This window comes from Anabrus simplex, chromosome 1 (genome assembly GCF_040414725.1).
Source record: "Anabrus simplex isolate iqAnaSimp1 chromosome 1, ASM4041472v1, whole genome shotgun sequence".
Taxonomy (NCBI): domain Eukaryota; kingdom Metazoa; phylum Arthropoda; class Insecta; order Orthoptera; family Tettigoniidae; genus Anabrus; species Anabrus simplex.
The window spans coordinates 1,235,959,559-1,236,031,647 of record NC_090265.1 but is presented as its reverse complement, the minus strand read 5'-3'; the positions used below and the strand labels follow the sequence as shown (position 1 = coordinate 1,236,031,647).

Below are 72,089 nucleotides of genomic sequence, written 5' to 3'. Positions count from 1 at the left end.
GTTCTTCTTGATTCGATCCTCTAAGATCAGACGTAAAGTCAGGATTGCTTCACGTGTTCCTACATTTCTTCTGAAGCCAAATTGATCTTCTCCCAACTCGGCTTCAACTTGTTTTTCCATTCTTCTGTAAATAATACGTGTTAAAATTTTGCAGGCATGAGATACTAAACTAATGGTGCGGTAGGTTTCACACCTGTCAGCACCGGCTTTCTTGGGAATAGGTATAACAACATTCTGCCGAAAATCGGATGGGACTTCTTCTGTCTCATACATCTTGCACACTAAATGAAATAACCTTGCCATGCTGGTTTCTCCTAAGGCAGTCAGTAATTCAGAGGGAATGTCATCAATTCCAGGTGCCTTGTTCCTATTGAGGTCACTCACAGCTCTGTCAAACTCTGACCTCAGCCTCTTCATGTTCCAGAACCAAATCATCTACATCTTTACCTTGATACAACTGTTGGATATGCTCCTGCCATCTTTCTGCTTTGTCTTCTTTCCCTAGAAGTGGCTTTCCATCTGAGCTCTTAATATTCATACCAGGATTTCCTTTCTCCAAAGGTTTCCTTGATTTTCCTGTATGCAGCATCTACCTTTCCCAGGACCATACAGCCTTCGACATTCTTGCACTTCTCCTTCAGCCATTCTTCCTTAGCTACCTTGCACTTTCTATCCACTTGATTCTTTAATCGCCTGTATTCTTTTCTGCCCTCTTCATTTCTAGCATTCTTGTATTTTCGTCGTTCCTCAATCAGGCCTAGTATCTCCTGAGTTATCTACTGATTCTTAGTTGATCTTTTCTTCCTTCCTAACATTTCTTCAGCAGCCCTACTGACTTCATTTTTCATTACTCTCCACTCTTCCTCCATAGTGTTTCCTTCAGACTTTTCATTTAGTCCTTGTGCAACATGTTCCTTGAAATAATCCCACACACTCTTTTCTTTCAACTTGTCTAGATCCCATCTTTTTGCATTCTTTCCTTTCTTCAATCTCTTCAACTTCAACAAGTTGTGGTCAGAGTCCATGTCTGCTCCTGGGAAAGTTTTGCAATCCAACACCTGGTTTCTGAATCTCTGCCTAATCATAATGAAGTCTATTTGATACCTTACAGTGTCTCCAGGTCTCGTCCACGTATATAGCCGTCATTTCTGGTGTTTGAACCAAGTATTGGCAAGGACTAAATTATGATCAGTGCAGAATTCAACCAGCCGACTTCCTCTTTCGTTCCTTTGTCCCAATCCAAATTCTCCTACTGTACTACCTTCTCTTCCTTGGCCTACCACTGCATTCCAGTCTCCCATCATAATTAGATTCTCGTCACCTTTTACATATTGTATTAAATCTTCTATCTCCTCATATATTCTTTCGATTTCTTCATCATCCGCTGAACTAGTAGGCATATAGGCCTGCACTATTGTGGTGGGCATTGGTTTGGTGTCGATCTTGACGACAATAATTCTTTCACTATGCTGGTCGTAGTAGCTTACCCGCTGCCCTATTTTCTTATTCCTTATGAAACCGACTCCTGCATTTCCCCTGTTTGATTTTGTATAGTCACCTGACCAAAGATCTTGTTCTTCCTGCCAACGTACTTCACTTATACCAACTACATCTAACTTTAGCCTATCCATCTCCCTTTTCAGATTCTCTAACCTACCACAACGATTCAAACTTCTAACATTCCACGCTCCGACTCGCAGAATGTCAGTATCCATCTTCCTGATGATCGCCCCCTCTTGTGTAGTCCCCACCCGGAGATCCGAATGGGGGACTAGTTTACTTCCGGAATATTTTACCCGGGAAGAAGCCATCATCAGTACACCATTCATACAGAGAGAGCTGCATGTCTTCGGGAGGTAGTTACGGCTGTAGTTTCTCGTTGCTTTCAGCCGTGTAGCAGTATCAACACAGCTAATTCATGTTGAGTATTATTACAAGGCCGTATCAGTCAATCATCTAGACTGCCTGCCGTCCTTGCAACTACCGAAAGGCTGCTACCCCCCTTTCGATGAACCATTCGTTAGTCTGGTCTCTCAACAGATACCCATCCGATATGGTTGCACCTGCGGCTCGGCTATCTGCATTATTGGAACACGCAAGCCCCCCCACCGCGGCAAGGTCACATGGTTCGCAGAGGAGGTTGATCGGTATAAGTATAGTAAATGCCATCTATTTTTTCCAATCAACTTGGGAATGAGAGTATATCTCTTACCCAGTTCACAGAGGACATTGTTGAACAGTTAACAGGTACTGGTATCAAAAATTTTCACATTCCTCCACAAGTACCAAAGAAACAGGTATTACCCCACCGACTGGAGGATGTAGGCCGGCAAGAAAGACGGAGATGCAGTAATTGTTATGAAGAGATCCATCAGGAATCAGGAAGGCAATATGCCATGAGAAAGACTACAGTCTAAGTTCAAATGTCCAGCCTGTGAAAATTTCTTCTGTTTGGACTGTTTCTTCAAAGTGCACAGATTTTTAGTGTGATTGTGAAACACAGTTTGAATTATATTTCTTCAGAAAGTCTCATTTGTTATACTTTAAATTCATATGCAAAAAGTGTACCAATTTGTGGTGTGATTGCAAATGAGACAAAGTTACAAAAATTTTTCTAGAATGTTCATGTAATTTTTGTCCTATGTTTTCAATTTGTCTATAGACCCTTATATGAGACAATGCACAATGAGTACATTATACAGTACAATCTTTTGTTATTTTTACATATGACACGATCAGAAAAACAATAAACAACATCATCATAATTTATTTATTGTGGTTGTTATATTACAGTGACGTACAGGCTTCGTCGTGCCATATCGGACTCACAAATGGACAGGCCAAGACTAGATTCATGGTGTACTGGGTACCTACTTTCATTTAACATACGTTTACATGTCAAGTGTGATGACGGTATGGCACCACGGGGCCTGAGACTTCGAGAGTGCGACCGAGTCAACAGCGGAGTCACGCGGCTTGAATGGCATTAAGCTCTGTGAGTCAACGTTGGTCTCACGTGGCACTCAAGGTGTTAATACATCTACATCAGCAATGATTTGATTAAAAATGCCAATGTTGCTCAATTTATTCCTGATACCATTTTTAAAAATTTTCTTTTTACAAGTTGCTCTACGTTGCACCAACACAGATAGGTCTTAGTCTTATGGTGACGAAGGGATAGGAAAGGGCTAGAGGCGGGAAGGAAGCAGCCGTGGCCTTAATTAAGGCAAAGCCCCAGCATTTGTGTGGTATGTATTCCTGATATTCCTACAAAGCTGATGAAAGAGGAAGGTGGAGAGTTAATAATTCATCCAGAAGAAATAAATAATAGATGGAAGAAGTATTTTCATAAACTGCTGAATGCGAGAAATTGTGCAGAGACGGTAGTAATACGGTGTTATGACTCAACAGTAGAAGATGATATAACAATGTTAGAGGTGGAATTAGAAGTTCGTAAAATGAAAATGGGGAAGGCAGCAGGAATGGATGAAATTAGTATGGCAATGATAAAGTCTGCTGGACCTTTTGGAGTACGATTGGTGTACAGAGTCCCTTATTTTATGGGAAAAACTTAAATGATAAATTCAATTAAGGGCTTTGACATTATGTCAGTATGATTTATATATTATGTTTTTTGGCTTTCAAGCACGATAATCTTTTTTGGTTTCGTTAGTGTAATAATATAGCAGTTTACTGAATAAGCAATGACTGACAGGAATATCTTGGTTATTTTCTGTGTAAAGTAGACATATCCAACCATCCACGATCATGTATAACACACTGCCGGAAAAAAATTAGTACACCTGGAAAGAAGACATAGATTTTGATCCGATGACGGCAGATGCCACCTGGGGGATAGTAGATGTACTGATAATGGTTTCAATGTCTTCTGCCAACATACAGCTGCTAGAGCGCCATCTGCATGTACCATTTAATAGGGAATGTTTACAGTCACAAGGTTCAGTGTGATGTAAACAGGCACCATGCCATGTAGACGTACTCGTGCCTCCTACAGCCAACTGAGCGAGTTTGACAGGGGATCAAATTGCAGCCTTCCGAGTGGCGGGATGGTCCTTTCGGGGAATTGCCACACAAGGTGGACGTGCTGTGTCAGTTGTGCAACAATGCTGGTTGCAATGGTCACGTGAACATTCTCACATCTGTAGATGAGGTTCTGGACGTCCACGCAGCACAGACGTCCGCCAAGATCGTTGTATTGTAAGGGCAGCAATGGCATATCGCACAGCTACCACAGCACAGATAAGAGGGTTTGTGAGCCCAGAAGTGTCAACATGAACTGTTGTCAACTGGTTACTAGCAGTGGGACTACAGGCACGCACACCTCTAGCCCATCTTCAACTCACGCCACAGCATCGACGTGCACAGCTCGACTGGTGTCGTCAAAGGATCACTTGGAAGATGGAATGGCAGGCTTTCAGTGATGAAAGCAGATTCTGCTTGCACGCAAGTGATGGTCGTTGCGTGTACAACATAGACCTGGAGCGCTGTCTCATACAGTGAATTAGTCCAAGACACACTGGGCCTTATGGTCTGGGGTGCGATAAGGTACAACTCTCGTTCACCTTTGGCGTTTGTGGAGGGAACGCTGACCAGTACTCGGTAAGTGCAGAATGTTGCAAGACCCGTTCTTTTGCCATTCTTGCAACATGAAGGTGATGTGTTGTTCCAACAGGATAATGCTTGCCTGCACACTGCGCATGAAACTCAATGTGCTCTGCAAGACGTGCAGCAACTTCCCTGGCCAGCACGATCTCCCGACTTGTCTCCCATCGAGCACGTGTGGGATATGATGGGACGAGAAATGACACGTGTGACTCCGTCAACCCACAACTCTTGCAGAACTACGTGAACAGGTCGAACAGGCGTGGAATAATGTATCCCAAGACAGTATTTGCCATCTGTATGATCGAGTGGATTCTAGAATCAGCACCTGCATTGCCGCCCGTGGAGGATACACCACGTACTAATATGGGTGTTTCAGTCTGGATCGACACCTGGTACCTCAGTACCGCTTGAGCTACTGATCTGTAAATTCATGTACTCCATATGCAATGTTTCAACAATAAATCATGAGCGAACTGGAAAACTCTAAGAGGGTGTACAATTTTTTTTTTAGCAGTGTGTTATTTCATACATTATTATATAACATATTTTGAATATGATGAGTACGTGAAATTGGGAATGACTGTCATGGTGATATACTATAGTGGTATCTGAATAGGCTTACAATGTAGTAATGGATATAATGACTATTGGGATTATCCATTTTATTTGATTAAAATGTCAATGTTGAACATTGATTGCCCAATATGATTCCAATTATAACCACATTTTCATGTTATCTTGGGTGGTTAATAACTTGGCATCAAATGCGAACCTCGTTTAATCAGCATCGTAACACCATTGAGTAGTTGTGGCGTACATATATTTTAGGCTGTTCTCGTTGGTAAAAGGACCTGTGAAAGGTTCTGAGTGCGGAGACTCATGCACCCGACATATACGGGTGCAGTAGGGTATGAAAATTAGTGCAGAAAAAGGCAAGACCACGGTGATACAAAGAGGGGAAAGACATGGGAAAGTCAATGAGAAATTTGGTGGTCAAAGCCGTAAATTTGTTGACAGTTTCAAATACCTAGGGAGTGAATGAATGCAGAATACAAGGCTGGACTTGGAGATTAGCAAGAGGGTGCAACAGGGCAATGCAAAGACCTTGTCTAGAACAAGGAAGTACCAAAGAAGTGTAAAGAGATTATGTACAAAATGTATTATGCACCCATATTCACTTACACGGTTGAGACCTGGACAATGAGCGGTAGGCAGGAGAGTAGAATTCAGGCCAGCAAAATGAAGTACCTAAGAAGTTTGAAAGGAAAGACAAAGAAAGATTGAGAAAAGAAGATGTGAGAAAGGAGGTTGGAATGGAAAACCTAAATAAGAGAACTGATGGGACAAACTAAGATGGTTTGGACATCTAAAGAGAATAGAGGGGAAGAGAATACCAAAACAGATGATGGAGATGAAGTTCAGGAGAGAGAAAGAGAGAACTAGAACAAGGTAGATCAATTCAATAAGGAAGAGCGCAAGAAGAAACCTGAACTGGGACAAAATGATAGAAGACGAATGGTTGAAGGAGAGAGGAAGGTGGAAAGTGCCATAACTGCCTTGACCCAGCAGAAGCTGGTCAAGAGGAAAGGAGGATGATGACTCTTAGCATTTAGGTAGAGCAATCTAATATTTGCAAAGTTACAATTAACAAAATCACTAATACTATTTATTTTAGTTTCAATCTTTTGTAATGATGAACTTTCCATTTTTAAACTTAAAACCTAACTTATCTTAGTTCCTTTTTTCAAGCTCAAGCATATGATCAGTGTTCTTAATTCTTATCACTGGATTAGACTCAATATTTCTTAGCAAAAATCTTGCACTCCTTTGTCTAAGCAAATCTGTAACATTGATTCCTCTTATTTCCAGGAGAGATACTTAACTTTTAGTGTCAGATGTTTGTTAATGAAGACAGACAAAATGGACAAAAACCCAATGCTGAGGAGTTAAGATCTCTTCTAACCTCCTTAGCTTGCATTATCTCAGCCCTACTCCATCTGTTCACAAACCAAACAATTATCTGGAAAGCCATGGACTTCTTTATTATTTGTCCTCTTAATAAGCTTGAAGATCTTCAATTTTGTCATCCAAAATATTAATTACTTGTTTACAACCAGCAAATGATAGACTAAACTAGCCATTTTTTTTTTTTTTTTTGCTAGGGGCTTTACGTCGCACCGACACAGATAGGTCTTATGGCGACGATGGGATAGGAAAGGCCTAGGAGTTGGAAGGAAGCGGCCGTGGCCTTAATTAAGGTACAGCCCCAGCATTTGCCTGGTGTGAAAATGGGAAACCATGGAAAACCATTTTCAGGGCTGCCGATAGTGGGATTCGAACCTACTATCTCCCGGATGCAAGCTCACAGCCGCGCGCCTCTACACGCACGGCCAACTCACCCGGTACTAGCCATTTTAGATTGGACTTCAGTTATCTTAAAACATTCAAATTATTCATTTAAGAAATTTTCTGACTCATGCACTTTCTGTAGCTTGCTCAATAAAGTTAATTTAAATGCACTCACCTGCTTGCAAATCATTGTTGCACCTAGAAAAACCGCTGTGATAATATTTCAGCTTAGAACTCTGAACAGAAAGGTTCTGTCATCCAAGGTTCAATATTGCATGAACTATATCAACAAATTTTCATTATAAGTGATGCATGTGCCACGGGTCAGTATTCCTCTGCTCAATATTGTCACGTAACTGTATTTCAAGGTTCAACGATGGAATGTTGTCTTACAGTCCGTAACTCTGCCTGCAACTCTGGTAAGTCCTTAGAGAGGGTGCATATTTCAATACCGCAGGTTAAGATTGGTATGAAGTATTAATTGAACATCACTAGTTTGTTGTTTTGGTACTTTTGGATCCCAGAGGAGGTAAAAGTGAGAGCTCTTCTGCACTATTTGCTATCTCTTTTGTGATTAGTGTATCTCAAGAAATTACACTGCCAAAGCATGCCAAGTTTTCAACACTTTCCAGTAAGATAGTTTCCTAACATGATGTTTGCTGGTCTTCCATCTCTGTTTACTATCAACACTACTGTTTTGGCTTCACTTACATTGAGAATGAATTCCTGGAACTTAACCTTCCATTCATAGTCTTAACTGTACTTGTCTCTCAGTTTCTCCCCAAATCATGACCATCAGCAAAAGCCATTGTATTAATTTTATCAAAGATTTACTCTATGTTCTTCATTATATCATCCATGATGGTAATAATAACAGGGATAGTGCACTGCCTTTCTTGTCTCCACTTTCTGACTGGAACCAGGATGAATGTCAGTCACCAATATTAATAATCTTGACCATGATGGTCGGGATTGGATCCGTATTGACTTAACTCAACATTTTTGAACTACGCAAGGCAACTTCAAGGACACTGTGAATTCATATCATCACAAGACGTTGTATTTAATTAGACATTAATTAGACTATATTGTGTTTTTAATTTGTACTTGACAAAATGGGATTTTAATTCTATGTTTGTACTATCCAAAATTTTTAAGTGTCACATTGTCATACTCATTGTTTTGAATTTTAATGGGGGCCCCCGTATTTTAGTCAGGTCTTATTGTATACTGGATTTTAATCCACTAGCTGAGGAAGAGAATGCATAATATTCTCGAAACATGTACTAGATGTTAAGGTGAAAGGTAAATAAATGAATTGTATTGACTAGGCGGACTATCTTCCAACATATTTACTGTCAGTCACCAAATCGCTCACACCTAGTACAGTGCTCGTACAGCATCTGATCGCTCTAGCACATTTCTCTTTCTCAGGCATTCCCATATCTTCTCTCTTGCATTGCTGTCACATGCCTTCGCAATATTAAGGAAAACCATGAACAGATCTTTAACTTTCTCACAATATTTCTCCATTAACATATGGACACAAAAGATTAGGTCTGTTGTTGGAGGCCTATTGGGCCTGAAGCCATACTGTTTCTTTTTTAACTGTGGCTCTAAGACAACTCACAATCTGCTCTCCAAGATCTTTGTGAGAAATTTAAGTGTATCTAATTTAATAAAAAATAATGCTTTCCTACAGCTTACCTGCAACACTTGTCAAGCTGACTGGCCTGTAGTTCTCTGCTTCATGTTTATCACCCTTTCCTTTGTACACATGGGCTATTAGCAACTCTCCATTCATTTGGTATACAGTAATCAAGTACTTTAGATATGGTACTATATCCCAAGAATGGCTGAGTATTCTCTCAGTTCGTATGTCACATTGTTGCACAAGACTTTAATCATATGTGGACAGTAAGTGAGCCGACTGACACAATAACTTAACCAACAGTATGTTGAATCAGAAACCCAGTGGGCTACTGTACATCTCGGGTAGCCTATACATAATATGACGATTTAAAAAAATCCTCTGCTGATAGAAAATGACATATTTTCAAAAATGACTGAGCAAGTTGGACGTGCGGTTAGTATCGCGTAGCTCGCTTGCGTTCGGGGGATGGTGGGTTTGAATCCCACCATCAACAGCCGTTAAGATGGTTTTCCGTAGTTTCCCCATTTTCACACCAGGAAATACTGGGACTGTACCTTAATTAAGGCCATGGTCGCTACCTTTCTAATCTCAGACCTGTCCCATCCTGCGTCACTGGAAACCTTCGATGTATTAGAGTGACTAGCATTTTTGTCTAACAAAGGAGTTCATAGTATGAAGACCAGATGGCAGCAGCGAGCACTGAATGCTGTTGCTGTTGTCTTACAAGTACATACTACACAGATGCAGTAGGAGTGGTCACTCTAATGTGCCATGAATTGGATCACTGTAATGATTCAGTAACGTGAACGGAATCAAATGAATCGAATGTCCCATCACTACAGCCAACATTCTGATAAACTTCAGGATCTGATTTGTATTGACTTAACCATAATTGACAAAATTTCTTATGAAGAGATTACAAAAGCTGAATCCACCTATGCTGATTATGGAAGAACAGTCGTATTTTCTGCATTTTTGTTTTCCCCCAAAACCTGTTTAAAACATACAGGAGTTGTGAAGAATTGTGTTGAATTAGCCTGATTTGATTGGCCATCACACTCAGTTTCTTACTGCATCTTATAATCAAAGGCTAGTACAATACTAAAGCCTGGACAAACACAAGATTTATGATTTACAGGCCTATGGTTTTTTTCCTTTACAGTCTGCTTTAAATCGCACCGACACAAACAGGTCTTATGGCGACAATGGGATAGGAAAGGGCTATGGGTGGGAAGAAAGCGACCATGGCCTTAATTAAGACACAGCCCCAGCCTCAGCATTTGCCCGATGTGAAAATGGGAAACCACGGACAACAGTCTTCAGGGGCTGCCAACTGTGGGGTTTGAACCTACTCTCTTCCGAATGCAAGCTGACAGCTACGCACAGCCACCTGTTCAGTGATTTACAGACCTAAGCCTTGCATTAATTAAGAACTGAATAATAACAAAGGACATGCAAAGAACCACTAAAATGTAAACACTACCACAAATTCCAAGCACTTTTGACTACATATGACTATGATGTAATTCGTTCTTAATTCTTCCATCAAAGGCTCAGCTGTTGTAATAAATAAGGGCCAACTGCTTTATGCAAGTTGACTATCCACTATTGTGAGTGCAAAGTCTTTCATTCGTGGACACATATTGATGGTCCTGTGCAGAGAGATAAAGAATCTTTGGTCTCGCAGTTATTTATTTCAGAGAAGATCATGGTGTGGATTTAAGCCTGTTCAGTGATGTCACATCATATATCATGGGGCTTTTGTTGCAGGTTGATGGGTGGGAGGAGAAAGTTAGAAAAAACGGAAAACAATTTTTTTCAGTGCACAAAAAACTTAGGCACCAGTAGCAAGAACACAGTCGTCGCAGTTCAAAATATGTACTATTATTAAATGGTTACATGTCCTGTATTGAATAAGTGGATTAAGCTTTCGCAATTTCTTTACAAGAAATTTTGGCAACATTATTCTGATGGCGAATATATTGTAATGGTCATAGCGTCCGCCATGTCAACTGGCAGTGGGCCCGGCCCGGCACCGTATAGACCCACCCCTTATGCTTCAACTGCACCAATCACTAGCAGCGCTTAAGGCTAAGCAAGCCCCACTTGCTTCTGCTCGCAGTCCTGTAGCAGAGGAGTAAGGAAATGACTCCACGATTAATCTGGAGTGTTCCATCTCGCGATGTTCCTGGATCCATCTAGCATCCGGACGATTCTAGAAGAGCCAGCGCAGGTATATAAAAGAGGAACGACCTGCCTGGAGTTAGTGAGAGTTAGACCGAGTTAGAAGTTGGCACGGTTCAGTAGTGAGCGACTGCCAGTATAGTGAAGTATGTGAACTGCCATGGTTGTCGGACTAGTGTGTTACAGTGCGGACTGTCAGCGAAGGAGAGAACGTGTAGCCGTGCGACTCAGGACCTTGTGTGCGAGTGTAAAAGTGTGTAGTGTGAGAACAAGTGAGAAATGAAGGGAGAGAGAGCGTGTGAACTGCGTACGTGTGTGTTATGAGCAAAATTTGTGTGTAGTCTTGTGTAGTTTTAGTGCCTAGCTAATAAATCTTAGTATTGAAGCTACCAGTCTAGTGTTAATCGATCCTACTACCCCGCCAACTCGTTACAACTGGTGTCAGAAGTGGGATCGACTGGTAGCAGTAATTTCGTAACTAGGAATTTCTAGTGAATCGTAAAATGGATAGCGAACAGTTTCAGGCTCTCCTCAGTAAGTTCACCAAATTCTCATCCAAACAGGATGAAATCAAGAGCGAACTGAAACTGGAATTAAATGAACTTAAGGGTGGACAACGTAAATTAGAACACAAAATGCGCTCTCTCGAAAGAAAATTAAAGAGTGACATTATGCAGGATGTACAGGTACTGGTTGAAAAACAGATCAAAGAAATACCGCAGGTTGTGGAGTCAGGGGTTCGAGACCTGAAAGAAGTAAGTGCCCTGCGTACGAGAGTGACAGCCATGGAAACTCGTGCTAGGGCCACCTGCAACGACAGCGGCTCCAGCGCCGGGAAAGTAAAACCCCCGCACTTCAACGGGACAACATCTTGGCGGACCTTCCGGGCCCAATTCGAGACCATGTGCGGGCACAACGGTTGGACATCGGAGGAAAGGGCTGTGTACCTAATCACCGGACTGCAAGGCCCAGCAGAGGAAATACTACATAGCCTTCAGCCGGGTGCCACTTACGACGAGATCGTTAGAGCGCTCGACAGCCGATACGGTGACCACCAGCTGGCAGCCGCCTACCGAGTCCAGCTAAGGAAGAGGACCCAGCGCGTTAATGAGAGTCTGCAAGAATTCGCGCAAGATGTGGAGCAGCTAGCCCACAAGGCTCTGGACGGGCTGCCTCTGGACCACATTCAGCGGGAGGCAGCCTATACATTCATTGATGGGCTCCGCGATGCTGAGATCCATCAAAAGCTGATGCTCAGCGGGGAGCATGACCTCAGAGAGGCCCTGACATTAGCCCTGAGGGTGGAGGCAGTGAAGAGAACAATGGCACCATCACCAAGAATACGAGCCGTAAGAAGCGAGGACGCGCTTGAGACCCACGTCGTTACGGGAGAACGATGCACGCCGCCACACCAACGAGATCACCTGCTGGAATTGCGGCGAGCGTGGCCACCTGTGGAGGAACTGCTGTATGGAGGCGGCCCCTGATCAGGGAAATGAGTAAGGGCCGACAAGGAGAGAGGCTCGTTGGCACCGTCCCCTCGTTTCACGCTAAATGTGGTCACTGAGTGGAGCGACGATAGCTTGATTGCCGACGGGTGGCTCGGAGACAGGCCGTGCCGAGTCACGATGGACACGGGGTGGCAGTGACCATCGCCCGGCCGGACATCGCTGAGGGACAGCCAGAGAGGGAACCCCACCGCCCTTATCTGCTGCGGACGGCCTCAGGAGACACCATCCCTGTCTTGAAGGAGGCACTACTTCAACTGACGCTGGGACGACGCCTACGAGTCTGGGCCTTCGTCGTCATCACGGATGAGGTCACCGTGGGCCCAGACGCGCTACGGAAATATGAGGCGACAGTCGACGTGTATTGCGGCTTGGCAAACAAGAGGTAATGCTGCGATGCCCAGGACGCAACCTCGAGTAGCGCGGTTAACGTTGGCCAGCGACGAAGTGATACCAGCCAACAGCGAGGAAATGGTTATGGCATGGTTAGAGGAACCCATACAAGGGGACAGCGTGCTCGTGGAACCCGGTTCGCTGACCACCGTTCAAGGACTCTACCTGGCCAGAACACTCGTTGCGGCACGAATATTGAATTCGATGTCACGGGAACAGAGGGTACCCAGCGGGACCGAGCTTGGGACTTGTAAACCAGTCACGTGCGTCGTGCCAGTGGACGACGAAGACGCACAGACCCTGGAAGGAGGCAAAGGATTGGATAAGCTCCGGAAGATTATATCCAACGCCCAGAAACATTTAGAGGCGAGACAGCTCAGGGAGGTTAAGGAACTAATCCACGAGTTTCAGGACATTTTCACTGCTACCGGAGGTGACTACGGAAAGACGGACATAGTGTACGATCGCATTAACACCGGCGACGCCGCTCCAATCCGACAGCCACCTCGTAGAGTACCCCTCGCGAAGGTGGAAATCGACCAGATGCTAGACGACATGAAGCAGCGGGAGATCATCGAGGAGTCGAACAGCCCGTGGTCATTGCAGTCGTCCTGGTGAAGAAAAAGAATGGTGAACTCTGTTTCTGCGTCGTTTACCGGAAGTTGAACGACGTCAGGAAGAAGGACTGTTTCCCATTACCGAGGATAGATGACACCCTGGACACATTATCTGGAGCCCAGTGGTTTTCGACTTTGGACCTGAAGTCCGGATACTGGTAAGTAGCGCTCCATCCGGAAGACAAGGAGAAGACGGCGTTTTCAACCGGCCAAGGGCTCTACCAGTCTACTGTGATGCTCTTTGGCCTCTGCAACGCGCCGGCAACTTTCGAGCGACTGATGGAGGCCGTGCCGAGAGGGCTAACTCACGACGCTTGCCTCGTGTACCTGGACGACATAATTATTGTGGGGCACACGTTCAAAGAGCACGTGGAGAACCTGCGGAAAGTGTTCCAAGAGGCTAGGTGGGGCTCACCTAAACTTAAATCGCGGAAAATGCCAGCTGTTCCAGAAGGAGGTCCGCTACCTGGGCCACATCGTGTCATCAGAGGGAGTAGCCACGGATCCGGAGAAGTTAGAAGCTGTCAGGGAATGGCCAGTGCTGAAGGACAAGCGAGAACTAAGGAGTTTTCTCAGCCTTTGCACGTATTACCGCAGATTTATAGCTGGCTACGCAGACATCTCAAAGCCTCTTACTCGGCTCACCGAGGAAAGTAGGTCTTTCCAATGGTCAAGCAAGGCAGAGGCTGTGTTCCAGAAGCTGAAGGAGTCGCTGTGTACTGCATCCATCCTCGGATATCCCAAGCCTGGGGAGAATTTCATCGTCGATACCAACGCCAGCGACGTGGGAATTGGTGGGGTACTGTCACAAGCACAAGACGGCCAGGAGAAGGTGATCGCCTATTTCAGCAAGACGTTGTCAAAAGCTGAGAGAAATTACTGCGTGACGCGTCGGGAATCGCTGGCCATCGTGAAGACCTTGGAGCATTTCCACAAGTATCTGTATGGGCAGCCTTTCCACCTGTGCACCGACCACTCCGCATTGACCTGGATCCTAAGCTTCAGAAACCTGGAAGCTCAGACAGCTCGCTGGGTGCAACGCCTTCAAGAGTACGACTTCTCCACCGAGCGCCAACAAGGAAAGAAGCACTGCAATGCCGACGCTCTATCGAGAAGACCGTGCCCTGCGAACTGTACACACTGCCAGAAAGTGGAGAGACAGGTAGGCATCGTGGACGTCCGGGCCGTGAAGGCCACCGCCGCTGAAGGATGGGATCGAGACGCCCTCAGGAGGGAGCAGCTGAAGGACGACGACATCAAGCTGATCTTACGAGAAGTAGAGTCGGGGCAGAGGCCGGAATGGCAAGACATCGCTGAACGCAGTCCAACCTGTAAGGCGTACTGGGCCCAGTGTTCGTCTCTCATGGTTAGTGACGGGGTACTTACCTGCATGTGGGAATCAACCGACGGAAAGAAGCACATTGCACAGCTGATAATCCCCAGGAGCATAAGAAAAGAGGTGCTGACCGAGTTGCATGCAGGCGCTACTACCGGCCACTTGGGAGTGAATAAGACACTAGATCCTGCCCAACAGCATTACTACTGGGTGCACTTGAGGAACGATGTTGAGAGGATGTGCCAGCTGTGTGACACCTGCACGGCGAGCCGGGGTCCACGTACCAGGAGTAGGGGCAAATGATACAGTACAACGTTGAAGCACCATTCGAGAGGATTGCGATTGATGTCGCTGGACCATTCCCCGAATCTAGACGCCGGAAACCGTTACTTACTCCTGGCTATGGACTACTTCACAAAGTGGCCGGAGGTCTACGCCATCCCGAACCAAGAGGCATCGACAGTGGCCGACGTCTTGATCAAGAACTTCTTCTGTCGATTCGGTGTCCCGAGGGAACTTCATAGCGACCAAGGCAGAAACTTTGAGTCCAGGTTGATGCAAGAGGTTCTGCAACGCTTAGGAGTGCGGAAGACACGTACGACGCCTCTCCACCCTCAGTCAGATGGTATGGTGGAGCGTTTTGTGAAAACCGTCGAAGAGCATGTCAGGAAGGTGGTTTCGGCGCACCAGAAGGACTGGGACGAGAGGGTCCCCTTCATCTTGATGGCCTATCGAGCGTCCACCCATGAGACGACGAGCATGACACCTGCCAACATGGCCTTCGGAAGGGAGCTCCGCCTGCCATGCGATCTTATGTTCGGGTCTGCACCAGACCAGCAGGAACCAGCGACAGACTATGCATGGGAGTTGGTGGATCGGCTCAACGACATCCACGATTATGCCCGACATCATCTAAGGGTAGCCTGCGACAGGATGAAAGCTTGCAACGACATGCTCGCAAACTCTGCGGGTTTCCAAGAAGGTGACAGAGTGTGGCTGTACCGCCCTGTGCGGATGAAAGGGAAGTCACTGAAACTGCAGCCACAATGGGAAGGCCCATATACAATCGTCACCAAGATCAATGACGTCGTCTACCGAATCCGGCGGCCTCCCCGAGGGATGATGATGGTTGTTTACCTGGATCGCTTGGCACCGTATCATGGAGCAGCTCGGGACGAGCAGCCTTGAGGAGGGGGCAGTGTAATGGTCATAGCGTTCGCCATGTCAACTGGCAGTGGACCCGGCCCGGCACCGTATAGACCCACCCCTTATGCTTCAACTGCGCCAATCACTAGCAGTGCTTAAGGCTAAGCAAGCCCCACTCGCTTCCGCTCGCAGTCCTGTAGCAGAGGAGTAAGGAAATGACTCCACGATTAATCTGGAGTGTTCCATCTCGCGATGTTCCTGGATCCATCCAGGATCCGGACGATTCTAGAAGAGCCAGCGCAGGTATATAAGAGAGGAACGACCTGCCTGGAGTTAGAGTTAGACTGAGTTAGAAGTTGGTGCGGTTCAGTCGTGAGCGACTGCCAGTATAGTGTAGTATGTGAACTGCCGTGATTATCGGACTAGTGTGTTACAGTGCGGACTGTCGGCGAAGGAGAGAACGTGTAGCCGTGCGACGCGGGAACTTGTGTGCGAGTGTAAAACTGTTTAGTGTGAGAACAAGTGAGAAACGGAGAGAGAGCGCGCGAACTGCGTACGTGTGTGTTATGAGCAAAAGTTGTGTGTAGTCTTGTGTAGTTTTAGTGCCTAGCTAATAAATCTTAGTATTGAAGCTACCAGTCTAGTGTTAATCGATCCTACTACCCCGCCAACTTGTTACAATATTTTCCACTAACAGGCCTCGAAGTGGATAACCATAATGTCATACCATAGAGATTTGGTGCCTTAATCCTGGTCACCAGATGAGCTTTCTACTTTATATATTTCAACAATAATTTTAATATGTAACTGTCAAGCATTTGAATGAAATAATTTCATTGCCCAGGAGAGAATAAGAATTTGTGTGTTTATAACTGCTCACCTTTCCGTCTTTCTTTCTTTCTTCACTACTCTCTTCCCTTAGGTTTTTACTTATTCTTGCTTTTTCTCTTTGAGAGCACCAGTAAAAAAGAAAGCTGTGCGAGGGGAGAGATTTGAACACAGACCTCCGAGTTGACAGGATCGCGCAATAACAAGTACACTACGATGACACCAGCTGAAAGCCACAATGTGTGTGTTTGATGCTGATTTCTCAAAATGATTCTTATGCCAGTCATAAGCCACGTGCAGATTTCGTGACACCGCCTGGCAAAGCCCATTTGAGTTCGCCTGCGAAGCGATGTGATTGGCTTGGACTGCAGAAATAGAAATTCATAGAAGCAGAAGGGAAGCACATTTAAGGACAGGTGTAATGCAGGGCTGCCCCTGTCACCATATCTGATTACCTTCTTACAGAAGGTGCAGTGAATACAATGAAAGATAAAACAAAAGGATTAAAATTCAATGGTAAACTGGTCCACAGCATCCACTTTGCAGATATTGAGATTTCAGCCACCTCAAAGTGAAATGAATAGAATGCTAAGAATTTTTTTTACAAATCCTTGGGGAAATTTGTGCTAAGATCAAACATTTGGAAGACAAAATTCATGGCGGCCAACAAAAATAAACAGCTAACTCAAGCTAACGTAACTTACAGCCATCAAACAAGTCACAGAATAATTCTACTGAAATCTACAGCCTGTTTCCAGTCATTTGAACGGGTCAGGAATGGAACGGATGAAGCCCCCATCTAGCGACGAGGATAGGAATTGTACCGGCTGCTGAAGCCTATCGCACTCTTCTGGGACAATGATTAATGACTGACAGATGGAATGAAATGATATTAAGAATGTGTTGGTGGAATGAAAAATGACAAGAAAAACTGGAGTACCCGTAGAAAATTCTGTCCCGGCTCTGCTTTGTCCAGCACAAATCTCACATGGAGTAACCGGGATTTGAGCCACGGAACCCAGCCATGAGAGGCCAGTGCACTGCCACCTAAGCAATTCTTTTACTTGGGAACTATGATGATAAATGCCTGTCAAAAATCAAGAAAAGGATAGTGAAACAAGTCTTTCAAAACAAGAATTTGTTAATAAATGAACACACCAGTTCTGAGACAAGAAAGTTGTTCCTCAAGACCTTTGTTTGGAGTATGCTGGCATATGGATGTGAAACCTGGACTCTAGGTGTTAGGAAAATTATTACTATGTAATTTTAGGTTAGATTTATTATTCTTTAGTTGGCAACAATACAAATACATAGAGAATTCCAAGATGGAGATTGTGTTCATGTTACTTTTTTTTTCATGGTCCTCACAGCCTGGATGAACCTTTGCTATAATACCAAAACTAATGTTGAACAACACCAGGTAGGTCAAATAGCCCAATAAATCTATTGTGGATTACATATTATTTCATTCAAATTACATAGAAGTGATGAGAAATGAAATAGATGGGCTAACAATGGCAGGCATTATTATGCTTTGCTATAATTCCATGGATAACATATTATATACAACTAAATGGCCATAGACAATTGAAGTACAATTAATAAATAATGTTATTTGCTTTACGTCCCACTAACTACTATTACGGTCTTCGGAGACTCCGAGGTGCCGGAATTTAGTCCCGCAGGCGTTCTTTTACGTGCCAGTAAATCTACTGACACGAGGCTGTCGTATTTGAGCACCTTCAAATACCATCGGACTGAACCAGGATCGAACCTGCCAAGCTGGGGTTAGAAGGCCAGCGCCTGAACCGTCTGAGCCACTCAGCCCGGCGGAAGTACAATTAGCGCTACATATCGCTGAGGATTTGAACTTTCTGTACTTCGAATTGCTCTCTCAAATTTACATCTGTCTTCAATTACACTTCTCTTGCAAATATCAAGAAGATCATGGAGATCTGCACCTCTCATATATACCAGTACATTATCAATTACATTGTTAGTAACTGTACATTGAATTTAATTCATAACTATAGATATGAAAATAAAAGGATTTTAACAAAGAAAAGAACGACTCTTAAGTCTAGCATTACTCGCATTCAACACTTTGTAGACTCTGATCTAGGCACTGCTGACGTTAGTCTCATCCAAGTCAAGCTTAGCAGTGCTTGCCATCCATGAAGAATTCAAAGAAATCCAGTGTGAATCAGAGTTAAACGATTAGGAAAATGGTGAATCTCACCTTACGTATAGAGAAGAATTCAAGGATACTATCGATCTTTCCAATATAATTGGTCCATTATTGGACATTATAAATTTTCCAGCTAATTCATTCTTGGCAACCATGTGTCTTGGTAGGCGTGCTAGTTACCAACTGGTAAGCCCAAATTAGCACACTGGGGTGAAACGCTGGCAACATTCACATTTGTCAGTCCCTCAATGATCACCATGTGTGCTTATTTGATTTTGAAAAGGCTGCACTTTTTGGTGGACCAGTATGTTAGGAAAATGTTGTAATTTTAGGTTAGATTAACCCATTGCCATGTAAATATATTCCTTGAAGAATGTACCTTAGAATGCGATTATTTTTTTCTACATTTTATGTCATCGATGCTAAAATGTTTACAAAAGTATACTGCATCCAACCAACAACATTTTGGCTTACAGTAAACTTACTACAATTAACTGAAGTCTTTTAAGGTATGGTATACCTTAAAACATCCATCCACGTGGAGGGTAACTTTGCATTTATTGCACTCGAAGCAAGATTCCTTCTGGATTTCACACTCAAAACAGACATTAAATCTCCTTGCTGGGGCTGATTTACTTGCTGTAGGAGTAATCTTTTCAGAAAATTTACCCCAGTGCGTTCCCTGTAGTCTCGGTGTGCTACCTTGAGATGGACCTCCTCTAGTGGCGTAATTAGGAAGGCTGACATCTTCCAGAATTTTTTTGCATAGACATTGGTTTCCTTGCAAATTCCCTCCCAAAAAGTGCTAGCAAGGAAAAGACAACGTCATATTCTGTAGCATTATCACCCAGACGCCTCCTGACTATAGTATTTAGCTCCTCAACAACTGCACAAGCATTCATTGCCTTTCAGAATATTACTGGCCAAACTCCAGTTCCAATTTTTCGATTAAGTGAGGTTATGTACAAACTTTCACGAGTGGAGTCACAGTCCTCATACGAACTATTGCTGCTAAAACTACTATCAGATAATTCTGAGTTATCTTCATCACCACTATCACCACTCTTCCGCCTCACAATGTTTACACGACATCTTGCTTCATGGTAGCATTCATTTCATGAACAAAATGACCAAATTTAGAAGCAAAATAAACATTAACAAAATGGCCTTTGGATAATAACAATGGTATGTAAACACGCTAGCACTATCTGGATTGTAATTTTAAAGTACAACATCACAATCGAAAGAAATTGATAATCAGACACACGTATTTCCAACTTCAGTACACAGCGACAGTTGTACCCGTCATTGCATGCTAATGAATGCGGAACTCTTGACAGCTGTGCCCGTCATTGTAGTGGAATGGGTTAATTATTAAGTTGGCAACAAAACCAACAAAGAATTCCAAGATAGAGATTGTGTTCATGTTACTTTTTTCACTCGGAAAATTAGAAGCAGCAAGTGAGGCTGTGGTTCTGGAGAAGAATGACCAGAACGATCTGAAGGGACAGAATTGGAAATTTGGCTGGCGACAATGACCCATCCTTGAAAGATATACTGTACTTCTCCCTACTCTAACAACGTATTGCAAGTCTTCCATTCCAATGTACATTCACCTCACACTCATTTAATGATGTAACTGAAACACGCGTAATGATTCAAAGTATAAAATAGTTTACAGAATGCAGAACATCAACTCTGCAAAACCTAAGTTCAAGTTTGTTGAAATTGAAGTCTCTGATTCGAGGATTCTTTTGTGTGTGGTGTACAAACCCATACGAATCAGTTAAACCAGGGATCTAGAGGATATCCTGGCGGATTTAGCTCCTAGATATTATCATATTTACATACTACGAGTCTTTAACACCTACATTCTAAAATGCACCACTGAAACCATTCATCTGATCAACATTTTTAGATCTTGCAACATGATGATATTCCCCTTAGGGCTGATGCACCATACTAATTGTTCCACAGTTTACTTGACTTGATATTAAGAAACAATTCCAACAAGATCATACAACCTGTTCCGAGAATTTTCCATCAAGATGCTGTAAATTCACTCAAACTCCACAAATATAAACCGAAAACTGTCACTTTCACCGACATTAAAAACATACAGATGGATGCCATCATTGAAGATGTTCTTCCAATGCCATGGCATACTGTTCAGTATCTAAATGATGAAGATTATGACGACAAAGCTTATCACTTTAATTATCTTCTGTTTTCACTATATGACAGACACTTTCGACTTAAAACAGCACAGGTCTCGCCCAACAGTTTCCTGGCTAGACCAAGATATACAGTACATGAACAGATGACTCACAGAGATGATGCCCATAAAATATAACTTAAAGATAGTTCAGCTAATAACTTTCACAATGCTAAGATTCACTTGGCCTACTCTCAGCTACAAGCCAATGATATAGCTAATATTGTGGTGATCATTTTAGTTAAGGCTCCTGAATGCAGGGAAATAACTGATAGCATAGATTTTGAGGAGCTTGGTACCCACTCTGAGGCAAGACAATCTTATACAAGAAGAAGAAAGTTAAAAACCAATATTTGAACGATTTTAATGCAAAAGTTGGTACAGAAAGAAATTTAGAAGAACAGTGGGAGTATGGCCCCACGGTGTAGGGGCAGCGTACTTGCCTTTTACCCAGAGGCCCCGGTTTCAATTCCTGGCCAGGTCAGGGATTTTTACCTTGACCCTAAGGCTGGTTCGAGGTCCACTCAGCATATGTGATTACAACTGAGGAGCTATCTGATGGTGAGATGGCGGCCCCGGTCTAGAAAGCCAAGAAAATGGCAGAGAGGATTCGTTGTGCTGACCACACGACATGTCAATCTGCAGGTCTTTGGGCTGAGCAGCGGTCGCTTGGTAGGCCATGGTCCTTCGGGGCTGTTGTGCCATGGGGTTTGGTTTATATCCAGCACAAAGGGACAAACCAAAATGGTAGATGAATTCAATGACTTTTGCCAAACGTTTGATTTAAAAATAATGTCAACACACTTTCTGGCACTACCCAGCAAGAAGAAAACTTGGATATCCCCCAATCATCAGCAGGGTCGATTTCAAATCGATCACGTAGTCATCACCAGACAGAATTAGAAAGACATAATTAATATTAAATTTAAAAAAAGGTATTATATATTCAGACCATTACTTATCACTAGTAAAAATAAGGTTTCAACCAAACTATGCAAAAATGAGAACTATTAGAACACCAAAAATTGATTATGAAATCCTTAAACTAAATTCAGATATATTTCTTGGAAATATATCCTCACATATACCAGCTAAGTGGAATTAAAATATTCAATACACCAGGCTTTACAAAAGATTGGCACGCCTCCAAGAAGAAGAATGACACTTGTGACATAGCAATTGATCAATGACTCGAGACATGGCAACAACGGAACTCTCGCAAATCAGAAATCATCTGGCAGGAATTCCTTAAAATTCACAAACGTCCAAAACCATTAGAACAGAAAAACGTAAATATAAACGTTCCAGACTGGTAGAAATTGATCAAGAATTCAAGAAAAATAACACAAGAAACTACTATAGGAAATTTAAAGATCTCCACAATTATAGTACCCCCAGCTAATGCTTCAAACATCCAGAAATAACAACAGAAACAAGTAACACAGAAAAATGAAAACTACTTTCAAAGTTGCTGAACTGTGAAAGTCCCAATGACCAACTTGCTTTTGAGAAACTCAAATCAAATCCTGACTCAGCACCCCTCCACATGGGAAGAGGTTAAATTAATAATTCGGAACTTAAAAGACAACAAAGCACCAAGCAAAGATGGAATAAATGTAGGAATGTTGAAATTAGGTGGCAACAAATTGGCCCTGATTCTCCACGAAATATTACAGAACATCTGGTATATTAAGAAAATCCTCAAAGAATGGAAGTGTGCATTCATTCACCCACTTCATAAGAAAGGACAACTACAGAGGAATTTCTCTACTGTTGATCATCTATAAAATCCTCTCTAAAGCTCTGCTTAAGAGGTTGGAAGAACAAACAGAGCACTTAATTAGTGAAATCAGGCATAATTTCGAAAAAAAGGAGATCGTGTGCAGAGCAAATTTTTAACCTTAAAACCATTCTTCAAATTCAAAATACCAGACAAACAGAAGTCACATTTATTGACTTAAAAAAGGCATATGGCTACATAGATTGACAGACAGTATTTAACGTGCTAGATTAATTCCAAGTTGACAAGAAAACAAAGGAATTGATCAAACATTGACAGACACAACATCAAAAGTAAAATCTTTAGGAGAAATTTTTGCACCATTTGAAATCCAAACAGGAGTTAGACAAGGAGATGGATTATCTCCCTTACTGTTTAATTTATTTCTAGAAAAAGTGGTTAGGATACGGCAAAATGAAACTAACGGTATAAATATTGGTAGATTTCTCCAAAACAAATTTCACCTTAATTGCCTAGTATTTGTTAATGACATTGCCATCCTATCCAACAAAAGACAGGAAGCAATCCAGTCTGTTAAAAAACTATGAAATAGCAGCCAGAATAGGACTCCAAATTTCTTATGAAAAGAAAGGACTATAGGTGGGCCAGCACAAGGTTGCACTTGACAATTGTAAGTCATGTTGGCACCACTACAAAAATGAAATGAAGAACGTCACCCGTCAGTCAGAATCACCAATCCACTACTTTTTATGTCAGATACAGTTACGCATTTTATTCATGTTAATTCGTATTTAATTCCGTATAGTGTTCATAATCTTTTATTTGCCTACACAAATATGAGCATTTAAAATATATTATAAGGTTTAAGCGAGCTACAAAATAAATACGAACTATTTTCAGTTGATTGTTGTTGGCAATACAGGTAGTATAGTGGTGCCATCTATAAGTAGCTTGACTACTGTATTGAAGTGTTGCCGTTTTGTCTGTCGCCGCTAGCACGTGGTCAGGTGTGATTCGCGCGTTTATGAAAGTTTTGTTTTCATTTTGAGATAATTGTGAAATTTTATTTTAACGAATGCAGTGCGATGTCTCGGAAATGACAACATAGTCATGAAACGCGAAGTGATAATTCTTTGAGCCACGGAGTGTCCCTTAATAGTCACGCATTAGAATTAGTGCGGAGAACTCGTGAGTTTTACGAGAGGGAGACAAAATTCGTACGCTTGTACAGCAGTCTCTCCGTTCCTGTAGATCATGTTGTGGATCGCATATCTCAAACATTAGGGCTTTCAAAGCGTACTGTCATTCAAACAGGTGTTCGCCTCCAGGAACAGAAGGAAATGTGACTGGGGTACATAGCAATAGCGAAAACGGGGCTGATAGTAGGGACTTGTTTCACAGCACTCCGGGAAAGAAACGAATTAAGCTATCTCCTGTAATAGGAATTAATTCTTTCCAGGCTGATGTAATACGAAGACACGAGTACGATTTTTACAGCTCAAAGTCCCTTCTGTCATTGTTATGGACAATGCACGTTACCACTCCGTAATAATGGACAAGACCCCTTCTTCGAGCGCCCGTAAAGAACTGTAAGTGGAATGGCTGCAGTAAAGAAATATCCCAGCGCATATGTGTATGACTAAATTAGTTGACACCGGGCGAGTTGGCCGTGCGGTTAGGGGCGCGCAGCTGTGAGCTCGCATCCGAGAGATAGTGGGTTCGAATTCCACTGTCGGCAGCCCTGAAGATAGTTTTCCGTGGTTTCCCATTTTGACTCCAGGCAAATGCTGGGGGTGTACCTTAATTAAGACAACGGTCGCTTCCTTCCCATTCCTAGGCCTTTCCTCTCCCATCGTCGCTATAAAACCTATCTGTGTCGGTGCGATGTAAAGCAAATAGCAAAAAAAGAAAAAAAATAGTCGACGAGGTAGCGAAGGAACAAGGGCACGAGGTTATTAGGTTGCCGCCGTACCACTGTCACTTCAACCTCATTGAGTTGGTACGGTATGGGGTGAAGTAAAACATTACATACGCACTTATAACACGTCCTTCACAGTTACTGAAGTGGAAGGACTGTTCCGGGAGAGTATTGCTCGAATGGATGCGGCTTTGTGCAGGAAGAAATTTAGCCATGTCGCAGCATTCATTAATTCGGCAATGGCAATACATGGCATCATCAGTGACTCTCAGGAGTTGATGATCTGCCTAGACGACGATTATGATAGTAACAACGAAGGCGACGGTAGTGATGGCAGTGAACTGGAGGGTATCGAGCCTCTGCCTTTGTGAATCAGGTATGAAAATAAGGTTTCTGAATTTTCGTAAATTTTATAGAATTTACTTGAAACATTTTGTGTTAGCACCGGTGTATATTATTCTAACATTTATTGGTGAAGGTGTATATGAAGCGAGATCCTTGTCGGCCGATTTCTTCCGTGTTTTCTAACATCGCGATAGTAAGAACTTCGTAGTATATTTATCTCGTATAATTTTGTGTGATGAATAATCGGTGAGTTGAAAGTTCAATTTTTGTCGGCAGATTTCATTTGTAATGTGTATCATTGCGATGACATTAAAAACATTTCTCCCATGTTTTTAAAAACACGTGTCGTGCAATCAGCTGTTGTTACGGTGGCAACATCGCTTCGTGCGCCATTGCAGTGTGACCAATATTGTGCGCAGCTGTCATGTGCAACCGTACGCTGGCCCACCTATATATCAGGATTCAACAGTCAACTGTTTATCACCAAACATTGAAATATTGCTCAAGTAGACAAATTTAAGTATCTAGGTGAAATTATTGAACCAGCAGGGTTAAATCAGCAAGTTAACAAAGAAGAAACTTCAAAACTTCAAAGAGCATATAAAATTACTTGGAAGAGATACCATAAAAGAAGTAGCCTATATCACAAAAAGACAAAATTATGACATACCACAGTAGTTAAAACAGATGTACTTTATGCACTTGGAACTATTATAATTGGTGGCAAATCTTGAATTAAGATCATCGAAAAACAAGAAAGGAAAATCCTCAGAAAAATCTTAGGACCAAAATGTGAAAATGGAATTTGGATGAAGAAGAAATCACATGAAATCTATCAAGTTACAGAAAAAAAATCACAGATCCATCAGGAACAGTGATGACAATTTTACGGTCACTTAAATAGATTGGATATATCAGGCTGCCAAAAAAATTTAAAATTAGCCTTATCAATAAAAAATCACAATTGTAGCCATTACTATTTGGATATTAAATACAGTAATCACATTTATTGACTTAAAAAAGGCATACGGCTCCATAGATCGACACACAGTGTTTAACATGCTAGATGAATTCCAAGTTGACAAGAAAACAAGGGAACTGAGCAATCAAAGCAAAATCGGAAGATTGTAGGTTCGCATCCCACTGATGCCCAGTTGGCCATTTTTGTTCTGTACTTAACATCTCTTCTACTCATACTAAATGTACGTTAACACGACCTAATAGGCTGAAAGCCTGTTTCAATAACAATGCAGTCGTTAAAATTCAATATTAATTTATTTGGCCCACAACGGGCAACTTGAACGCACTCTACGGTTTGATGGCAGTAGTGCCAGAACTGTAGCCTACACCCTTTCCAACAGAACAAGGATGTCCTGGGCCACCATAGCTCAATTTGTAGAGCTACTGACATGAAATCGGGAGGTTGTAGGTTCAGATCCCCTGGTCCCCACCATAGCTCAATTGGTAGAGCTACTGACATGAAATCGGGAGGTTGTAGGTTCAGATCCCCTGGTGTCCAGTTGGCCAGTTTGGTTCTGAGCTTAACATCTCTTCTTCTTCTTCTTCTTTTCCTGCCGCTTTTTCCCACACATGTGGGGTCGCGGGTGCGAACTGCGTCACACATGTGGATTTGGCCCTATTTTTTACGGCCGGATGCCCTTCCTGACGCCAACCCTCTATGGAGGGATGTAAGCACTATTGCGTGTTTCTGTGGTGGTTGGTAGTGTAGTGTGTTGTCTGAATATGATGAGGAGAGTGTTGGGACGGACATATACACCCAGTCCCCGAGCCAGAAGAATTAATCATAAGCGATTAAAATCCCCGACCCGGCCGGGAATCGAACCCGGGACCCTCTGAACCGAAGGCCAGTACGCTGACCATTCAGCCAACGAGTCGGACGAGCTTAACATCTCTTCTACATGTACTAAATGTACGTAACACGACCTGATAGGCTGAAAGTCGGTTTTGATTACAATTTAGAATAGTTAAAACCATATCATAAAATCAAAATTAAACAAGGTAAAATACATGGAAACTAACAGCAGGATGTGGACAGCGGAAGGAACCCTACGAGGTTGTGGATCGAAAAACTTTTGTGGCCGAAACTTCGAACAAAGAATAATTTAGTTAATATCTACTTATTGTAAATGCTTATTTATTATAAACACATCTAAAAAGGAAATAATGAACACTACCATTAACATAAAACCCAAAATAGAAAACAAACCCTGAAGTTGTAGTCTTACAATCTTACCGATGCTAGTCTTCAAGGAAAACACTTTAAATGTGAAGCGACCAACTTCACTAAAGACATAAAATACAGGTAATTGGAAAACAGGTTAATAAGAATCAGAATTACTGAGGTCAAGCTTAATGAAAAATTAATTTAAGCAACAAAACTGTTAATAAAGACTTGCCTCGTGGCAATGTGAACATGGATGCAAAACCTCTTTACACCACTGTAAATTACAATTAAATTTCTGATAGAAAAATCGATGGGTAAACTCCTGTGACAAATTAAAAAGTGAAATATAATAAAGTTAAGTTGCTTTAGCAAATTTAAGATTTGTTTACCCCAAAAGAAGCCAGAGCTCCCATGGAGCACAGAGCTCCTGGATAACAAGTCTGCTCTAAATGATGCCAAAGACAATATTGAAACACCCTGCGATGTGCTTCCCGAAGGTAGCTCGCGCTAGATGCTGTAACCGGCTGTAACAGCAAAACCATGGCCAATGAGTGCACAGGAATTACCTTTCAATTAATTTAAACCAATGAAATTTAAATTTTTCATTAGATGCTGGTTGTCTTGTCCTTGAAAACTTCTTGATGCTTGTATCTTGTGCAAGTCCTAGAAAAACTGACACGTGCGGTACACGGGTGTACCACAATTTGACGATAAAATTTAATACAATTTTAAGTAATCCAAAATTTACTTGAAGAAGGCCAAATATGTATACTCTTGCAGCACATGTCACATCCTCCCCCCACTTAAAATTGAGCCAGGGCTCAATAAAGACAACTTTTTAAATTTTCGGAAGGAAAGAGCACAAGCCAACACTGACATCTTGATGCCGTTCTCAACTGGAACATCCATTATGCATCTTAGTACTCCATCTTGACTTCTGGTTTTGCTGATACTGATGTAGGGCCGTTGACACCGACCGTATGCCAACACCACCTAGCACCGGCTTACAGTCCAATCATGGCAATCTGGTAACTTTCAGCCCAGCTCACTCATGTAGTGAACTGACTGGGAACTGAGACAGTGATGTATCGCTCAGCATGGCGTAACTGCAGCAAGCTGGAACATAACACACAACCAGCAGAAGAAAGTCTGCATACAAGAACAGCACTCAAAAAGGTTTGAAAGACGAAGAAGCAACGTTATGAATGAGACTTGAAAAGATGTCACTTGATAATTCTTTCTAACTGTAGTGTTCTTCTTGAAAACTTAAAATTTATAGAATTTAAAGTAACTAGTTTTCAGAATTTATTGACATCTAGCTCCACAGAGCTACCACGCCCTTCTCTCACTGAGGACTCCACCAATCTCTGGGCTAGGCAAAATTTAAAAAGGAAAACAAACCAAAATTTTAGAAATAAAATTCAAGAGCTTACCCATTGACCCATATTACAATTTAGTGAACCTGCATTTTAAAGGAAACAATAGCAAACCTTACACATAATCTAAAATTTAAGGAAAGAAATTAATTTACCAAGAAACATTTGCCAATGGTGATATTGTACAAACACATTACGATTCACAAAAATGCCTTTACACACAATTTACTTCCAAACAATTTGAGCATAGGAGGTATGACAGGTCAACACAAAAGAAAAAAACATCCTCCAGGTAAATCAAATTACACAAACTAGACCTTCATTACCAATATGAAAACTTAAAATTTTAGGGCAAATTAACATACTAGACCATATCCTCATTAAACATTCAAAATTAACTGAAAGTTACCAACCTAAGGTACATTCTTAATTTAAAAAAGAAAAAGAATTTCTTTTTTGCTATTGGCTTTACGTCGCATCAACAGATATGTCATGGTGACGATGGGACAGGAAAGGGCTAGGACTGGGAAGGAAGCGGCCATGGCATTAATTAAGGTACAGCCCCAGCATTTGCCTGGTGTGAAAATGGGAAACCACGGAAAACCATCTTCAGGGCTGCCGACAGTGGGGTTCGAACCTACTATCTCCCGAATACTGGACGCATTTAAGCGACTGCAGCTATCAAGCTCGGTAGTAAAAGAATAAACAAGGGGTTAAATTTTAAATGTTGCAAGTGAATCCAAACTAGGGTGACAATAGGGATGTAGGCAGAAAAAGTTCGCGCCAGATAGCGCTCATGTAGTACTGGGTAAGCGCAAGGCGATCGTCTTATGTTTCTCCCAGTCAGCTGCGAGTAATGTATAGAATGTGATAGAGTTTTTTGAAATAAAGCCGATTGTATCTTCTCTAATTTTACTCCAAGACTATATTAATTAATTGTATAGGTATATCCCCTAGTATATTACTGACGAGTTTCAGCGTTTAAGCGTTAAACAGCTGCAGACTGAGCTATGGACCAGAGACGCTAAAACTAGCAGGAAGAAGGAAGAATTAGTAGGCCTACAGCAGTAATTAGAAAATTATAACATGCTTTATTATCCAAATAATGAATGGTAGTATTTTCCTAAAGATTACAATTACTTGAGTATTGTACATTTATAAATATACCTCCGCAAGACTTATATTATAAATAGAAATTTAAATACGCACTTGCTCCCCTTGCTTATAGACTTCGATTGTAGACGTCCAACATTGTAATTTGTTGTTTCCTGTTCTAGGAGAAAACAGACACAGTTTACAGGTTGATAGCTTCCATGAAACTGCAGATACAGCCTTGTCCACCACCAACGGCATGTGAATTTCTTGAGTTTCCCAGTGCTGGTTTCTTAGAAGATTTGACCATCAGCCATAAGATGAAGATCACTATCACAAATTTGCATTTGGTGGATTATTTCGTATTTAGAAAATCGGAAATAGATGGAGCACCTGTTTCCAACTACAAATCATTGTGTTATGCTTGATACAGACTTTTCAATGAAAAGTTTGTTTTGTTTATAAAAGGTTAATTTCAATTGGGTGAAATTCTAAAATGCAGTGCTGTGAAATCCGAGTACACAAAACGTAAGACCTATAATGTGAAACTTACTTTAGGAGTACCTGGTGACATTATAGGAGGGGAATGTGAATATTTTGCTGGAGCAGGCCCCAAGGCATGTTGTAAGTATATTGCAGCTGTAAGCTATCCATTAGATCACTTCCCCAAGACTGGTATTATTCAGTGTTCAGAAACATGCAGCCAAAGTGTATAAACTTTTCAGCATCCCCCTACCAAACGGTTGAGACAAGTTAGCCCTATGAAAGTGGAATGTTTGCCCTTGGAACAAGTTTTGCTATTATAATCTCAGTTGCACCAGTTATAACTACTGTATATCATCTGATGGCCAAGCAGGCATCAATTTTTGATAAGGAGACACAGTTTGTCATAGTGCATTGGCAATGCCGGTGGCTACAATTAACCCACGCAGTGGCCTCCATGGTATGCACTAGCCAGCGTCTTGGTAGGTGTGCTAGGTACCAACTGATGAGCCCAGCCTAGCACATGGGGGCAAAACGCTGGCAAACAGGAATGAGTTAGCTGGAAAATTTATAATGTCCAATAACGGACCATTTATATTGGTATTATAAATTTACTCATTCGGAACAAATATTTCAGATTCCCTATGGGAATCAACATCAATATCATAGTTATAACTATAGTCGTGGGATATTTCTGTCTAAAAGCAAGGGGGCTGTTTTCAAGGACATTTTCTCTATCAGGCCAAATATTAAACTCTTTAAATTGGTAGTAGATGAAATTGGTCTAAACGTTAAATATTCTTCCAACAGTAGTTTTATGGATTCCGAAGTTAAGGCCTAGTTGCTTGTCAGATTTATCGGTCTGTATCTTCATACCTGTCAAGAAGAAACACAGTCTGGGTGCAAAAGGGAATAACTGTAAACTGTATCTGTTTTCTCCTAGAACAGGAAACACCAAATTACAATGTTGGACGTCTACAAACCCTGTATAGAGCAATATGGAATCAGGATTATGCATTGTTTGCTCAACAACCAAATTATCTGTAGTATCTGTTTGAGTGCTGATGTCTTTGAAAATAAGAGTCACAGATTTTACATTCACTTCTTCGGGTATATTCACGATTTCTTTCCGTACTTCAAAGGAGGTGATTTCTGCATATTCCGATATTGTAGGCTTATCGTGGTAATCCAGCAATTTTCTGGTGCATGGCCTCTTCCTTGTTTTCGTTGTGTTAGTGGTCCACGGAAAAAACGATGGAACGTCGCCCGGTTTTAATCTTGCTCTCTCACCTTTAAATACAAACGCATAAATTCGGTAGTTGTTATCGAAATGCCTGATCAGTTTATGGGTAGAAAATAGGAATTATTTCCCTTCGTAAATCGCACTTACCCAACAAAATTTTCGTGAAATCACCGGGTTGAAAATAATGGGAACACACTTTAATATTTTCGGTCAGATTCTTCTCGCTGAAATTTTTCCTTCTAATAGAATGTAACCATTTCTTCCTCATTCCTTTATTTTGTGGAAACTGGTAAAACAAAAATGGGCTTCCCTAATATTTGCAAAGAGGAACACTACAACAGCTCGGCATAGTCACGAAAATACCAATTTAAACAACTTAAATTCGTGGATATTTAGCAGCGTGAGTACACAGGAGACATATGAAGAGCGCACTGCGCTTACCCAGTACAACAGCAGTGCGCTCTATCGGTGCTAGTTCTATACATCCCTATTACATTTTATTACATTAGCTTGCAACGTTTCTCACATGACCCTTCGAAGGATCATTAGTCACAGAATGGAGGTTAATGATTCACTATCCACTTCATCATGTCATCATGCACATTACTTTAAAACTTCAGTACTGATAAAAGTCGCATTACATAGCAAGTGTTACCACACCAAACAAGAAAGTGCAACTTAAGCCTGAATACTGAATAGAAGATCACTTTAAATTAACAGTCAAGAGGTGTATCCAAATGAAAATAAAAATAGTACAAGAGTGTACATACCAAAATCTCACTGATACAGAAAATAAAAGGCACAAATAACACCTTCATACCAGGAAATATTAAATCACAGCATGACACACCATTATGTTCAACAATACAAGGACACAAATTCACACAAACACTCCAGTGAGATGACCCCAAATCAAGTACCAACAGAAGAAAAAGGCAAAACATAACCTCCAATACTACTAGACTTCATCACACTACATGAGACTACGCTAGGACCAGTACCGTACAACCAGGAGGGCGATAAACTCTCAGCACCTTAAGCCCTAAGTCTCAATTCACTTGCCTTCCAAAGGCACGCAGGACAAATACAAATGACATCATCATCTATATATATAAAAGAACATGTACTGACTGACTGATTCATCATCGCCGAGCCAAAACTACTGGACATAATGAAATGAAATTATGAGGATACATTTATATTTCAATGTAGGTGCTCGCTAAGGGAGGATTTTAGGAATTTCTGTTCCTAAGGGGGTTAAAAAGGGGGTGAATTTTTAAAATGAGTGTGCCTATATCTCAAAACTTAAAAAGTTTACAGATGTAAAAATTGGCATTTAGAATCTCCTTTAAAAATAAAGAAACAAATTTCCCCCCCCAGAAAATCCCAATAGGAGGGGTGAAAAAGGGTGAAAAATGGGTTGAATGCCTTTAATGAGGCTACTTGTATTTCAGAAACTGAAGATATTACAGACCTGAAAATTGGTATCTGGGACCTCCTTTAAAAATAAACACGTATTTTTTTGTTTTTGGAAAATCCAAATAGTAGGGGGGGGGGGGGGTGAAAGATGGCGGTGGATATTTAAAATGAGTATCTATATCTCAAAACTTTAAAAGTTTGCACATGTAAAAATTGGCATTTAGAATCTCCTTTAAAAATAAAGAAACAAATTTCCCTCCCCAGAAAATCCCAATAGGAGGGGTGAAAAAGGGTGAAAAATGGGTTGAATGCCTTTAATGAGGCTACTTGTATTTCAGAAACTGAAGATATTACAGACCTGAAAATTGGTATATGGGATCTCCTTTAAAAATAAACATGTATTTCTTTGTTTTTGGAATATCCAATTAATCTTTTAAGTGCTGAGTTACCAGTTAACTGTTTGGTACCTCAGTGCTGAGTTTTTTCATTCGTATGTAAAATTTTTTGTAGAAGCCTCAATTTTAACTTATCAGTGGGGTGATTAGCTTAAAATGTTTATAAATCTATATGCAAATGGAAAGTCCTACACTTATGTTCAATATTATTTTGAGAGAAATCAAAATTACACTTATGTGCCCATGCGTGCATTATCTTTATACAAAGTAAAGAGCCCAAAATAATATTTTACAGAAGTAGATAATTTGATATCTTAAAATACTCTCCAAACCTGGAATGTGCTGATAGTTAAATGTTTTCTATTGGTTGTTTGTGATGTTTATTTGTTCAACTTTCTACAACTCCACTGGCAAAAAAGTTTCTAAAAAATCAATGATTTTCGGGTTGTCATCAAACACTACTTGGCCCTCAGAGCCTGTTATAGTTACTTGAAACTCTGGTAAAGAAAAGTAATCCATCCGCCACGAAATTAGCGATAAAATAGCTTTTGTACTCGCCGTGTTTTTCTTCTTTAGTTTAGGAGGAGGCTCTGTTTTTCTCTCACATAAAATATTTTTGGCACTATCACTCTCACTTTCAAAGTCTCTTAACAATTCCTTAAAATGATTATCTCCATTATCACTTTCCGCTGTTGTTAATAACTGAAAGACTCTGTGATCAGAAATGACATCGCTGCAAGAGCAAGTAAATTATTGTTCCGCCATGTTTGTTTACATCACAGATGAACTTCACAGACGTCTACAAAAAGCTCTGCAAGTTACTTCCCGAAGTTATAATCTCTGATCAGTTAGTTCTACATAATGCCCAACAGATGGCAGAACATGTCAGAGATCAAATTCATACTCGAAAGTGAACCGGGAAACTCAAAAAAATTAAAATTCTCGCGCACCGTCTATAGATGGGCATAGCACTGGTAGACTGGCCGCGTCAGCCCGTCTATAGGCGGGCGTAGCACTCATCAGGTTAAGGGGGGTTAAACAGGAGTGACAAATTGGGGTGAATTTTTAGAAAGACTATATCTACAGTATATCTTAGAAACGTAAAATGTTACAGACATAAAAACTGGTGTTTGGAATCTCCTGTTCAAGTAAAGAAACCCAGGTGATTTGTTTTTGGGAACTCCACTTAAGGGGAAGTAAAAATGGGGGTGAAATTTCAAAATGAGAATTTCTACAGTATATCTCCAAAAACTTAACATTACAGAAGTGAAAAATGGTATTTTTAATCTCTATTAAAAATAAAGAAATGTGTACTTTTAGTTTTTGGAAAAACCAATTGGGTGTGTAGGGGGGTAAAGTGACTGAAAATGGGGTTGAATTCTTTTAATACTGCTATCTCAAAAACTGAAGATGTTACAGACGTGAAATTTGGTATTTGGTATCTGCTTTAAAAGTAAAGAAACACGTATTATCGGAAAATTCAATGATTGGGGGAGGAGGTGAAAGAATTGAAAAGTGAAATGAATTAATTGTATGGGGATACATCTAATAAAAACTTAAGTTATTACAGACATGAAAATTAGTATTCAGATCTCCTTTAAAAACAAAGAAAAACATGTTTGGGGGTGGTGGGGTGGGAATCATCTTGGGGGGGCGGGAGTGAAAAGGAGTTGAATTCCTTTCATGATACACATCTAAAAAACTGAAGATGTTAGAATTGGTATTTAGAAGGTCTTTTATTATTAAAGAAACAAGTATTTTTTCCCTGGAAAATTCACTTAATGCAGGGGGGGAGTGTGAAAGGAAGTGAAAAACTGAGATTTATTTTTATGGGGATACTTATATCTCAAAACTGAAGGTAACAGACGTGAACATTGGTATTTGGGATCTCCTTTAAACATAAAGAAACACGCCTTTTTTTTTGGGGGGGGGGGGGTTTCAATCAATTTAACGATGGTGGGGTGAAAAAGGAGGTGAGACAAATTGATTTTACTGTTCATAATGTACTTATAAGGAGCCTCCGTAGCTCAGGCAGCAGCACGCTGGCCTCTCACCGCTGGGTTCCGTGGTTCAAATCCCGGTCACTCCATGTGAGATTTGTGCTGGACAAAGCGGAGGCGGGACAGGTTTTTCTCCGAGTACTCCGGTTTTCCCTGTCATCATTCATTCCTGCAACATTCTCCAATATCATTACATTTCATTTGTCATTCATTAATCACTGCCCCAAAGGAGTGCGACAGGCTTCGGCAGCCAGCATAATTTCTATCCTCACCGCTAGATGGGGGCTTTATTCATTCCATTTCTGACCCGGTTGTTTGAGTGGAAACAGGCTGTGGATTTTCAGTGTACTTATTCTGATCATACACCGATCATTTTTAATCTTTCCTGGGTTCATTTTCAAGAGCCATCTTTTCCTTTGGAGAACGTTCTTAGATTACTGTAGATTCTCCTAGCATATAAATAAAAATTTTAACATATTTGAAATAAACGACAGGAATGAGATTAGCCGTGCAATTGTTCACCTCTGTAATAAGGTCAATAATGTCATTTGTATCGCCAGAAATCCCGCGCACTTGCCTACGCGCGGCAATGGTACTGGTCACATTGTCAGCAATGACAATGGCAGCAGATGTAATTTATCGCCAAATAGCGGTCTTGCATCTTGGTGTGGGGTCCAGAATAATAATAATAATAATAATAATAATAATAATAATAATAATAATAATAATAATAATAATAATGTTCTGGACAGTCATCAAAATGTGCGAACCACGCTGGAAACGGGTCCTGGACGGGTAATGACTATGAATGCAGTCCGGCCGTGGGTTCAGTACTGCCAAGGCACCCAAGATAACACCACGCCGGATCTCCTCAAGGATTTGATCCATATTAAAATTGCTTATAGGAAAAGATGGCAAAGAATTAGCGACCCGACTGACCGGGTGGAATACCTGGACCTAGCCCGGGAAATACAAAATCGATTGCTGAAAAGGAAGATTGAAAAATGGGAAGAACTTTGCTGTAATCTCTCAGAAAACAAGTCAGATCGCGAATTTTGGGCGATTCTCTCAGAAAATGAGTCAGATCGCGAATTGTGGTGGATTATATATAAAACGTTAAGCATTCAATTATAAATTTCAGTATAATACCGTAGCGAAGCACATGTATCTTCCTAGTATTTACGTATTTACAAAAACATTGATGGACAGATATGACAAGACTCGGTACCAAATTAAAAATTCCTTCCTCAGCCTACAAAACCCAATAATCTAGCAAACTGAGTAAATTAATTTAGAAGACACGGCGATTCCAAAACAAATGAAATGAAAACAGAAACGGTGAAAAGTAAAATGAAGACAGAGTAGTTAAAGATTATTAATTACAGATCTTTTACTGAACTCTAACACCTGCAAATTTACCACAAAATTTTACGATGAATTAAAAATAACTAGAAGAACAAATCTTACTGACCTGCGATATAAATGAAATAAGCAGCTCAGGGTAATGATACGGAAACAAAACTTTTGAAGAAATCCTCCTAGCACATAATAATTCACAATAATAAATGGAAAATATCATACGTCTAACCATCTAATACCAAGGTAAAAGACTACAACAGAATCTCATATCAGATGAACGCCAGACTTCAAATACACGTCACGAGCATAGGTGCACAACCATAACCCATCAAAATTGCCATAACAGCCTCAGCATTACCTGGTCTAATAATATGCTGAGCATCTTACTTACAGAGAACCGAACCAAGGTAACGTAGAAGACCGAAATACAATAAAACACAAGTAATGTTACGAGGTTGACGACCAGAAATTTAGACAACACTGAGCCAAAACACAACATTACAGGAAATGCTAAATGTATATACCAGTACAAACAATAATGCCAAATAAAATGTACATGCAAAGCAGGCGACTAGAAACAAAACTGGAAATTTGCAAAATAATTTACCGAAACACCAGATTTGCAAAACAGAATAAACATTCGAAAAAATTCGTCGAAAGAATTACGAAGATTAACCTCCAAATTTTTACAAAAAAATTACCAAAATAGATAAAATCCAGTGAAACTCCATGCTAAAAGTTATTAACACGTACATGATAACCGGTACGACAATCAAATTTAAAATGACAATCTGGAAGAATACAACACAAGTTAATTTTAAGGTGTAAGGTGTGCACAAACTCGAAGTAGGTCAAGCACTCATCTGTCTTCAACAGATATGTATGCCAGCTGTTCGAAAGGTAACAAGTGTGAAGTCACATGAGAAAGTACAGGACTTGGCAAGATTCAATGACATAGCCTAAAGCAACAGGCGATAACACAGACGTTACAATCAAAACACAAGGATCAAGAAAACTTTAAATAACAAATACTGAAATTTTTCACAGAAGACTTTCAGAACATGGCACACGCAATGTGATGATAAAGCTTAAAATATTCACTCATAAAACTCAAAATAGAAAAACAAACCCCGAAGTTGCAGTCTTAAAATCTTACCAATGCTAGTCTTCATATAAAGCACTTTAAATGAGAAGCAACCACCCTCACTAAAGAAATAAAATACAGGTCATTGGAAAACATGTTAAACAGAACCAGAATTACTGAGGTCAAACTTAATGAAAAATTAAGTTACAAATTTGTTAAAAAAAGTTTGCCTCATGGCAACATATACATGGATGTAAAACCTCTTTACATCACCGTAAATTACAACTGATTTCTGATAGAAAAATCATCGGGTAAACTCCTGTGATTAATTAAAAAGTAAAATAAAATGAAGTTATATTGGGAAATTCAAGATTTGCTTACCCCAAGAGAAGCCAGAGCTCCCGGACAACACGACCTCTTTACATGATGCCGAAGACAGAATTCAAACACCCTGCGATGTGCTTGCCGAAGGTAGCTCGCGCTAGACGCTGTAATTGAAAATGCCACAGCAAAATTATGATCAATGAGTGCACAGGAGTTGCCTTTTGATTAATTTAAACCAATGAAATTTACATTTTTTTAATTAGACGCTGGTTGTCTTGTCCTTGAAACTTCTCGAAACTTGTATCTCGTGCAAGTCCCAGAAGAATGTACAAGGTGTACCACAATTTTTGACGATAAAATTGAATACAATTTTAAATAATCCAAAATTTACTTGAAGAAGGCCAAATATATAAACTCCTGCAGCACACGTCACAACAATAATTGGCTAAAAGAAATCGGTGAAATCTTAAATGAAATTGGCAATAATGAAGAAACCATTCAAGATAGAATAAAATTCAGAACCTTAATTCACAAACACAATTTTCTGTAAAGCCCACCCGACTAAATATAGGATGGACTGAACGGCGTAAAAAAAAATGAGAGGATGAAGAGATATTAGGAAGAGAAGGAAAAAAGACAAAAAATTGCTAATAAATTCAAATGCGCAGCTTAGTTGGGCATAATGAATTTAAAAAAAATAAATATATGATCAGAAATCAACTACTGAAGAACATAGTGATGATATTAGTTTTAAAACATTGAAAAATATTCTAGATGTTATCTTTTCTATCTCAACTCTTATAACAAATACATCCCTTATGACCAGCATTTTTCCTATGCAGTGGAAGCAAGCTATTTGTCCGAACAAAAAGGTCATACCTTACCTTAAGATTTTTGATCTATAAGCATATTACCCTTTCTGCCAAAAATTTTTGAAAAATTAGTTCATAAGCAGATTATGGCATACGTAGTGAGAACAATTTACTGAATAATTAATATCGGTCAGGATTTTGTCCTAACCACAGTATAACAAAAGTGCTGGTGAAAATAATTAATGAAACTGAATAGGTACAGGTAACAGGTAGTGACCCTCTCAGAGGCAGTCCTGCTCAGGGAGTGGCGCCCCTGTCTATGCGAGTCCCAGAGCACACTGACCCGGTGTGGAATAACTGGTAAAGGATCCCAGCTCAAGGTAACGAGTGAAGACCTCAACGGCCGCAAAGACGGAGAATATGACCCCACTGTCGGCAGCCCTGAAGATGGTTTTCCGTGGTTTCCCATTTTCACACCAGGCAAATGCTGAGGCTGTACCTTAATTAAGGCCACGGCCGCTTCCTTACCACTCCTAGCCCTTTCCTGTCCCATCGTCGCCATAAGACCTATCTGTGTCAGTGCGATGTAAAGCAACTAGCAAAAAAAGATTTGGTACGGTGGAGCTGGTGTAGGAGGCAACCCATTCCTCTGGGGGTAGTACAGATGGAACCCACTGCCTTGTGGTATGAGGAGGGATTCTCAAAGGCTAAGGGAGTAAACCCCGAAAGAAAATCCTCAATTATGTTAGGCCTAGTGAGCCAGTAAAAGAGCTTATTTGCAGTTGCTTTCAAAACACATAAGAGCCTCAGAACGCAGTTATCAACTAAATTAAGACACCAACATGAGCAGACTCATGTCAGGGATGTTTATGGCCTGATGATAGAGTCTTGCAAAAATCCCAGAGGAGACTAACCGGATTTGACCATCAACTTACTCAGTCTGACAGGAAAATGTGAAGAACTAGTAAACCTCATGGAAAGGAGGAAAATAATGATACTGGGGCTGAGTGAAACCAAATGGATAGGGCAAGGAATGAAGAAATTAAGAAAACAGTATACACTGTATTGGCATGGAAATGACAAAGAGATGAGGAACAGTGTTGGTTTCATCATGAGTAAAGTTCTAGGAGGAGTTGCTGATATTCAGAGAATGATAAAGGTGACTGTGCATTTAGGGAAAGAAAAACTAACTTTGGTACAGGTGTATGCACCTCAAACTGGAGACTGTAAAGAGGATAAGAACCAGTTTCCTGATGATTTTGAAAAAGTTATTAGTAAAGAGAGTAATCATTATAGACCTGAATGCACAGATTGGGACAGACAGAACAGGATATGAGAACGTAATGGGACCTCATGGATATGGTGGAAGAAATACAGAAGGTGAACATCTCCTTGACTTCTGTATGAGGAATCCGTTGGTGGTGAAAAATAGTTGGTTCAAGAAGAGGCAGAGCCATAAGATAACAATACAGTTGGAATGGACTACAAAAGTATGTAATTGATTATGTCATCTCAGATGAAGAAAGGAGCAGAATGGTAACAGATGTCAGAGTAATACCCAGCGAAAGTCTTGACAGTGACCACCGTCCATTAGTAGCGGACCTGAGAAACTTCTATATGCCAAAAGTACAGAACAGGAAAATGCCAAAAATCAAAGTATGGGAACTCCCGAAAACAGGAGAACTGAGTATCAGAACCAGATAAAAAACTTGTTAGCAAAAGATGAAAGGAAAAATGGAGAGGCAGAATGGACCAGATTAAGGGACACATTGGTTACGGAAGCAATTGAAGTTTGTGGAAAGTCTGAAAACAAGGGAGAAGCCTGGTGGAATAAAGAGTGAGAGCAGCAATCAGGGAAAGAAATCTCTTGTGGAAAGAAAGGGATCGGGAGAAAAATAAACCGGATCTTACTAGAGAGAAGGCAAAGATCAGAAACCTCGAACAATTATACCGAAACAAGAAACTGGACGTTCAAAGAACAGTTACAAAAGAAAAGACCAAGGCATGGAATATATTCACTCAGAAACCGGAGGAAGATAGCAGAGGCAATAAGAAACTACTGTACAGTGTTGTAAGAGGTAAAAGGAAGCCAATGAATACCATAAAGGCACTTGAAGATGAAAATGGAAATCTGGTTAGGACAGAAAGTGACAAGAGAGAAGTCCTGAAGAACCATTTCAACCACCTACTGAAGAGACCAGTTCAAGAACAAAATACAGAACCAGAAATACAAGCCTACAATGAGGAACCTCCCATCACCTAGACAGAAACTGAGACAGCCTTAAAATCTATGCCTAAAGGAAAATTTTCAGGTGCAGATGAAGTGAATGCAGACATGATAAAGGTAGCAGGCATCCAGGGTATACAATGGCTGCACAGAGTACTAAATGCCGTATCGACAGACAGCAAAAATACCTGCAGATTGGAGCAAGGGCGTTATAATTCCCCTGTTTAAGAAAGGCAGCAGATGGAAACCCACCAACTATAGAGGAATAACACTGCTGTCTCATGGGCTAAAAATTCTAGAGAAGACCATCATTGAACCACAGTTAGAGGAGGAGCAATATGGATTCAGAAGTAACAGATCAACAATGGATCTAGCACCTGCATGCTAATGGAAAAGTATTGGGAGAAGGGCAAGAACTTCATTATATTCCTGGATACAGAAAAGGCCTATGATATTGTTATAAGAGATAAGATCTGGGAGTGCCTGAGGAAAAGAAATGAGCCTGAAGGATTGGTAAGAAAAATTCAGATGTTGTACAAAGACTTGTACTAGCTGTGTACAAATTGGGGAAGGTCAATCATCATGGTTTGAGACCAAGAGTGGAGTTCAGCAAGGAAGTGCACTGTCCCCACTACTGTTCATCACTGGTATGGACAATATAATGAAGAACGTCAAAGAAAAGTTAGGTTAACTAAATGCAGTGGCCTTTGTTGATGATATCATATATGATCTGGGGTTAAACAGGAGGGGAAGTACAAACCAGACTCAACGTATGGGTTGGGATATAGTACCACATCTGAAGTACTTGTTTGATTATTGTTTGCATGAAGGAACTTTACCAAATGAATGGAGAGTTGCTATAGAAGCCCCTGTATATAAAGAAAAGGGTGATAGACATAAAGCTGAAAATTACAAGCCAGTCAGTTTTACATGCATTGTATATAAGCTTTGTGATAGCATTCTTTCTGATTATATAAGAAAAATGAAAACCTACAACCTGTTTTCCAGTCATTGACCAGGTCAGGGATGTAATGAATGAAATCATATATAGGCTATTATTACGATGGGGTCATCACTCCCAAAGTGATACATTAATGAATGATAGATGCTACGAAATGAGAATGGAGAGTGTTGCTGGAATGAAAGATGACAGGAAAAACCGGAGTACCCGGAGAAAACCTGTCCCGCCTCCGCTTGTTCCAGCACAAATCTCACATGGAATGACTGGGATTTGAACCACGGTATCCAGCGGTGAGAGGCCGACGCGCTGCCGTCTGAGCCACGGAGGCTCCTCTGATTATATAAGACACGTTTGCAAAATTAATAACTGGTTTGATAGAAGGCAGTTTGGGTTTAGGGAAGGTTATTCCACTGAAGCCCAACTTGTAGGATTCCAGCAAGATATAGCAGATATCCTGGATTCAGGAGGTCAATTGGACTGTAACGCGATTGATCTGTCTAAGGCATTTGATAGGGTAGATCATGGGAGACTACTGGCAAAAATGAGTGCAACTGGACTTGACAAAAGAGTGACTGAATGGGTGGCTCTGTTTCCAGAAAACAGAACTCAGAGAATTAGAGTAGGTTAAGCTTTATCTGTACCTGTAAAAATTAAGAGGGGAATTCCTCAAGGCAGTATTATTGGGCCTTTATGTTCACACACACACACACACACACACACACACACACACACACACACACACACACACACACACACACACACACACACACACACACACACACACACACACACACACACACACACACACACACACACACACACACACACACACACACACACACACACACACACACACACACACACACACACACACACACACACACACACACACACACACACACACACAGATTATTTACACTACACTCACTCAGTCACAGTCGTTAGCGCTGTCATGGTTCACAGCCTACACGTTAGTCTCGCAGGTCGGGATAGTATCCGCTGTTCACTCAATCCGTCGGACCCCGTTTGCAGTCTACACGCGTCACCCAGTGCTCCCTTCTTCGCCGCTCCAGAACACCCAAGGTTCTTCTCCAGCAGCCAGCCACAAGGGACGCACACACACGACGTCAGGGGAACAGGAACGAGTCCTCGGCTCCAACAGTCAGATACTCAATCAGGCTGCACTCTCCCAGGCCATCATTGACTGCGTTCCAGCGAACTTAATCTCGCTCTCACTCACTCTTACTCATTAACTCCGTCTCTCACTGACTGACTGACTCCAAGTTATTCCTCTCCTTATATACCTGCTCTGGGCCTTCCAAAACAGTCCGGATGCTAGATGTCTCCAGGAACCTCGCGAGATGGAAGACTCCAGATTAATCGTCAAGTAATTTCCGTCATCCCATGCGGCGCGACCACGGACAGAAGAGAGAAGGGCCCGCCTAGCACTTAAATGTTTCTCGTGATTGGCGCGCTTGAGCCTAAGGGGGTGCGCAATGGGTGACGAGCTCGGCGCGTAGTGACTTGGCATGGCGGACGCTATAACCATTACAATATCAATTATATGTGTAAAGAAGTGGAATCAGAGATAGGGCTTTTCGCAGATTTTATTCTGTACAGAGTAATAAATAAGTTACAAGATTGTGAGCAACTGCAAAATGACCCCGATAATGTTGTGAGATGGACGGTAGGCAATGGTATGATGATAAACGGGGATAAATGCCAGGCTGTGAGTTTCACAAATAGGAAAAGTTCTCTCAGTTTTAATTACTGCGTTGATGGGGTGAAAGTTCCTTTTGGGGATCATTGTAAATACCTGGGTATTAATATAAGGAAAGATCTTCATACGGTTAATCACATAAATGATTGTAAATAAAGGGTACAGATCTCTGCACATGGTTATGAGAGTATTTAGCGGTTGTAGTAAGGATGTAAAGGAGAGGGCATAAGGATGTAAAGGAGAGGGCATATAAGTCTCTGGTTAGACCCCAACTAGAGTATGGTTCTAGTGTATGGGACCCTTACCAGGATTACTTGATTCAGGAACTGGAAAAAATCCAAAGAAAAGCAGCTCAATTTGTTCTGGGCAATTTCCAACAAAAGAGTAGTGTTACAAAAATGTTGCAAAGTTTGTGCTGGGAAAACTTGGGAGAAAGGAGACGAGCTGCTCGACTAAGTGGTATGTTCCGAGCTGTCAGTGGAGAGATGGCATGGGAGGACATCAGTAGACAAATAAGTTTGGATGGTGTCTTTAAAAGTAGGAAAGATTACGATATGAAGATAAAGTTGGAATTGAAGAGGACAAATTGGGCCAAATATTCGTTTCTAGGAAGGGGAGTTAGGGATTGGAATAATTTACCAAGGGAGATGTTCAATAAATTTCCAATTTCTTTGCAATCATTTAAGAAAAGGCTAGGAAAACATCAGTAGGGAATCTGCCAGCTGGGCGACTGCCCTAAATGCAGATCATTAGTGATTGATTGAAATCCCAGTTTCAGGAATATAACCTCAACATCAGCAAGACCAAGACAATGGTGATGGCAGTCAACAGAGATGGGTGCCCAGAAGTGTAAAACTAGGAGACCACCAGCTAGAGTGTGTGGATAGTTTTCCTTACCTTGGAAGTGTAATCTCCAGTGATAATTTGGTCAGAAAGAAAATTACAAACAGAATGTGAAAGGGATCCAAATTCTACCAACAAGTAAGAACACTTATGGGATGACATGATTCTAAAACCGACCAAACTGATTATGTTTAACAGCTATTTTATAGCAATATTGACCTATGGTATTGAAGCGTGTACCCTCACAAAAAGAGATTCATCAAGACTGCAAGCATCAGAGATGAAATTTCTTAGATCCATCATCCAGAATACCAAGAAGGACAAGTTAAGAAATGAGGTGGTAAGGAAAGAAGCCGGAATAAAGACATCCCTATTAGACAGAATCAGCACATCCAGACTACGGTGGTACATGCATGTGATGAGGATGGAGCCTACAAGAACAGCTAGAATAAATTTGGAAAGACAGGTGGAGGGGTAAAGACCTGCAGGAAGATCTAAAACCCGATGGTTGGACATGATCAAGGTGGATCTAGTTGCCAGAGGATGTACAGTGGATGATGTTCTCCATGACAAGTTGTATATGGACAGGAAGAAGTGGAAGAGGCTCATTAACAGTACCCGAGAAACTGGAACTGTACAATGATGATGATGATGATGATGACTGAATAGGCCATAGATAATGGTCACCTGACAATTTTAATACTGTTAGACCCAACTAAAGCATTCAACTGCTTGGATAAATTCATATTTCTTGTGAAATTAGAATCGTTGAAATTTTCATCCAATGTAATAATCTGGATAAAATCTATTCTGTCATATTGTAATCAAGAATGTTCACATTGCAAAAGAACATCCTCATGGAAGCAGGTTGAGATAGTGACACCTCAGGGTTCTATAATTTATCCTCTCCTCTTTTCCCTCTGTATTATCAATATATCATCAAATAATCAAAACTGTGAATATAATCTATACCCAGATGATTTACAGGTCTATTGCTCACATGAAAGTAACTGGTATTCATGAAACTGTACGTAAAATTAATCAAGACCTTGTGCGTGTCGAACTGTGGACTAAATGGACTCAGAATCAATACTGTAAAATCTCAAATTATGATAGAAACATCCAAAATCCATTATTGCTCAACGAACTTAATACCCCCCTCCCTCCAGTAATGTTGATGATGCTTATTGTTTAAAGGGGCCTAACACCTAGGTCATCGGTCCCTAATGGTACAAAATGAGACCAAATGTAATGAGAATTTAAAAGTCCAAAATCATCCCCTGACCAGAATTCAAAACACAATTACGAAGAATAAATGGATGAATATGAATGTACAACAATCAGTGGATCCGACCTGCAATGCCCCACATTCCCAGAAACTAGCGTAAAACAGTAGTATTACTGACCAAGGGCCTGCTTTTTAAGCACAATCCTGAATCAATGATGCTTGTTGTCTAAAGGGGTCCAAAATCCAGGTCATCGGCCCCTCATAATGGTACTTATCACTAGCAAAGTAGAACCATGGTATTTGTCATGTTGCGGTACTAACCAAAAGTAGTGTAGACTTGCGGTATTCCACACATTATGGTACTATTCAAAGACAATGTAACACACACACGTAACGCAGACCTATGGTGTTTCTCACATTGCTGCACCACTTACAGGCAACGCAAACCTATGGTGCTTCTCACATAGGTGTACTAATCACAGGGACTCGTACTATCCCGTGGTGTTCCTCACATAATGGATACTAGTCTTAGGCAACACAGACACAAGGTGTCATTCATATAGTGGTACTAATCACAGGCAACACCCAGACCAGAGGTGTTTTTCATATAATGGTACTGATTACAGGCAACGTAAGCCCGTGGTGTTCCACATGTACTGGTACTAATCACAGGTACTGTAAAACTCATCCTGATTCACACACTGTTGCTACTAATCACAAACCAATTGTGTACCTAACATAGTGGTACTACTCGGAAGTAAAGGTGACCAATGGTGTTCCCCGCATGATGGTTCTAATAACAAGTAGTCTCATGGTCCTAATTCGATCATCCCTTGGTTGCCCCTTTTAGTTGACTTCTGTTTGACTATTGTGATATATATAGTAGACTATATGGTGTCCTCATTAACAGATTTCAGGGAACTCAGAATGCTTGTGTCGGCTATGTAATGAGTATTTCAAAATGTCGTCATATAACTCCTGCATTCCATGAACTTAATTGGCTTAAACAAAACCAGTATTGTAGCTACCACTTTTTGCTTCTACTCCACAATATAATATACAAACTTAGTCCTCAAATTACCAAATCCAGATCCACCCTCCACCATAATTCTTTTGTTAATACAGTTCAAACATGGAATTTGTTGTGCAATTATCTCAGGGACACCCTGTCTGAATCGATATTTAAAAGGAATTTTGGCAGTGACACTTGGATGAATTAAGTTTAGTGTAAATACAGGAATGATTCTGTTTTCCTATTTTATTCTGTGTGTTACTAAGTTACGTACTAAATTTATTGATAACTTAAGACAACTTTCTTCATTCTAAACATAGAAAATGGTATGAAAAAGGGGAAACCATGGAAAACCATCTTCAGGGCAACAGTGGGGTACACACCTACCATCTCCTGAATGCATGCCAACACCTTGAAGCGCGTAGCCAACTCGCTTGGTGATTGTATTTATATGAGGGATCGAAAACAGGAGTGCTTATCATGAGAAGAATAAGCACACTTCTTAAGTCACGTGATACACTGAGAGTGACAATACACCATGACATCTTGATAAAGCGGATGAATCAGGAGGCGGTTTGGTCTTCCATTCACAGTGAATAGCACAGACATATATGCAATTGGGAAGAAAGGGAGTAGGTCTGATTTATCCCAGTCACCTCATGAGATGGATAGGAGAATCTCATTTCATTTGAGCCTCAGCCTTCGATTTATAAGTGAACCTGAAAGATCTATGCACCTCTACTCATAATTTAATGAGATATTTTTAGGGCACATTTAAGGCTGCCAAGAGAAAGTCATGGGCCTGGAGTACTTCAGACAAGTCCCAGAAAGTAAGGTGCAATATAATATTTGTTCCAGATGTATTATTTAGAACAAAAATATATCAGGCAAGATGCCTAGTAACTTTTATTTTTTACTTTGCAGGCAGTGTTTGGAGCTTAAAGTATGTTCCGTTTCCTTTTTTTGTAGGTGTTATCGTGGTTTGGTGGATCGCAGAGAGGTGGAAGGTGCTGGGGTGAATGGGTCTATCTACAATATCAAAATTAATTTAAAACTTGAACTGAAGGTTGTATTTCTTCAAAACAACAAATTTTCACTAGGTGACAATAACAATGATATCTCAGGTAGCCTACAATGCCAAACAAGGGAACACCCCAGCATAGGGAATTTAACAATTTTGGGCTTCAAGCCCTCGATTTACAGAGCTACGAGCTCAAGTTTATGAAATTCACAAATGAGGAATAATTTAGGCAAGGGCAGAAATACTCTAATTCAAGAGCACTTGCTCCCAAAATTAAAATATCGAGCCTTCCAGAGGCACCCTTCACTATTACAAAACTTTGAAAAGAGTTTACCTGCTCTCGATTTCTTACAGCCTACTCAAAGCAACATCACATCACAATCTTACACTCACTGGCCTCATAAGGCACGAATTACAAATGGAAATAGTTTTACACAGGGGTATCTAGTACCCAACCTAGTGGGCCTTTGCGCAAAAAGAACAGGTTAAATAAACGGCCCGAACACAACCTGAATGGAGGCGTACACTGCGCTCCCAGATAATGAAATATTAAAAACCTACAGGGCTCTCGGCCGATGAAACTGGGACTAGTTGCAAGCTACTGAGGTGGCTCGCATGGAAATCTATATATATAAAATAAGAGTTTTGTCTGTACATTGCTCAGAATTTGAAAATAATGGTATTTCTGTATCGGTCATATCCATAGTAACAAGAAAATGCACTTTTTACTTTTCCGTAATTTATGTCTGTCTGTATGTATGTACACGCATCACGAGAAAACGGTTGAAGATAATTTAATGAAAATCGGTATGTGAAGTCAGGGGATGAGCCTCTACAATCTAGGCTATAAATCATTTTACTCATGCTGAGTGAAATGGTAGTTTAGGGGAAGGCCTAAAATTGAATTCTCAACTATTTATGTTATTAGTGGTCTAATGAAAATCGGTATGTGAAGTCGGGGGATTAGCCGCTACAATCTAGGCTATAAATCATTTTACTCATGCTGAGTGAAATGGCAGTTTAGGGGAAGGCCTAAAATTGAATTCTCAAATATTTATGTTGTTAGTGGTCATATTTTAAAGAAAATGGGTATGCAAAGTTGGGGAATAAATTGCTACAATCTAGGCTATCAATAATTGTATTCACGCTGAGAAAAATGGTAGTTTAGGGGAAGGCCTAAAATTTAATTCTCAAATATTGTTGTTATTAGTAGTCCTATCTTGATGAAAATCGGTATGCAAAGTCAGGAAATAAGTTGCTATAGTCTAGGCTGTAAATTATTTTATTCACGCTGAGTGAAATGGTAGTTTAGGGGAAGGCCTAAAATGTAATTCTCAAATATTTCTTATTAGAAGTGTAGTCGAATGCTAGATAACTAAGGTTATATAGTATTAAATTTCCTATTATTCATGTCTTATACATTGTTACCGTACTGGCTATGATCACCAAGATATTCATGAATTTGGATTTTTGTTACTAAGTCCATATCAGCGTCGAGTAACGAGAAAATGGGTAAACAGTATTTAATGAAAATCGGTATGTAAAGTCGGAGAATAAGGAACTACAGTTTACGGTGTAAAATATTTTACAAATCACAGAGTCGAAAGAAAACTAAATGTGTAGGCCTACAATATAGAAAGCTCATAACATTGATCAACAATAACATTACATTGACCATTGTTTGTCGTGATGTGCTTTGTGTCTTCTGTTGCCCCTCATCTCTGGTAGATAGGGTTACTGCTGCGTACAGAGTATTTTTTTATTTGATTTCCGTCGCACCGACATAGATAGGTTTTATGGCGACGATGGGATAGGAAAGGGCTAGGAGTGCCTCAGGCCTTAAGGTACAGGCCCAATATTTGACTGGTGTGAAAGTGGGAAACCACGGAATACCATCTTCAGCGCTGCCGACAATGGGGTTCGAATCCACTATCTCTCGGATGCAAGCTCACAGCTGCGCACCGCTAACCACAGGGTCAACTCGCCCAGTCGGACAGAGTGTAACAGCCTACCTGAATATTGATGGGAAGTAGCTGGGGAGTTAGATAACTTTCTTCTTTAGCATGCCATTCCCCTGGTTTATAAATTTTCTGATACTACTGGTACGTAACACACTGGATCATCATAGCATTCGGGCTATTCAATCCCTACTCTGAGACACTGATTGGAATGAACAGTGTGCATATTTAGTGGAATAATGACAGATGAGTGTTGATGGCAATCTGCGGCCTGGTCATCCCAGCTCTGGAACTCTGGACTATTAGATTGGCACCGCAAATTAACTAAAATACTGTCGAATCCATACTTTTTGGGGTCGCTGAGATAAATAGTGGCACTCCGGACTTTTTTTAAAAGTTCAAGTTCAACCCCCTTTGGGGTGGAGGCGAGGGGGAGTGATATATAAAATTAAACGAAAATAGTGTCGAATACATAGTTTTCCGGGTCGCCGAGGTGAATTGTACACTCTGGATTTTTAGTATCAGGAGACAAACCACGTGGGGGTAAGACAGACCAGGAACCCTTAGGGGCAGGGGGGGCGAGGGGGCTGAGATATAAAAATAATCTAAAATATTGTTGAATCCATACTTTTCGGGGTCTCTGAGATGAACAGTGACACTCCGGAATTTTTTAAAGTCCAAGTTCAGCCCCCTTCGCGGTGGGGGGGGGGGGCGATGGGAGAGTGATATATAGGAATAAATGATATATAGAGACAACAGTGTCGAATACATAGTCGCTGAGGAGAATAGTGACACTCCGAATTTTCAGTATCAGGAGACAAACCACATGGGGGTAAAACACCCCAGGAACCCTTAGGGGCGGAGGGGGGCAAGGGGACTGAGATATACAAATCATCGAAAGTAGTGTCAAATCCATACTTTTCGGGGTTGCTGAGATGAATAGTAACATTCCGATTTTTTAAAACTCGGAGTTTAGCCCCCTTTAGGGTGGGGGAAGGGGGAGTGAGATATAATAGTAATCGAATATACTGCCGAATCCATAGTTTTCCGGGTCGCTGAGATGAATAGTAACATTCCGGATGTTTAAAGTCTAACTTCAGCAGCCCCCATTGGCATAGGGGGTGAGAAAGGGTGAAAAAATAAATTGTCAGAAATGACCGAGATAATGGACGTGTGTATGTTCCAGTATGACTTACTACCTGGAAAACGTACTGTGGGAGTAAGATGCCCCTAGAACCACATTAAGGAAGCGGGTAAAATATTATCCACACTAATAAATGGAAGTCTGTTTGGCGCGATCTATATATACTGTACCATATATACATACATACATAGTTTTCCGGGTTGCCGAGGTGAATTGTACACTCTGGATTTTTAGCGCGCGCGCGCGCGCGCACACACACACACACACACACACACACACACACACACACACACACACACACACACACACACACACACAATTCTAGGCATCTTAGAAATTTAAAACTTGGTTTCAGACAATCTGATGACTTCAGGATCCCTAGAAAAATCTCAAATTCTCTGAGGGGTACATGCTGGGAGTTTCAAACCTGCATAAGAACATAGTCTGTGATATTTATCCAGAATCTATAGGTTTTATTGGCTTAAAAGTTTCCTTAAAGTCCTGATTTTTAACCCACTCCCCCATATCAAGATCGCAGCACAATCTCCCAGACAAGTTAGAAAATTTAAATTTTGCAAAATTATAGCTTTTAGCATGTAACCGACGGAAAATTTACGAGATGTTTAAACATTTTATTTTTCACCCCCGAAAAATATCAAAATATGGAGGCAATTTTAATGACGGTGCAGTCCTTCCTTTCGATGTATTTCGTGGTTAAACGGTAAGTCGTATCACAAAACGTATGGCACAATCTCCGTTCAATTTGGAGTGATCTACAACTTCGGTCCTATGACCTTTTGTCGTATTGCTATCCCTTATACATTACATTTTTCTCTATTTCTGGATTTACCTAAATTTTGCACTTTGTACATGTACAATTGATGGTTTGATTCACTTATAGGAAAGATGGGATCATCAAATTCTACACGAATATTGGCCCACCCAGTAGCCACATGTGAGCCAAATTCTATGTTTGAAGCTGTCGCATAAGTATCTGAAAAGTAATGCACTGTGTGAAAATCTTACACAAATTTCACCCTATTCAACATTTCTAAAACATAATGAATTGTGGTAGACAAGTGCACCTGTCGTTATCATCACAACTCGCACTTTACATTGGAAAAATCGTCTGCGGACCTTCCTATGCTTTTTCTCGGATAACGCCAATTTACATGCAATTTAAAAATTATTGTTAACTTCATGTACAGTAATTTACTTCGATATCCTTATACAATCTGGAATACCGTAGCGAAGCACGGGTACAATTGCTAGTAACTTTAATATATTACAGAAACGAAATGTTGCGAAATTGAAGTCACCTCAAACCAAGAAGAAGGGGAGCTCGAGAGGGTAACTCACTCTCTATCCCCGATTTACAGTTAAAGACTTTATGAAATTTTACATGAAAAGGAAGAAGTTTACATTAAAACTGTTACATAGAAATTCGGACCTTCCCCTCAGATAAGTATGCGGAAACAGCAAGAAAGATTGAATTTACGTGGCCATTACCTGGTAGATGTTCTGCCGGCTGAAGAAAGAGGCCTTACCACACACACACACACACTCAGAAAAACTACGATCAATAGGCATGGAAACTCGAAAAGCCGCAACATATACCCTCAGGGAAGGTTTGAGAGGATTCTGGGCTAATCCGTACACACCATCTCATTTTTATTGGTTGAACCCAAAAGTTACACCCAAAACCGAACAAGAAGCCTGTGATAGGCTGTAAATTAATTACAGAAAATTTTCATTGGCCAGATGCAAAACTGGCGGAATGAGACAGAAGTGTTGCAAACCTAGATTACATTAAAAAACAAATGAAAGTTGAGAAAACCTATAAACACAAAATTTCTTTCAATAACACTTCCTTTACCTTGCACCAGAATGCATGACTATAGTTTTTTGGTAGTGACATCTGTGGAAAAACACCCAAACTTCTTGAAGTAAACAAACACACAGCAAATAAAACCAGTCAGTTTAGGCAACTTCAGAATAACACATTTACTTAATACTTCGGTAGTGACATCTTCTGATTAAAGTCTCAACTTTATGTAGTAGCAATTCCACATTTTGGTCGATAGAGGAGTTCATTAAGGTGCTTATTTTGAATGAGCGGAGTTGAGGTGTACCTCCCGGTACAATAGGCAAGACACAGTAACGGTACAGATAAAAACAAGTTTGTTTTAGAAAACACTCGAGATGATGTACTGTAATTCAAAGGAATAACAATATTCAACTTTTACTCGACTGCAAATAATAGTTCATGTGTTTTCAAGGAGTTCCTAAAATGTTTTTGTTCTTTTTCATTTTTTTCCTTTCAAATTAGCAGGTATATTAGTATTAACCAAAAGATCCAATATATGATTCTCTGAAGGTAAACAAAATATTCATAACGTGTTATGACAGATTAACCGATAAAGTGATCCTTGAGAGTCTGTCCCATGATTTGAGAGAGAAATATTTGTAGCGCGTTATGATTCGTACACATCCAAGCGGTGTTATGATATTCTCGAGAATTTGCCTGCTGGCCTTGAAACTCTCGAGTGAGAAGAATTCCCACTCCTAGCAAGCTGCCAGGATGGTAGCATCGTGAATGAAATTGAATCAATTTATTGAAATGTTAACGAGGTGAGCTCATAGTTGTGATTAGAGATGTGTGTGGAATAATTCGGAAAACAATATTCTGTTTACTCCATCTTTTGGGGCTTATTCCCAAAATGCACAGGAATTTGCGGGGATCCAAAATGCATTTTCAAAGAGTACTTTACGCAAGTAATTTTAATGTACGGAAATCCACCTTTTCAATACATACAAAACTGTTGCATGTAAATTATACTACAACATTTTTATTATTATGAAGGTACTGGTTTCAACATGTTTTCAATGTCATCAGCCTTTTGTAAAACCAAGCAAGAGAATAAATGCACATATAGCAACAATATAGCCTACACATACTAGGTAAAATTTGTATAACGACACACATTTAAAATAGTTTGTATAAAATATATGAGGAATGTTATGTATTGGCGGTGTAATAGTCTTATATTGTCTTGGTACATAAGTTGAGGCACTTTCTGTAAAGTTGGGCTTTGGTATGATAAAGCTTAGTGAACATGTTAAAATCTTTATACGTGTCTTATTCATAGTGAAATGCGGCACTGAAGAATAATCTGAGTGCTGTTGGTGACAGTCATCTGATCTTAAAATTGTACTATGCTCGTTGAAAGGTGGTTTTCAGTGTACATGCAGGTCCTAGGATGATGTGTAGGACTGAGATTCCTCAGTTCAAGTAGAACGTGAAACCTAGAAAAAACCTTTAAAGGCCCTAAGATGATCGAGTTTCACCAGTACAAGAAAAACCATTTGTGATTCATAAATTAAGGCAACACTCCAGCGATAAAAATATATATTTTGGTCACTTTGGTGAAGTTTTTAAAATGACAAATTGAAAGGATTGTGTTTCTTTTTTCTTGTCACGAAGTTATTCCGCTGAATTCAAACAATTTATCACTGTAATAATGCTTTGCTTGCCAATTGTAATTTTACATTTATATCCCATTTTTCTCCCATAATATTCTGACAAAAGTAACAAAATTGGTACGGATATGTATCACAGCCAAATTAAGGGTGGCATAAGGGGCAAACCTGTAGAGTCTGTACTCCAGAGGAGCGGCTACAAAAGGCAGCTGATTCCATGTTGGGGGGGCCTAATTTGAACCTGGCAGAAGGTAATAAAATGCCTTTGGAGTGGCCAACCCACTGTACAAACAGCCTATAAAATGAGTGAGAGTGAATCGAGGCCTTGGAAAATGCTAGGGCGTCGCCCTGAAGTGACGCGCAGTTCCCGGTGCTCTGGGGGAACTGTGAGAAGTGGGCTACCAATCATCACAAGAATCGGTATCATCAACGTCATGATTTTGAATGGCAAGAGAGAAGAACTGATACGAGCATATGGAGAAGAAAGACATAGCAATGATGGGAATAAGTGAGACAAAATGGAAGGGGAAAGGTAAAAAAGAATTGAAGAAAGGGTATAAATTATTTTGGAGGGGAGGAAAGGTGGCAACAAATGGTGTTGGTGTTATACTGAGAGACGACGTAGCGCAATATGTGGACAAAATTGACCAGATCAGTGACAGGATAATTAAAGACTTGAACTTGAGAGTGAAATCAAGGATTTTGTACAGGTTTATGCACCCCAATCGGGGAACGCAGATGAATGTTTAGAAGAACTGGAAAGTTGTATTGAAGGCAGAGAGATTATAATAATGGGAGATCTGAATGCACATGTTGGAACAGACAGGGAAAAGAAGAGATAACTGGCCCCTATAGTTATGGAAACCAAGATGAAGGAGATTTGGTAATAGATTTTTGTAGAAGGAATGGATTAATTGTTGGCAATATGTGGTTTAGAAAAAAGAACTCACAAAAAATAACTAGTTACGGTTGGGGAGATAGAAGGACAAAGACAATGAATGATCTTATTCTGGTGGAGAAGGAGAAACGTGGACAACTGGAAGATATGACAGCAATGCCAAGAGCAGATTTCGAAGGAGGCCATAAAGTGGTAGTAGCCAAATTAAGACTTGGTAAAATAACGAAGTTAATAGAAAGAAGGAAAATAAAAATAAAGGGATGGCAGTTAAAAGAGAAAGAAATAAGGGAAAAGTTTCAAGAGGATCTGAAGAAAGAAATTTCCAAAGATGACTTGAACAGTGTGGAAGAGGAATGGACATGTTTCAGAAATGGATTTGTAAAGTGTGCAGTAAACACCTGTGAAATACTATCAGGGAGGGAAAAGGAGACTCCTTGGTGGAATAGCAGGGTAAAGAAAGCAGTTAAAGAAGGCTTAGAAGAAGTGGACAGGCAGCAATAGTACAGAGAATTGGCAGAAATATAAAGACGCCAACAAGGTACGTAAGAAAATAGTACAAGAAGAGAAATGGAAGAGCTGGGAAAGTTTCACAGAAACTTTAGAGGAGGATATAAAGGGAAGTAAAAAGGTTTTGTATGGTTTGGTGAATAGTGTATGGAACAGGGAAGATACAAAATTTGTAAAAACTGAAACAGAGCAGATATTGACACAAAGAGACGACATACTAAAAGGATGGGAAGAATACTTCTCAGAATTGCTAAATACACTGACTGACAGAGCAAATGCAACACCAAGAAGGAGTGGTCAGAACTTTATGCCAATTGCAGGGTAGACTGACGTCTCTGAGGTATGCTCATGATGTGAAATGCGCCGCTGTGCTGCGCACGTAGCGAACGATAACTGGGACATGGCGTTGGCGAATGGCCCACTTCGTACCGTGATTTCTCAGCCGACAGTCATTGTAGAACGTGTTGTCGTGTGCCACAGGACACGTGTATAGCTAAGAATGCCAGGCCGCCGTCAACGGAGGCATTTCCAGCAGACAGACGACTTTACGAGGGGTATGGTGATCGGGCTGAGAAGGGCAGGTTGGTCGCTTCGTCAAATCGCAGCCGATACCCATAGGGATGTGTCCACGGTGCAACGCCTGTGGCGAAGATGGTTGGCGCAGGGACATGTGGCACGTGCGAGGGGTCCAGGCGCAGCCCGAGTGACGTCAGCACGCGAGGATCGGCGCATCCGCCGCCAAGCGGTGGCAGCCCCGCACGCCACGTCAACCGCCATTCTTCAGCATGTGCAAGACACCCTGGCTGTTCCAATATCGACCAGAAAAATTTCCCGTCGATTGGTTGAAGGAGGCTTGCACTCCCGGCGTCCGCTCAGAAGACTACCATTGACTCCACAGCATAGACGTGCACGCCTGGCATGGTGCCGGGCTAGAGCGACTTGGATGAGGGAATGGCGGAACGTCGTGTTCTCCGATGAGTCACGCTTCTGCTCTGTCAGTGATGGTCACCGCAGACGAGTGTGGCGTCAGCGTGGAGAAAGGTCAAATCCGGCAGTAACTGTGGAGCGCCCTACCGCTAGACAACGCGGCATCATGGTTTGGGGCGCTATTGCGTATGATTCCACGTCACCTCTAGTGCGTATTCAAGGCACGTTAAATGCCCACCGCTACGTGCAGCATGTGCTGCGGCCGGTGGCACTCCCGTACCTTCAGGGGCTGCCCAATGCTCTGTTTCAGCAGGATAATGCCCGCCCACACACTGCTCGCATCTCCCAACAGGCTCTACGAGGTGTACAGATGCTTCCGTGGCCAGCGTACTCTCCGGATCTCTCACCAATCGAACACGTGTGGGATCTCATTGGACGCCGTTTGCAAACTCTGCCCCAGTCTCGTACGGACGACCAACTGTGGCAAATAGTTGACAGAGAATGGAGAACCAACCCTCAGGACACCATCCGCACTCTTATTGACTCTGTACCTCGACGTGTTTCTGCGTGCATCACCGCTCACGGTGGTCCTACATCCTACTGAGTCGATGCCGTGCGCATTGTGTAACCTGCATATCGGTTTGAAATAAACATCAATTATTCATCCGTGCCGTCTGTTTTTTCCCCAACTTTCATCCCTTTCGAACCACTCCTTCTTGGTGTTGCATTTGCTCTGTCAGTCAGTGTACAATGAACTGGTAGATGAGAAGGAGCAAGAAGAAACAATGGGGAAAGAAGAAAAGGAGATATCGATGTTAGAAATAAAGGAAGCAATACAAAAGATGACGAGCAGTAAAGCACCAGGAGTGGATGAGGCAACTACAGAAAGGATAAAAGCAGCAGGATCAACAGGGCTACAGCGGCTGTATAGATTATTTAGAATAATCTGGAGGAAAAAAGGGATCCCAGAAGAGTGGGGAAAGGGTTTAATTATCCCAATATTTAAAAAAGGTGATAAAAAGGAATCCAATAACTACAGAGGGATCACCCTTATTGCCCATGTAGCTAAGATATTTGAGAGAGTATTGGAAGAAAGACCGAGGAGGAAGCTAGAAGGAAAAATGGAAGAACAACAGGTCACAAATGTTATACACAGTATAACCAAACTGAATGTGCTTTCCAGAACCTTCTACACTGGTGCAACTTGTGCCCGGAAAAGGATGGTGACCACTTTCGACATATTCTGTGAAAGCAGGTAAGAGTAAATTTTCTGTACATTAGTTTTCAGTCAGCTTAGCTATTGCCGCTGGCTCCCGTTACGCGCTGCCTCTGTGAGGCTGTCCGTGTTGTCCACCAGATGGCGGAGGCCAAGTGGGCCCAGTGGAACATGCGTAGCACCACATTCTGGATGCATGGCATTAAACATATCAGGGTAAAAATACACAAACATCTGGAGATTATTCAGCACTATGTATTGTATGTAAACAGGTGAATCACTTTACATGGATATAAAAAGAATAAGGCAAAAATATAGTCTCAATTTAATCATATTACAACTGCACAAAACCAATCCTCACTCCACAGTTTTATACAATTGTTGAAATGAATAAGACACTTGCTTACAATTCATCGGCCAGTTTAACAGCTTTAAAGTTATATAGAAAATTTAAAAAATTGGTGATGTAAGGATAAACAAATTTAAACTAAACCCGTCCTGCCACACGTGCATTAAAGAGAAGTGGCACTGTTACTAGTCAGGAAATTAGAACTTCTTTTAGAATTACCAGAAAGGAAAACAAAGGCTCCTAAGGCTTGAACACTGTCTAGTCTTGTCTTGTCTTGGAATACATCTCCAGTAAAGCCAAGCGCTGGGGGCAAAGTTCTGTTTATGTATGCACATACAAAGAATTTAAAATTATACGTCAAACTTGTTTGTAGAACCAGAATATGAAAGAGACCCAATTGCATTAAATTCAATGTTGTGATAACGTGGAGCAAATGTAATGTTCATCATTGAAACAAGTGAATCATGTCCAAAGACAACTTATCTGTTTAATATTATTTTGGCCACTGTGTGCTAGCATTTGGATTTGACAATTCAAGCTACCTGCATGCCAATTTTGACGCTCCGGTTTACACTATCAGAGGGCAGAGAAATTGATCTCAGTTGGTTGACCTATGGCCGAGTGGTTAAACGAACGAATCGTATCCATTAAAATTCGTTATTTTTGTCTTAAATGGAGGATAATTGCCTTCACGCAAAATCAACAGTAAAATTAGCGGTAAATTAATAAATGCCATTATTATTAGAGAAATATAGATACGTAACTACGGCGACTATTTTGCTGTAGACAACTCTTCTGTGGCATTTCGCTTCGTGCCATCTTTTGTTTCCTTCCTGAGGTCCAGGGCTAGCACCGAAATGTGAAAACTCTATCTGCGAATTCTCAATATCTTTGTTCATCATGACTAGTGAGAGCAGTTCAAGCGAGAAAATGGAGGTGAAAAGTGTATCATAAATAACACACTAATGATTTTTGTTGAAAGAAAAACAGCATGATCCCTGGATCAATAATTACATTAACTAATGAATTATGGGTACAAGTCAACAACTTGCCCCACCAAGTAATATCAAACAAAGTAAAGAAGTTCAGAGAAGTTAAGTGAGCAAAGACTTCACACACACAAAAGTGTTACATGAACAAAAGACATACTGAAGCACTATGTCATAGTAGTATTCCTAGTTGTAATATTAAAAGTATGTATGTCTTTGTGGTTCATGGGTTTCACCACAGAGTGGGTAGCAAGAAAAAGTTCCACATCCCGGATATACAGTGTCTGTGTGAACTATGCGGAAGGCCATGTGACATATAACGTACTGTGGTGTAATCAACGCGGTTCCTCTCTAAGAAAGTTCTGTGAAAATTTATTATTCCATGCACATTGTGCGAAATTCAATATTATTATTATATATTTATCCGAGCTTGTTGTTTTAAGGGGCCTAACATCGAAGGTCATCGGCCCCATATATTTCTCTAGTAATAATGGTATTTATTAATTTACCACTAATTTTACTCTTAATTTGTGTAAAAGCAATTGTCTTCCATTTACAACAAAAATTATAATGAAATTTCACGGATATGAATCGTTCATATACCCTGGCCGAGTTTTCATTAATTTTGTCAGGTAAACTCCAAATGTGTCACCAAAGACCTTTTACATGTCAACTTTGTATAACATGCAGCGAGGACTTTTATCCCCATTTCTTTAATGACACAATTTGCCTCCTTGGCACTGTAAATGTAAGTAACATTTTCGTCCCATTTGCTTTAGTTCATTTTAAGGACTTTCAAAATGGTTTCTTTATAAAAACACTATTTAAAATAACATAAAAATCACCAAATTTACGTATATATTCAACAGCTTCAATAAGAGTTGTAACAATAAAAAAGGAGGAGATATTAATATATTATCCAATAGTTGAAACAGGGATTAAATAACATATGTATCCAGTTAAAAATGCCACATAAAATTTAAAGTATACCCACAACAAGAACTATGCCTACATTCCCAAACTGGGTAAAATTCTTGGATGGCAGGTGCCCACAGCCACCCATCTCAACCAACAATAATATTTACATATATACCTACAGACCTGAACGAAGTCTAACCTCTTTGGTTGAGTGAAAAGTGATAAATTAATACACGTACCTGAGCAAGGTTAAACCACTTGAGCCTTTCTTCGCTTGTCATTCATACCAAGAGGTCAATAACATATTAAACAAGAATTCACAGTCATAACTTTGATGACTGTTACCCAGCGCTCATCTTGACAATGAATTGGCACACACTACACAAGAGTTTTAACCCCACATTGTTTCCAAAATTATGCCCAACCAGACATAAGTAGCAAATTATTTTAAAAAACAATTAGTTATTAAAATTTAAAGTGTTTGTTTAATTTGGCCTATAGCATTTAAATGTACTGCTTACTGTAAAATCACATTTTTATACACATTACCAAACCCTATTTTTCATCTTTCCTATAGGCATACGTTTATGTCTCTTCATAGCCTTCAGTTTTCATATCATTTAAGCCAAGTTCTTCATTATGTTCAAATGTTCTTTCATATGCGGTTATGCTCAGATTGGGATCACGCTCTTGATCTGTTAGATTCTGGACATAACTATTACCTGCTGGATCATCAAGCACTAGAGTAACACATTTTTCCCCTGATAACACTTCATTCAGTTTATCAAGAAAAGCAGAAAGTCTTATTCGAGAGTCTTCATCAGTACTGTCATGAAACATCAAACCTTGCTGTGCCATTTGCTCTTTCACAGCAACCAACAGTCCTTCTATTGTGGTAAAACGTCCACCAAGAGCAAATGGCCCCACTTCCAATTCCAGTTCAGGTATCGAAAGAGAACAAGTTTCAGACTTAAGAACATCTCTACTGAAGTCCTCCCTACCCCTAATTTTAACTTCAATACGCAGTCCTTTAGGCTCAATTCCACCTCCAGACTTCACCTCATTAGTTCTATGACCACAAACGTCACAGGTTGTAGCCATTAACAGGACTTCCTTAAAATGAGGAATCTTGACAGCTTTCATATTTGTCTGACATGGGGCTCTACAATCAGGACAATTTGTAGAGAAGTGAACCACCTCTCCTTCCAGGTCTTCTAAGGTAAAGTCTCCTTGCTTCATAGGTTTTAAAACACCAAGGCTTTCTGATTTTTCTGAAGCTTCATCCGAACTTATAATTCCTACCGCAAGATTCTGTTCCTTATTGCGAACAAAGAGAGTAGTTTCTGCCCCTGGGTCTTTAAGCGGTGCGCATGGGTTTTGAACAAAACTGTTTCCACTTATATCTTCCAACACCAAAGTGAAAGGTGTGGAAAGATCTTTTAGTTTTCTCAATTTCTCTAAAAATGCATCAATCTGAGTAGCGGAAAATGGATCCTCGTTTCTTCGGACTGGCTGATCCTGTTCAAGACCAGCTATAACACGATCCAAGACACCTTCAACAGTAGTTATTTCACCTTTCTGGGATTGTGATGGTATTTCAAAATCAAGTTCCGGTATTTTAACACTAGTATAGTCTGATTTCACAACCTGGCGATTTAAGTCCGACGGAGACCTGACATGGACCACAATTCTGATTCCCTTTTCCTGTATCTCACCGCCTGGTTGAATTTCATTATTTCTGAACCCACACTTCTCACACTCGAATGACATTAAAATAATTTCCTTATAAAAGGGAATTTTAGTAAGCAAAAGTCTTGTCAAACCATTCTCTCCACAGTTCATGCACAAACTTTCTATTTCGGTTGTTTCTGGATCAGGATCGTCAGCATTTAAATCCCTAAACAAAGGTTGTTTTTTATCTTCCCCCATTATAATTCCAGTAAAATTATACAACACCTAATATCTCAATATATCTCGCACTATGGAATCACACTTCCACTTGCCATAACTCTCAACGGACAACACCAATACGCACCACTACAACTGCACTTGAGCACCCACAGACAACCTGCAATCACCCCACACTTGCCGCATGCTGCAACTCGATTCCGAAGAGTCTACATCAAAATTCGAGAACATTCGATTCGACCCTAAGATGATTAAAGCAGGAGGAGTAGAAATGACTAAATACCACTGCCGTCTCAATCTCTATAGGCACCGTGCGTGTCGCTCTAGCGGCCGGGCGGAGAACAACACGTGAGGCAGACTCCAGACTCGCAGTACCTAGCTGTTCTGTTATGATGACTTAGCGTGTAGTTACTCCGATGATAATGGCATTGCGTATGAAATATTTCATATTCCGGCCTAGTAAGGAAAGTGTTCATGAAACAATACCTCCAGCATTTAAGACAATTTACGGTAATTGTCGAGTCATTATCGACTGCACGGAATTTAGGGTAAAGATAACGTACTCGCACATTTCCTGACTCATCTACTATTGGTTTATCTTTTCATGAAGATGGACACTTAACTTCTAACTCCCTGTCAGCTACATTTCCTTTGAGAACTCTGCCATCTGGAGATCCACAAATCCAAGGTTGTTTCTTGTGGATTATTAACCCACATCGAGAACACGAACGTCAAATGAACTTCCATAGCATTCTATTGCTTCACTTCCTTAAGAAAGGTTGTTCAAAGCAGCTCTCCCAATTGGAGATTCAGTTACAAATGCGAGAGCTAAAGTATCATAGTTATGTCACCTAGTTTTGATTCGATGTGCTTTCGTGCTAGCAGATAGTCTTATCTTCCTTTCTTGAAACCATCGAAGGCTTCCTGAATGAGATAGAGTGTCCAGGCAGATTTTAATTATATGATCTGTATCAACCTGCACTTTGCTGGTAAAAAGCATTTCGCCATTCAAAGTGCGAAAGGTGCATTTTATCTGGCAAGCGCACGTCGTTAGAGACTTGTAAATGTAATAGCTGTGTCACTGTGTCACAATTTCCTCACATTCTTCTCTCTCCACATCATTGACTTCCCTGTCTATCAATGAGGTGACTACGGCCCTGCACGATTGTTCGATTTCAGTACTTGCTTCTGCTCGAAGCATTGTACGAAGACTGCAAGGGATCTGTTTTAGTATATCCTCAGTTAATTCGAAGGAGGGAAGGGATGTGTCCAATGTCTTTTTTTACCGAATAGTTCTTCTATGCGTTTGCCTTTTCTATGTTTTTCTGTTGAAATTGTTTTCGGGCTCGGTTATCCCATTGTTGCGGACGGTCTGTTGTGGAGACAACACTTTCATTATTTATACAATACACTACCGCACCTATGTGTTTGCAAGTTCCTCTGGCGCCGGCAGGACAGGAACATTCGCTGATAGACACATTACGATTCTGGTCAACCTGAATACAAAATAAAAATGCGTGCAACTTAGCAAACATGCATTAAGTAATCGTTACTAAATAAACTTTATAAATTGTTGCCCACCTGAAGTTTCACGATATAAGGCGGCAAAGTGACAGACGTTTGTCGGGTGACTTTTCCTGTGATGTATCCGAAACCATTCGAAATTATTCTTCAACGCCGTTCACGTGGCCACTGACAACAAGGTTTCTTCCTTTATTGCATGATGATTCGCTTAGATCTCCGAAATGAATCGCTTTAAACCCGCTACTTGTTCGAATGTCACACAGGTTGTACTGAGACTCTCGCACTACGCCTCACCTCTTGTTTCGGAATGGGCCACTATGAAGCGCTAGTAGTAGCATTTCGATCTATCTGCACGGTGCCTATATACTTCATGCTCTGTGCCGCGAGAATTGCGTTTACGGCGACATTGCACAAGGCAGCACTTACCGCATCCAGAGCACATGTTGGTTAAATGCGAGTTCTTCCGCAACACCAATAAAAAAAGGAAAAATATTCCTTAACACGTTGCTAATTGAGAAGATAATGCACAATCAGAAACTAACATTTCACATTTGAGCTTGGCTTAAGATACAGGTACGTAAAATGTATACAATCTTCCCAGTTACAGTAGTTATATTAGGATCAACCCACTACTGCATGGTAGATAAAAATTTCAGAATTTTCTCGACACGAGTAACGGAGCACCTTTTCAGTCCTTTTTTTACTGATATTTACCAGCAGTGGACGCAAAAAAATACTATCACTGTTTCACTGATCCTTTGTTCACGACCAGATTTCAGGATACGTTTTATAGCACATAAACAGGGGCGTATTCTCCTTGAATGCAAGGCATTCATTGCATGCGTTATGATAACACAAAGAACTGTCTGATTTACGATTTTAGGTTGTTTCAGGTCAAATATTAACGATTTCATCTCTCAGAAGTTCAAAAGGTCCACGCAACTGTACTAGTTCCGTTGCTTGATTACGTGTGGTGCTGGTGTAGTCTCGCCGTCTACTCCACTCTCGGAAGAAAGAGACAGCAAATGGAGGAGTTAACGACGTAAGGCATTCAATCTTAAAATTGCATTTAGTGGCAGACGTAGTTCTGAAACCCTCCGAACGATGTCGCTGCAATTGAAACGTGGTCAGAATTTGTCACCCCATACCCGTGCTACCCTCTGCCATCTGTTAGCAACTTGGAGAAAGTCGACATGTTTACAGCGAACGGGGCACACAGATTACCCCCTAGCGAGAACCCAACGTGACGAAACTGACCAATGCCACTGGGGTGACTTATCTCCAGTGTTTGAGTTGTAGCTAACTAGTGAGTTAATTCATTGTGTGTTTTGCTGATTAGTGAGTTCATTCTGTGTGTGCTGTTCCTGTGCTATTCGTCGTTTTCTGAGTTTTATTATATTTTGCGCAATGTGGTATTAACGATGGATGAGTCTAAAACGGATATAATTGTAAATCAGTTTGAAAAGCCATTTACTGGCCGTTCGTTTGATGAAAAGCTGCAAATAGTTAAAGCCGCGAGACCTCTACCTTCCCTCGTAAATTTCTTCTTCTTCTTCTTCTTAATCTGCTTACCCTCCAGGGTTGGCTTTTCCCTCGGACTCAGCGAGGGATCCCTCCTCTACCGCCTCAAGGGCAGTGTCCTGGAGCTTCAGACTCTGGGTCGGGGGATACAACTGGGGAGGATGACCAGTACCTCGCCCAGGCTGCCTCACCTGCTATGCTGAACAGGGGCCTTGCGGGGGATGGTAAGATTGGAAGGGATAGACAAGGAAGAGGGAAGGAAGCGGCCGTGGCCTGAAGTTAGGTACCATCCCGGCATTTACCTGGAGGAGAAGTGGGAAACCACGGAAAACCACTTCGAGGATGGCTGAGGTGGGAATCGAACCCACCTCTACTCAGTTGACCTCCCGAGGCTGAGTGGACCCCGATCCAGCCCTCGTACCACTTTTCAAATTTCGTGGCAGAGCGGGGAAGCGAACCCGGGCCTCCGGGGGTGGCAGCTAATTACATTAACTACTACACCACAGAGGCGGACCCTCGTAAATTTAAAAAGAGAAAACAAGAATTGTGTACGCACGTTCAATCCAGAAACTTACAGTAAAACTGTTTGGCTCGAGTTCACCTACATGTAATTAGGGTGAGTAGAATTGAAATTTATTAATACATTGTGTTAACTGCATGGTTACTAGTTGCATGCCTCAGTGGAGATTCCAGGATACGCCACTGGCACATAATACAGTTCGTGCGTGAGTCATGTCATTATATCCACCACCCAATCTCACAGCACTAAATAGAGCTTCTATTGCGTCTCCAGAAAATTATCTAGTGAGAACATAAAATAACCGATTTCGTAACAGATAAGAGACACATTCCACTATAGATTTCACAGTTAGCGGGACAGCATCTGCCGTCTCATTAGTCAGACACTTCAGTTTTTCACGTTTCGATTCCAACTGAATTATTTTAACGTAGGTACTCGATGAAATCAGCATTCAACAATATTGTATTTTATCTCCTGGTGAATAGAAATGCACACAATCTAGATTGTTTTGCCGAATGTGATGAGTTCTGCCAATGACGTCGTGACATGTGAAAACTTTGTAAATTCCTTCCATGAAGCGCACCGTCGATTCCACATATGAAAACTCTAAACATGTATTTATAAACGGGCATGGTTTTCTTTCATGAAGCGAATAGCAGCAGTGACTGCTAGGGAAATATTTGTAAGCAGAACATTCATCTTTTCCAAATTCCTCTATTTATTCGTAATACCGAACAGGCTTGGATGCCAAGTCTCTCTGGAGGCGTTGAACTTCTTTCACATATTTGGAGGTGTTGATGCCATTGCTGTCATTTCACCGTCTAAGAACTGGGACCTCATATTTATCAAATGGTAATAGTGAAAACTGAAAAGAAGCTTACGACTAGGATAGAATGGATGAGTTATACACGTTCTCACTTTTCCCTCTCCAAAATGTTTAAACATTGGCTCTATGACTGTCAGTCAACGGCATTAGTAATTTTTGAACTAAAAAGGGATAGATTGGAGACTTCTAAATCTTTAATGAGGAAAGTCAGTTTACAAGAAAACACAACACTTTATTCGCGAGAGCAGGAGATTTTTCATTATCTGTGCCGCATACATCTTCAACACTGACCACGCAAACGAACTTGTCACTGGTTCGGTCGTAGAGGAACCGTACCTAATTAGCCATTTAATCAGCAATCATTGTTACACTCCTTTCTGTTGGTCTGAGAGTTTTACATTCAGCTCTAAGTCTTTCCTTCACTAATTGGGAAATCTCGACAAACACTATCAATATTTTCCATTTAGGATACCTGTCCAGAATACTTTGTGACGAAGCTGATGCTAGACTAGAAGTCCTGCCATATTCTTAACCGTTGGGGATACTAGCTACTAGCTAGGAGTTTTACGTCGCACCGACACAGATAGGTCTTATGGCGACGGTGGGATAGGAATGGCCTAGGAGTTGGAAGGAAACGGCCGTGGCCTTAATTAAGGTACAGCCCCAGCATTTGCCTGGTAGTTGGGGATACTATTCCCCACGCCACATAGTATCGTGTGATTTGTTCTGACCACGTGGATTTTGTCTTGCGAAAATTATGGATTTGATTTTAAAGATGAACGGTCTTTTCTAATTATATTTACCTGTTTCCTTTACTTTATCCAGACGATCAATTTCTGGGTTGTCTTCGAATTTCCTCTGTAGTCTTACAACTTCTTTATGGTTAATCATCAGCTGTTATCGCAGTCTCAGAATTCTCGATCGGAGCCTCTACTGTCTGATTTTCTGATCACTGCTGTCATTCTTACTCGTTTGTATATTGACTTGAATTGAGACATCGTTGTTCACATGAATTTCGTACTCGTCCTCCAATGTATTTCTCGCGGTTGAAGAGCTTGTTTCATCAAGATTTCTTCCGAAGAAATATCTTGTCGCTGTCTGGTCTTTCGTGGAGCTATTTTTCTGGTTTGAAGGTAATTGGGATAATTCGAAGATCGACTAGGCACGCTCTCTGGCTTCAATATATTTTTCTTTTACTTTTTCCTTTATCTCCATCTCTAAAATTCAGGCTACAAACACGAGAATAATCGGATGGAATCCACTGACTACCCTTGGTTAATGCTTGCCTTGATAGCGTTAAGCCAATTTTCCCCAAGTTCTTTACTTGGGAGGATTTCAGAAATCCTCACCTGAAGAATTCGGATTTCTTCCTATGATATACTGTACAGAGAGGAAAACAACAATTCATCATTTTACAACCAGAGACGCACACATATATGCTCGATGAAAACGCACTGGAACTCAACAACGTGGGTACGGAGGTAACTTGGGTGCGTTAGCTGTCGCCCCTAGCGGAGGATTGTGACAATAAGAGCTCATGCTGAGAAGCCTGTTAACTGCATAGCATAGAGCAGGCAGTATATAGCGATTGAGACGGCGGTGCTAAATACTCATCTGACCATGACCAACTACAATATAGCAGACCTTAATGCAGCTATCAATATTAGCCAAAAATGGCGCCCCGATCGCTTTGTTCAAATGTAAACATAAGCATGTGCAAAGCGTCTGTTTAGTTCTTTCCGTTGGTTTCGTTTGATTAGGAAACGTTAGTATAGTAATGTTTTTATTGAAATTTGGTTTTAAAACTATTTTGATATATTAGGACGTGTCGATCGTATTGCATGTCTGGATGGTCTTGGTTGTAAACATGTGTGAAACACGAGTGTCGTTCTTGCCTCGAGTTGCATTAAGTCAGTGGTTATTACAGTTCTGTGTTTAAATCTAGTTTAGCTACGTTTTAAAACGAGTGCGGTATGACTTATTAGAATGGGTTGTTCGTGCCGTGTGCCTGGATGCAAATCCACTTACGGTGCTTCAGACACTTCAGCATTTAGATTCCCTAAGGGTAAAGTGCTACGACAGACTTCTATAGAGCGTCAAAATATCTTGTTAGCTGTCGATATTTTTAATTTCAAGAATATAGTAGCTCTTGAAACAGTGAAGAAACAAGGTGTTGACATTAGTGATGGCACTATCGAATTTTTAACACATTGCGGACCGGTCCCGAGAAAACTCGTGTTTGCCTAGCCGAGCGTTGCGGACCGGTCCCGAGTTATCTCGTGTTAGCAGCAGACTCAGCAGACTGAACTTTAGTGCTATCTTTTGAGATGTACGGGAACTATTTGGAGGTCAAGGGTGATAGAACTCTGTTACGTATGGTTCTACACAATCGATAGTCGCATTTGTTTTCGAGTATTCTTCATATCGTAGAGTTTCTTTGCATTTCTTGACAACATGTTTACAAAGTTCGAAGAGCCATGCAAGATGGCAGCGCCTAGCGATCGCACGTGTTTACACAAAGATGAAATTATTCGCGAATTATGTGCTGATACAGGCTCCGAATATTAAGTGATGCTGAGTATTTAGAGTTCGACGATGAAATATCTTCTAACGGAAATGTTTCAAGTGATGATGAGGCAAGGTGTGGAACTCACGTAGCGCAGAACGAGTCGTAAGTTATATTTGTGTTACGGGTGTAAATATTCTAAATATTGTGTTTTATGACGACTGGGTTATGGACAACAGTGAACCTAGGTTAGAGGATTTTGTAGGTGCTCCTGGTATAAAGTTATGGCTTAATGAATCTGGAAACATACGACAAGTAGCAGGACTTATGTTTGGTGAGGAATTTTTTCAGTATTTAGCTGAAAAGACAAACTTACACTATGAGCAGAAATCACATTCTCATAACTTATCCCCTAAAACACTAAAGTGGACTAATGTCACTAGCAGGGAAATTAAAATATTAATCCTCTGTGTATATTGATACGGCAGGTGAAGAAATCATGTCTGAAAGATTACTGGCCAACCGATCCCCTAATAAAAAGACCAATATTTCCGAAAACTATGAGCCGAAATAGATTTCAAGAAATATCCTGCATTTCAACAATTATTCAGGAAGGCCAATAGAAAAATACACAATAGTCCTTCAAAAGCTATTGAAGTTCTGACAGTTTATTTGTATGCATGCACTCCAGCTTAGAGGTAGTTAGAAAGTGGCCGGGAACAGGGCTGTGCATGGGGCGAACGGCACCCGGTCCGCAATGTGTTAACATTGTTCACAAAGTGGTGGACAATTTGCATTGTAAAGCACTCAATGAAAGGGAACTACACTAAAAACGTTGACGACAGCCGAAGTAGGGAACTGACTGTAGGAGTGAAGTACAGCGGGGACTTCGAGGGCACTGGGAACGCTACGGTAGCTGTGAAGGCCCTTCAGGAACTCTGAAAAGTGGTGGCAAAAGGGGCTCTGGTTAAGACACAGCAGGTCGTTATGCTACTTATGTTCCAAAATTGGTTAAACAAATAAGTAAATAAATGCAATGTAAATTTTAATCCTATACCAGTTGTATAATATTATTTGAAGTAATTCCACATACTGTATATGAGTTGACTATGTTCGTAAGTACAGGAGATATTATAAGTAGAATTTTGTAAACAATATAAATTTATTAAGGGTGAGCTGTGTGTTTAATTGAAAAATTTGTTAACGTAAAGGAAAATTTTCTTCTTCTCTTGTTAATTTAAAATTTAGTGCTTGACAATAATGTATTTTAGTGTACCATTTGTCACCGAGGTAGACACCCCATTTGCAAAGAAATCGATTTTGATTTGATTTTTTGATTTGACGATTTTGTAGTGACAGGTAATTCACTAGTGTATATTAAACATTTTGAAGAAAAATTTATAATTAGAGAGGACGTTTTTCCTGTAGTTGGTGGTGAAACAGTGATTGTGCCCCGGAAAAAGCCGAAACTTTTCCCAATCAATCCTCCTACCACACTGTTAAGGTCCCTAAAGATAGGAAAGACCCAGCCACTTGTTCAGAACGCCTATTAATTAGAGATGAAATGGATTTCAACAACTGGTGTGAACAAGATAAGATTTCTAGTTTTGGTGACTTTAAAAATGAGGTTATGGAAAGAGACAAAAAACCGTTCATTTCATTAGTCAAAGAAGACTGTTCTTTTTACTAAAGTAAAGGATGAAGGATCTACCGTTATCCCATCACTTACAGTAAGTTTTAAGGTTAGCAGTGCTTTGGATGTTAATGTGTTTTACAAAAATATGTATGTGCCTCCAGAAAACTTCAAGTGGATACTAGAATCAGGAGGCCAAGATGATCTAAAGTGTAAGGGCCCAGCACTTAAAAGTTGCTCGCGATTGGCGCCGTCGAGCGTAAGAGGGGGGGGGGGGCGATGGGAGACGAGCTCGGCCCGTAGCAAGTTGGCATGGCGGACGCTATAACCATTACAGTATCTTAATTCTAAAGTAACGTATAAGGAAGGAAAGATACTGGGTTTGGCAGACAATGGTGTAGATGTAGATACAGCCACCACTATGCAAGTTTTCATGTCTTCATCTTTGCATTCTCAAAACAAAGATGTAATTGGTCTTTTTCCTGTAAAAGGTCTGCAAGCTGACATATTATATAACCTTACAATAGAAGTACTAAATGTGATGAATGAACTTGGCTTTCATGTTGTTAGTTTAATTTCTGATAACAACCGTGTAAATAGAAAGATGTTTGAACTCTTGTGTGGTGGTAGTCTCAAAAGCTGCATACAAAATCTTCAAAGCTAATTTTTCTTCTGTTCGACAAAGTGCACATTCTAAAATGTATTCGTAACAATTTCATTCAGAAAAGAGTATGTTGTTGAAACTTGCATCTACGTTGTCAAGGAAAGCTTTATATCCTACTTCTATAAAACCCAAACCCCAAAGCACTACAGTCCTTGAAAGGCCTTGGCCTACCAAGCGACCACTGCTCAGCCCGAAGGCCTGCAGATTTCGAGGTGTCGTGTGCTCGGCACGACATCCTACTTCTATAGAGCGTCAAAATTCTCGTTAGCTGTTAATATTTTTAATTCTAAGAATATAGTAGCTCTTGAAACAGTGAAGAAACAAGGTGTTGATATTAGTGATGGCACTATCGAATTTTTAACATTGTTCACAAAGTGGTGGACAATTTGCAATGTAAAGCACCCAATGAAAGGGAACTACACTAAATATGTTGATGCTACTCCAATCTGTGGGACTAATAATTCAGAACTTGTGTTCTTGAAATTGTAAAGACATACTTAGATATCTGGCACTTATCAGATACTGGTACTGGTATACAAGGAAAGCTGAGTAATGACACATATATTGCTATGACACACACACTTAGTTCACTGGTGAAATTATACAAATATCTGTTTGATGCATATAATTGGGCCTACATTCTGATTGCTAAATTGCAAACAGACTGTTTAGAAGCAAGGTTTGGTGCCTACAGACGATTAAGTGGCTGTAGCTATTATGTGTCTGTGGAACAGATTCTGGAATCTGAAAGTGTTAAGTGTGTTGAAGC

At 40.8% G+C, this 72,089-nt stretch overlaps 1 protein-coding gene across 2 annotated transcripts; it reads right to left on the bottom strand.

Annotated features, from left to right (window-relative positions):
- Positions 1 to 27,197: 27,197 nt before the first annotated feature.
- LOC136858227 (zinc finger protein ZPR1) lies at positions 27,198 to 62,314 on the bottom strand. Of its 2 annotated transcripts, XR_010858619.2 has the most exons (3): positions 60,458 to 62,314; positions 38,066 to 38,172; positions 27,198 to 28,349 (listed from the first exon to the last, which is right to left on the bottom strand). XR_010858619.2 is itself a non-coding variant. In XM_067137612.2 (1 exon), the coding sequence occupies exon 1, from the start codon at positions 62,145 to 62,147 to the stop codon at positions 60,804 to 60,806; it is 1,344 nt and encodes a 447-aa protein (XP_066993713.2). In that variant the 5' UTR covers positions 62,148 to 62,314; the 3' UTR covers positions 58,202 to 60,803. The 2 variants fall into 2 exon arrangements, 1 of the variants encoding a protein (XP_066993713.2); XM_067137612.2 differs by lacking the exons at positions 27,198 to 28,349; positions 38,066 to 38,172 and having other exon boundaries at positions 58,202 to 62,314.
- Positions 62,315 to 72,089: the final 9,775 nt, after the last annotated feature.

What these genes read in the sequence shown, in the direction of transcription:
- LOC136858227 (XM_067137612.2), bottom strand. Translation starts at nt 62,147, where the DNA reads ATGGGGGAAGATAAAAAACAACCTTTGTTTAGGGATTTAAATGCTGAC.